General features: G+C 36.8%; 4 protein-coding genes and 2 long non-coding RNA genes across 7 annotated transcripts; 4 read left to right on the forward strand and 2 right to left on the reverse strand.

Moving 5' to 3' along the window:
* Positions 1-1,094: 1,094 nt before the first annotated feature.
* On the forward strand, positions 1,095-3,719 carry LOC100372699 (E3 ubiquitin-protein ligase TRIM71-like). Its single transcript, XM_006824377.3, has one exon. It carries the CDS (start codon positions 1,150-1,152, stop codon positions 3,103-3,105), a length of 1,956 nt encoding a protein of 651 aa, XP_006824440.1. The 5' UTR covers positions 1,095-1,149; the 3' UTR covers positions 3,106-3,719.
* A 3,896-nt stretch (positions 3,720-7,615) lies between these two features.
* LOC102809706 (von Willebrand factor-like) lies at positions 7,616-15,770 on the reverse strand. The gene is made up of 17 exons (XM_006824376.3): positions 15,734-15,770; positions 15,121-15,175; positions 14,786-14,911; positions 14,575-14,669; positions 12,790-12,955; positions 12,191-12,340; positions 11,951-12,061; positions 11,432-11,640; positions 11,177-11,284; positions 10,926-11,081; positions 10,600-10,744; positions 9,998-10,177; positions 9,412-9,614; positions 8,820-8,862; positions 8,316-8,646; positions 8,097-8,164; positions 7,616-7,837 (listed from the first exon to the last, which is right to left on the reverse strand). The coding sequence occupies exons 3-17, from the start codon at positions 14,811-14,813 to the stop codon at positions 7,821-7,823; spliced, it is 2,010 nt and encodes a 669-aa protein (XP_006824439.2). The 5' UTR covers positions 14,814-14,911; positions 15,121-15,175; positions 15,734-15,770; the 3' UTR covers positions 7,616-7,820.
* A 10,673-nt stretch (positions 15,771-26,443) lies between these two features.
* Positions 26,444-33,402, reverse strand: LOC102809587 (von Willebrand factor-like). The gene is made up of 17 exons (XM_085506361.1): positions 33,304-33,402; positions 32,685-32,739; positions 32,350-32,475; positions 32,001-32,095; positions 31,553-31,718; positions 31,055-31,204; positions 30,818-30,928; positions 30,274-30,482; positions 30,030-30,137; positions 29,779-29,934; positions 29,449-29,593; positions 28,858-29,037; positions 28,271-28,473; positions 27,658-27,700; positions 27,148-27,478; positions 26,929-26,996; positions 26,444-26,665 (listed from the first exon to the last, which is right to left on the reverse strand). Exons 1-17 carry the CDS (start codon positions 33,400-33,402, stop codon positions 26,649-26,651), a joined length of 2,262 nt encoding a protein of 753 aa, XP_085362487.1. The 3' UTR covers positions 26,444-26,648.
* Positions 33,403-40,744: 7,342 nt separating this feature from the next.
* On the forward strand, positions 40,745-52,284 carry LOC102809472 (von Willebrand factor-like). 2 transcript variants are annotated; one of them, XM_006824374.3, is made up of 17 exons: positions 40,745-40,816; positions 42,259-42,313; positions 42,527-42,652; positions 43,105-43,199; positions 43,485-43,650; positions 43,999-44,148; positions 44,242-44,352; positions 44,687-44,895; positions 45,030-45,137; positions 45,233-45,388; positions 49,247-49,385; positions 49,819-49,998; positions 50,331-50,533; positions 51,011-51,053; positions 51,229-51,559; positions 51,715-51,782; positions 52,060-52,284. In XM_006824374.3, the coding sequence occupies exons 2-17, from the start codon at positions 42,265-42,267 to the stop codon at positions 52,074-52,076; spliced, it is 2,151 nt and encodes a 716-aa protein (XP_006824437.2). In that variant the 5' UTR covers positions 40,745-40,816; positions 42,259-42,264; the 3' UTR covers positions 52,077-52,284. The 2 variants fall into 2 exon arrangements, with proteins under 2 accessions (XP_006824437.2, XP_085362488.1); XM_085506362.1 differs by having other exon boundaries at positions 40,792-40,816; positions 42,179-42,313.
* Positions 52,285-57,047: 4,763 nt separating this feature from the next.
* Positions 57,048-59,143, forward strand: LOC146735443 (uncharacterized). Its single transcript, XR_014931070.1, has 2 exons — positions 57,048-57,234; positions 58,864-59,143. It is a non-coding gene; the product is annotated as an uncharacterized LOC146735443 (long non-coding RNA).
* Positions 59,144-70,891: 11,748 nt separating this feature from the next.
* Positions 70,892-71,808, forward strand: LOC146735444 (uncharacterized). Its single transcript, XR_014931069.1, has 2 exons — positions 70,892-71,285; positions 71,562-71,808. It is a non-coding gene; the product is annotated as an uncharacterized LOC146735444 (long non-coding RNA).
* The last annotated feature ends 281 nt before the right edge of the window (positions 71,809-72,089 follow it).

Below are 72,089 nucleotides of genomic sequence, written 5' to 3' on the forward strand. Positions count from 1 at the left end.
ATATAACACAGGTCTGTGCTGAGAGGGCGCTTCCTGTGACGACACAGCGTGCCTATATAATACCAATAATGCGCACGTATGCCTTCACGTGACATAGCAACTGCGACCGCCCACATAAATTTAAAATAGAGGCGCATGCTGATTAGATAATATTAAACTATCTTATTAATAATTAACTGGAACTAACCTGGATGTCCCAATGATACCGTTTTTAGATTGGTCGGTTTCAATCATAACATCCATTTTGATTTATAAAAATAAATAATTAAAAACGTTTATAACGACCACAGCCCATTACTGTAATTCGATCATCGACATGTAGTAACAAACAAAAAATGAAAATATGTATTTGTCCATATTTCATGTTTAATACAAATTTCATATATCACACGTTTTCACGGAAAAAAATATGAGCAACTGCCATACTATTAACACAGCATTTGCCCCACCGTATACGCGTATATCGAAGCTTCCGGGTGATGTATCCTCGGGGCGGAGAGCTACGTCACAGAACGTTCTATGTTGCTAAGGCGCACACCACTGTACAGTGACGGCGGCACCAGGGGGCGACCAATTGCGCCTTTGGGGCAAAGGATGGCGAGAAGATCTCGCCCATGGGCAAAATCGCGTGCCGCCGCCTCTGCTGTACCATGTATTTCTATGGGCTCTGCGCTAGCTGCGGTTGAACATCGGTCGAAGAGCCGCTAAAAACTTATAAAGTCGATGAAACAATACAAAATCTATTTTGAAATAATCCTGAGCAATCAAATTTATGTATGTTGCATATGCAGGGAGTAATCTTGTTACAATGTACAGGAGGGTCTCAACATCTATCCCAAAGTACAGTTTTCTGGGCGTTTTTGGCCTCTGTATTCACCGCGATGGTCGCCAGGCGGTGAAAATACCCGGATGTCCGCCCGGGGATAGGCTGTTATAGTAGCATGCTTAGTAACTTTTAGAGACTGTTATATAACCAGACGAAACGTTTGCATCATTTGACTTGTCAATCGCCCTCTTCGCCGTCCAGGCAAAGAGGAAGTATAGGCACAACGACCTTGTTGACCTTAGACAGTTTCCGCGTTGAGCTGGTTTATTAGCTATAATAACGTAACGCCGCTCGACTCGTTTCTGAATTACGCACTGCAAACAATGACTGCTAACGTCTATAAGATTGACGAAGATCTACTGACATGTCCTGTTTGTTTGAAACGTTACAAGAATCCAAAGATTTTACCATGTCACCATTCCTTCTGTGAACAGTGTTTGGCGCAGTTGAAGGGGACGCAGGACACGATTGAATGCCCCAACTGCAGACAGTGTCATTCCGTGAGTACCATTCAATACCTTCGACCAAGTACGATAATAAATTCTGTGATAGACATTATTGAAGAACAGGAAAGACGCCAAGATGGTGGAGCGTGCCATGGTTGTCAAGAAAACCCATCGACAAACAGGTGTGTAGAGTGTGCTATGGATTTGTGTACTACATGCGCCAAAGTCCACAGTAATATACCATTAATTAGTCCACCTCATCGTATTATGACTGCACAGGATTTTAACAAGACCAAATTACAAGACCAATCCATAGCTTTAGCCGCAGTTCACTGCACTTCACACAAAGACAGACTTATTGAAAATTATTGTGCGAAATGTAAAGTTCTGACATGTCCTTTGTGTTTGAGAGTGAGTCACAAATGGCATAGAAGCATTGACTTACGGGGGGCTGCAGATAGATTCTGTAAGATGGCAACAGATCACATAAAACTCTTGAAAGCAAAACAAAGTGAAGTAAAACAAAGCAAAATAAATGCCACAAAACAATCAGAAGAATTAACAAAACAACATTTGCATCGAAAACAACAAATAAAGCAACATTCACAGGAAACTATTGAGAAATTAACAAAAATAATAAAACAGGAAGAAAACAGTCATTTGAGTAAATTAAAAACTGATTATGACAAAATGAACGAGGAGATCAACAGAATAATTCACCAGTATGAAACAACTGAGGAAATACTGACAAGTACAATAACGTTGATGAATAATTTATTAGAATATAGCAGTGCTGCACAGCTGATGAAAACTAGTAAAGAAACAACAAATCAACTGGAAACTATGATGTCACTTGATACAACATGGAATGATAAAAATAAATCACTTCCACAGTTTTATCCTGGTGACATTACACTGCAAGGCATGCTGGGAACACTTCAGGCTGCAGATTCTGTCAATCCCTCAGATCAACAAAAACAAGAATCAACACACGCTATAAATGCACCAATGAAATTAGAGAAAATCATAGGGGGGCGAGGCACGGAACTAGGGATGTTTGATGAACCTATCGGAGTGAGCATTAATACAAGCGGTGATATTTTAGTGGCGGAGGAAGGAAATGGTAGAGTTCAGATTATAGACACATATGGCAGACCAAAGTCACAGTTACAATTTACAGGATATAGTAAACCAGTCAGACCCATAGATGTAGCAGTATCAGTAGATAATACATACTTCATAACAGATGGGCCATGGGAAGGCCATGAAGGAAATAATCAGGTGATTGTATGTAATCAATATGGGAATTTTATAACGTGTTTGGGTGGGAGAGAATTAAAGTGTCCGCGTGGAATTGCTATCAACCATAATAATGGTGTTGTATATGTGGTAGACTGTGATGCACATTGTATAAGATCATATGAAATAACAGGTTTCAGGTATATTAAGTCAGTTGGTGGAAAGGGTCAAGGGTCATGTCAGTTTGTACATCCGACGTTCATATCTATCAATAGTAAGGGATGTATAATAGTCTCAGATAACCATCGTGTTCAGGCCCTCACATCTGATGGTGTATTCATGTTTGAAATCAGAGGATGTCCATATGAAAAGTTCATCTGGCCCATGGGAGTTACTACTGATAAGAACGATAATATTTATGTATGTGACAATGGCAACGATAGAGTGCAGGTGTTTGACAGTCGAAGTAGATATATAACTGATATTGTTTGCGATGCAGTAGATGGCCCTAGGTGTATAGCAATTAGTGATGACGGTAAAGTTGTTGTCACCGATGACTTACACTGTGTTCAGTTCTGGTCATTCATCAAGTGAGTACAACGATGACCATCAAAAAGTGACCCTTGACCGTATTCACGACAGTCGATTGATATGCTTTTTTGACTTTCATAAATGGTCTTCTTTGTATTTTCACTTTTGATTAACTGCGAGTTTTCCCATTGCCTTTTAAACATTTTATTCAGTGATCAATGCAATCAAATAAACCAATTAATTTGATTTATTCATTATTTATTGAGTAATTTGTCATGTCCAATTAATTTAATTAAATTTTTCACGTGTAATTATATATTTGTGCATACTGGACGTTACTTCCTGCATATTTCGTTTTCATATATTTTCAATATCTTTCAGTACAATGATTTTAAAGTTTGTAGTACATGTAAAAATTGTAATGTCAATGGCTGGTCTGTCTAGTTATCTTGATCAATAGATAACCTTTCCCCCCTATTCATTTCAGCTATGATCAAAACTGTTGTTTACTATAATATCTTAATGCCAAGACAGTCACATTTAATTCTCTGTAGTCCACTAGTACCATGCTTTTGGCATCCCTGCAAATGTAATTTGTTGTTATGACAACCATGTTTTAACCATAAGTATGTCAATTGACCCCTTTGAATAGTAATAAATGTATTATTACTTTTGAAGACTTAATGTTAGCGTGTATTATTATGATATATATGAGGAATAACTTTTCTGAAATTTCAAAAACAAAATAAAATCTTCAGTTAGTTTAACTGGTTCGTGACGGTTGACAAGATTCTACGCACAACAATGCTAACAATAGGGTATATAAAGCTATTTCTATGAAGCCCGTATTCAGGTAGAGCCTCATAAACCTGTACACTGTATGAGGTCACGAGTGTCAGTGAAGGGTCATGCCATAACGCATTATCCTCTTCAACAAAGCAGAATTGTTTCTGTTGTATGGTAGTATGGCAAGTGATTGTGTAACGGTGGTCCTCTCACTCTTGTGTCCAGTTTTAATGGGAAAAGAACTTGCCGTTCAGGCAATCTGGAAAGTATTTTTGATTAATATTTATGTATTGTCGCTTTGATCTCAATATAAACATCAGTGTATGATTTATCTTGACAATCCTTTATTTATCCTAGCAATGTTTGTTTGATGAAATACTGAAAATACGAGTTAACCTGTACGTAAACCCACAATGCATACAAGATATTGATACGTTTGCTTTTTTGTTTATTGTTACGAAAATCAACTGTAAAATGTTCTTTATCAAGATATCGACAAAATATATTTTAACTATCCGCTTTTCATCAATAATACCAAGACAATATCACGCTATTTAATTTCATGTGAAAACATCAATAGACAATGCAAAGCATTGACAATGTCTGGCGGAAAATAAATTCATCTAGATTGGGTGTGACCGTTTGTCAATGTCTTGGCTCAACCGAAACTATTAAAGCTGTCGGTCAAATCAGTGTAAACGGCTGCCTACTTTGCATGAGGTGTGCTGGAAAGCTCTACTTCAAATGGAGTTCAAATGGCCTACTTCGAAATAAGAAAGACATATACATTGAGGAAAACAACCATTCTTTTAAAGACAAATATTTGCATACCAACTACGCAGCTACAAACGTTCAATTTATACACGTTGATTAGGAATTACAAATTTACTATGGCAGATTTCTTCAAAAAAATATATACTGTCTGTAGGTCAAGGCATATTGCAGACAAACACCAATACACAGGGTTACTAGGAATTTACTAGTACTACTTGAACAAACAATCTATTTTTGTCTAGGATTGAATTCCTGCCAAATGATGCGATTAGGGGTCTCACATCCCCAGCACATAGACAGTATCAAATAACGCCACAACAATACTAATATAAATCACAATATTTGTTAACTCGGTATGGGTCAGTACATTTGTTAATGCGCATGCGTGTTTTACTGAATATACCCATACATAAAGATTCGGTTCGGTAACTACATCTACGTGTTAACCAACAACAGATCACTGTATTGTAAAAATGTACATGAAATCAGTTTGTGTCTAGTTTTTATTGTATTTAGTGTCTGTGGTCAAACAAGGAAAATAAGTGGCTATGTTTCTAGGTAGTTAAATTGTGTTTATATTCGTAAAATTCCCCCATACATTACTAGGCTGTTAGTGAACTAGTATTGGCACCAACATTACTGTGTTATGGGGTAACAACCTGTCGCGGTTCTTTGAGGTTACCAATGGAGTTCGACAAGGCTATGTCCCCGGTCCTGTTCAACCTTTATGTAGATGACTTAGATCGTGAATTAAATAAGCTTGTATGTGGTTGCCAGGTTGTTACTAACATTGTTAATAATTTAATAATGTCAAAGGCCTACGCAAACTTTGTGTTGTGTTTGTGTTGTGTTGTGTTGTGTTGTGTTGTGTTGTGTTGTGAACTGAATACAAACACTCCCTTGTCTTAATAGAAAGCTAGTATCGTTATTTATTGAATGTGTTTATACCTCTACTAATGGCATTGTCTCTGTAATATTTAATAGTGGAAGTCACTTGTGACTTTAATAGTGGAAGACTTTAATAGTGGAAGACCTTGGAAGTCACTGTTGGTGCAGTACTGGAATAATTTGAATTTTTGAGTTTATAGCAAAAACTGGCTGTAATATTACTCTATTTCCCTTTCTTTTATTGTTTTGTAAGTTATTTTTTATGGACTCAGTCTGAAATAAATAAATAATAATAAATAATATATATTCTGAAATTTTGATCTTTGTAATGAGAACATCCATACACATATAGTGCAAACTTGACCTTGATGAAATGTAACAAAGTATAAGGAACACATTGAGGGATATGTGTGCCAAGTATGAAGGCAATGATCATTTCCCCTTCTTGTAGTTATATTGGAAAAAATACATAAACTAATAATATCACCTTGACATTTGACCCTAAATTGTAGCTAGGTCATGCTAGTTGTACTGGAAAATTGTGGGCCAAGTGTTTTTTTTATACTGAACAAGTATTGTGACTTGCATGAGGAACATGTGTGACAAGTTACAAGGTGTGACTTTGACCTTTGACTTTTTGATTGCTAACGGTTGCACTCAAGTATACTTTTTGACATTTTGACAAAATTAAGGATTGCCAACCAGATTATAATAAAGTTTCTATGAAACATAAAAATTTCCCTGTCAATTGCATACTTTAAGCTTAAAAATAATATTTGGGATACAAACTATAATATAATTTAGAAATCTTGTGTGATCATTATCATTGTTTAATGTTTCTTATGACATCAAATTGTGCAGACCCCTCTTGAAATGTAAAGTATTAATTAAATAAGATGATACAAAAATCAAACAAATAGATTTGACGTATCCAACAATATTAACATTATTTATACCATATATCATTATCAATTTCTAGTTATACATTGACCAACATGAAATGATTGACAGCGTGAACAGCCAGTATAAGAACTGTCAGTGTCAACATATGCTTGAACAGTGGCGGCGGCACAGGGGGGGGGGGGGGCAGAGGGAGGGTCTCCCCTCAAAAAACGTTGGGGCGTCGCTACTCCATAATCAAGCTGAAACCTTTTGTGTAAAACAAAATTCACCCCTCAAAATGCAGAAAATAGCGTTTCAGAGAATTTGGATTTCAACATTTTTAATGGGGAGCATGCCCCGGACCCCGAGTAAGGTAGCGCTTCGGCGTGAGGATGGTGAGCAAATCTCACCCCTCAATGGAAAATGTTCTGCCGCCGCCTCTGTGGAAATATGCAAATGTTTGTTGATACGTTATGTTCACCTTGCTTACGACCAAAATCGAATCAGCCAATGTATAGGGCGACCACTCTGTCCAGTAGTTTTACTTAGAACACATATTCAAAATGTGTTTTAGAATCCGTCTTACTTAGAAAAGATACACAATAAAACCTAAATATACTACCAAACAAAACATATGTTAGCTGAGTTGTCTATTTTGAGGTCGTAATATTTCTTGTCATCTTGTCTTGTCATCTGAACGACTGATCTTATAAACAGTACAGTGAGTGTATCGACAGGTATCGGATATCCACGATGTTTTGTACAAGAACATACTTCTAGATGGCCATCGTAATAATCTATTTAGAAGACATCTCCAATCAAGTCACTTGTTGCGTGAAGCCCAGAACTTTTGAGCAAAATGTAGTTTTTTTATCTCAAGTTTGTTTTCAGAAAACGTCCGTCCTCTTTCAAATCAACCAATATTATTTGGAATTTACATTGCTTTCTTAAATGGTGCAAATACTCGTGCATTATCACAGAAGTATGACACGTTGTATCTTATAGAGATGACATCATGCAAGAGATTCAATAATCTATGTCACTTGAAGTCAGGGGTTAATATTTCGTTGCTGGTCATCATGTGGGTCAGTTGGAAATGTGTAGCGTTTACGGTTTTGTCAGACAACTTTAACTTTTATGGAAAACAGGAAGTCGAAGACTAAAAATTGAGAAGGTATAACAAAATTTAACCTATTTTTTGCTTCAGCAATTATAATTGGTTAGGAATAAACACAATAAAAACTGATGGGCAGATATTTATTACTTATATCTTGAATAAGAAGAATAAATTAAAACATTTGCTATTACTATGTTACGAACACTAATAAGAAGTCAAGCGATTCATGCATATGTCAGATATCCAATAAGTATGATAAGAGTTTCCGTATATTTAATATTCGAACTATACTTTTCGTCCATGCATTGATCGAAACTATACAAGCACTATGTTATTCACACAGGGCGTCTGTAACAAAAGCAGAATGTATTCAATTACTAAGCGAGTTTGTATTAAATGATTGTAAACGACACAAGATATTTTACATTATGAAAGAGCAATAAAATATACATTTTGTTTTGTTTTTATATTCCGAAAAAGTTGTTCTCAACTGTTCATGAGTCGGTCTGGAATTATTCATTGAAATATAATATGCTGATAAGAAGACCTGTTATTATCGCTCATATGTATGTGCATGTTACATATAAATAATAATGGTCACACTTACTGTATTCACAGATGTATCCTTTGTTGCTTGTACAATAAGCATCATACCATTGAAATTCACTTTTCTTCCTGCAATGAAATTAATCAATATGTGATATTAAATTTAGATTTTCAAATTATTCAATTGGTGGCACGATATCACCTTGTTGTTTCGTGTCACATTCAGTTTTGTTATGAAGTTAATGCTTGACTGTCGAGTTAACAGATTTATTTTACTCACCACAAATGAACACAGTGTTGGCGATCAGATTTGTTGTTTGGTTCACCACCTCCCCAGTTGTTGTACACACCAGCTTCTAGACCTGACCCGTCCAACCAACCAAACGTTCCTTCATTGTCAATATCGTTCAACCCAATCCAGAAGCCACCTTTGACCTCGTCATCCAGATTATTATACTTTATATAGTTCGCAACATATGTATTTGATGTCTCTGTGTCTAGCTTTGCAAGTTTTCCACCACGCTCTTCGCAGCTAGCTTTTGCCGTAGACCAGTCCACCTCATCAGTGTTAACTTCGAAATATCGTGAGCCATCACATATAGTATTGGTGACTGTCAAAGCACAATGTAATTATGTTACAATGAGAAGTACTGACAAGTCATGTAATTAGTTCAATAAGCTGGCATAGAAATGTGATTAGCCCACGTGATTCATCTGTCGATCTGTTGTTTTATTTCAATTAAAAGATACGATAATACGAATACTATGATATACTAGTACTTACTATTACAACAACACGGAATCATCATAGGTAATACCTCACCAAACTGAAAATAAAAAATGAAATTATCTATTAACATTTTATTTTTTTTTCTTCAAATTGAAATAATTAGAGGTTAAACAAGGATAATACCAGAAATACATGCAGTATTGCGAGAACAAGTTTTGATATTTTTCGGGCTCATAACGCGATAACAAATACCACACATCACATCTGGTGTTCATATGTACAGCAGTATCAGCGAAAAAACAAGAAAATGTCTCTGAGAAAGTGGCCGGCCATTAAACGGAAAAAACCAAGACCAGTGATAGCGTCGGAGGCACATAGACCGTACTTTGATTTGATTTGATAAACTACTGATTGAATAACTTAAATTAGCGGAGGATTTCGATGAAGTATCGAAAAAATTATCAATTGTTCAAATTTCGATTATCTATAATTTACGAATGGAATTTCACGAGTCTGTTGTCATAGAAAGTTTTAAAATTAACAATACGTTATATCGTATGGTGTGAATCGCACAGCGTAGCTAAAACAGTAAAACACCACAGATATCACAGTTGCTCTTATGATAAAACAGGCCTGTATACATTACCCTGTATAGGTTCCCCAGATAATAACAACCACAATCAGCTTTTTCAATGCATATTCCACCTTCGTCTAAGACGAGACCTTCTTCACAGAAACAACCTTCAGTGCACAGCTCAGTACATGACCCAATGGGATAAGGATCCAAACAAGACGCAGGGCATTCTGGTCCACATGGGGTATATGTCATACCAGGTGGACATTCGACCTCTGACAAAAAAGAAACGAACAGACCTTAGATAATGGCCACCGAGATCTCGTTTAGAGTGAGAGGGCCGCGAGGCCAGTTTTTGCCACTGAAATATTATCCCAGCAAGTCACGTGATTCTCTCACTCTAAATGAGATCTCGTGGGCTATTGGCGTCTATCATCATAATTGTTGATCAATAAACACCCCGAACAAAATGGTGGTAGATAAATATCAACATATTCATTACATATTTCTTAGGATATAGACGAGCCATGTAAATGTGAGTGATATATTACCATAAAAGCTCCGCATTTATAGAAACACACGTGATACTTTTTCGTCACTGGGAGATCATTTTACTTGTGGATTGCAATGTTATACAACATTAGCTCGTCAAACTTACCACATACGGTTCCGGTCCGCCAGTCTCCAATTGTCAAACCTTCATTTATACATTGCGTCACATAATCTGCCACAACAGCACATCCTCCAGTTACAACGGGAAGTGAGAGTTCAACGTCCATCTCACAGGAAAAATGATAATTTGCCGGATCAACAGTGTTCACACAACTCGGTATATTTCCTGTAGTAAAATACAGAGTGTAATATAAGACGATGAAGATATCTAAATAACAATCATGGTTCATACGAGGGCATACCGGTGCCAGATTTAACGACTCCTTCCCAGACACGCATCTTAAATAACCTTTTTCACCTTGAACACGAGATCTTGATGATACCCCTCGCCCATGGGATTAATCCAATATTTGTCCAAAATACGGCAGAGGACTACCTACTATTAGCATGCGTTGTTCACTTAACATTCAATCACAATGTAGCCACATACACATATTTAAACTAAAAGTATACAACACAAACTCGTTGCTAGGCATGTGCATATACGCATTAAACCTTCACAAAAATAGAATATTCCCATGAAAAAATTGACAAAATCAAACATATCCAGCCCACAGTGAAAATTACCACATTGAATGTGGACCATACCTGAGTTGAACAACGAATCACATAGTTCTTTAGCATCTTCAGCTAAACCACGTGGTGGTAAATCTTCTTCGATGGATCGTTTTTTTGTAGGGACACAATTTGCGGCCGCTGCCCAACTATCTCCAAAGACATTAACATTTGTAACCTGGTAGGAATATAAATCACTACTATAACTTATATATTTTTCGTAAAAGTAACTTGCAAATGAAAATCCTTACCATAGTTGTAATATACTGTGAAGAAAAAACTGTATACAAACGACTATAATATACATGTATATACGTATTGTTGTAAGTAATAACAGAGACAATTTCTATAACTCTGACCTGGGTACCATCTGGCTGTATAAACTCGTCTCCAATGTTACCATTAAAGTTTCCGCATAGACCGCATACTTTTCCACTATGCGCACTTGATACATCTACGTAAACTCTGTACACTCCGTCCCATCTAATTTTTATTCCATAACCAGTTGTTACGATCTGACAGTATAAGGATAAATAACGAATCAATTGATGACTAAATCATACACGTTCACTCACGATACACTAGGATATAATGTCTCAAATCAACTTACCAAATAAGATCCAGCTAATGTTATTGTTGTATAAGGTGACACTGTAACAGGTGGCAAGACTACGACTCCATTCAATATTATTTGCTTTCCTTGCTTCAATAGTATATTCTATATAATGAAATGAATGTTTTGAAATATAATGTTTTGAATGTGAAAGCTATGATTAGCAAATGAGTTTTATTAAAAACAATAAGGACATGCGAAACCAATATTTCAATCTATGTAAAATCAGTGGTATGCCAGTTAGTTACGTACATGGTCATTAAACAGCAGCCTGACCTCCTTCGTCGTGGTTGCAGCAGATGCGCCCCATGGTTGATTTATACCAATAATTTGAAAATCATAGGGTGAAAGTGGACATTGGGTACTTAACAATGTGTATTCACATTTCCCCTGGAAGTGGTAATATTTGTTGTCGAAAGACGTATAATGCGGATCTCCGACTCCACTGCACGTGTCTTTACCTGTAATAATATGTCATATTACTCATCCTGGTAAGACATGCTTCAATCACAAAATATGAGAATGCGTACTGAGTTGTGATCCACCACTCAACTTTATAATTGTATATGGGATTCGTTACATAATTTATATATTCATCATTATCATAAAATATAATAAATTGGAGAATGACATGTTTAAACATTGTGAAGGTATTATTCGAAAAGAAATAGGACGGTACATCCATATAAGTGCCAATAATCAATCCTAAAACATATCATTTGCAGTTTCTTTATGATACTGATGTAATGATACATTTTAACGCAATTTTACCTGAGCAATCGTCCATATACTCTGGGCAGCAATCGCCATGTTCTATGCATTTGTCGTCACACCAGCAGTTGCGGTGAACGATTTTTTGTCCACATACGTCTTTGCAGAACACTGGCAAAATATAACACAGAAAACGACAATCATAATTTGGTTAAATTGCACTATAAATCTATTCAATAAAGTGAACGTCGTGTTGGAATAAGAATTACAAAATATTGATTTTGCCAATTATCAACTCACCCTTTTTACAGCAAATAATAACTGGATCAAGCGGCTCCCCGCCCACCTCGAAACAATCGTCCGCATGGGTACAGACACGGCCTGAAATAGGCGTTCGAATATGTGGCAATCTACAAAATCCATAATCAGAACCAGTCGGACACTCCCAGTCTATAATAACAATTGCACAAGACACTATAGTCAGTCAATAATAAATACGGATAATAACAATTGCACAAGAAACAATAGTCAGTCAATAATAACGACGGATAATAACAATTGCACAAGACACAATAGTCAGTCAATACGTCATTACATTTGAGCTGTAGTATGGTAGGTGATGACTGAGATGACTTTAAAGTGACATATACGTCACTGCTATTAGCATCGCCACCGACGTAATTTTTAACATCTAATTAGACTCGCAAAATGTAATGGTTTCAATTATTCATGGATTGCACAGTTTCATTGCATATTTATAATTACTTGACGGAAATATCATCGAATAAATATAAGTAAAGTAAAAAGTGCATAAACCAATCAGGGCAGGATTTATCTGCTAAGTACACAAAGTGTGCAAAGCAGAATATTTCAACCATCCAATTATCCGTAGTTATTACCATGAATCCTGTATACGTCCATCTTGTTTAGTGTTCCCTTTCCAAATCGGCAACGACCAGATGTCCCGCCACCATTGTAGTCATCGGGCGTTGATGCAGCATTACACTTGCCGTCAAGAAACACAAAATACGTGTATCCTTCATCATATGCTGCCCTTGCACAACTCTGTAATATTAACAGTGTGGAGTCATTTCATATCACAACGCAATCAATAAACACAAGTCATTACAATGACACAGTCCAAGTTAAATTTTTGAAAGTTCTCTTTGTGCTCGTCACATTAAAGCGAAGGAGTTGTCGCGAGCGTGTCTTTGAAACTTGAGGTCCAAGTGGCGTATACAACAGATTGTTTATTTACATCAAAACACGTGTTCCATGTAGTAGTAATATGGCCAAAAAAACAGCCGTTATTCGGCCATCTTTGACCTGATTATGAAACACACTGATATGTATGATCTATGTGCCAAATACGAATGAAAATGGTACATAAATTGTGGAAATATAGTAGTAAGGCCAAAAAGTTAGATGGCTGTCAATCGGCCATCCTTGACCAGATTTTGAAACAAATTGTCATGGACATGTATTCTAACATGTATAAAGTACATGTATGTGCCAAATTTGAATGAAAACTGACAGAGCACGTCATAAAAAAACAAGATGCCTGCCAGTCGACCATCTTTGATCCAATTGCGAAATAAATCGTCATGGACATGTATCCTAACATGTATAATCTATGTACCAAACAACTGCATGTGAATATGTCCCACATAAGGTACTAGGAACATGCAAAGAATGAAGAATCGGTCCACAGGATTCTGAAATATGACTCTCGATAGACTGACACACACACGGACGGACACACGGACGGACGGACAGACTCAGGAAATCACGGACGGTCGGGGACATGTATCTAAATTTGAATGAAAACTGACAAAGCATGTCCAAAATACGACATTTTTAAAAAACAAGATGGCTGCCAGTCGGCCATCTTTGATCCAATTGTGAAATAAATCGTCATGGACATGTATCCTAACATGTATAATCTATGTACAAAACAACAGCATATGCATATGTCCCACATAAGGTACTAGGCACATGCAAAGAATGAACAGAATCGGTCCACATGATTCTAAAATATGACTCTCAATAGACTGACACGCAGACGGACGGACACACGGACAGACTCAGTAAATCACGGACGGTCGGGGACATGTATCTAAATTTGAATGAAAACTGACAAAGCATGTCCAAAATACGACATTTTCAAAAAAACAAGATGGCTGCCAGTCAGCCATCTTTGATCCAATTGTGAAATAAATCGTCATGGACATGTATCCTAACATGTATAATCTATGTTCCAAGTTTGAATGAAAACTGAACTGACAAAGCATGTCCAAAATACAACTCTTTTGAAAAACAAGATAGCTGCCAGTCGGCCATTTTGAATCGAATCGCTAAACAACTGCATGTGGATATGTCCCACTTAAAGTACTAGCACATGCAAAGGATGAACGGAATCGGTCAAGGGATTCTGAGATATGACTCCGGACGGATGCACGGACGCACGGACGCACGGAGACCGAATTATAAGTCCCCGTTTTCGGACTTCATGTTGGCTAAATTTCCCCCAGAGCAGGTCTCTACACTGCTTCTTGATTAATCGAGTTCAATAAGAAGAAACATGCCGGGTAAGAAATTAGTGATATATGCAAATTCAAAACTGTTGGTTTAATGAAGATTCCCGCATATAGCTAAATATATATGTATATATAGTTTATACTCACCCTGACTTTATCAGTAGGATCCAGATATGGATTACCACCTCCTTCTAATAACGTGACTTGAGTTGTTTCTTTCCAGCATCCTTCGTGTTTGTAATCTGTAAAAAGGCATATTCATATACCCCAGACATGCAATAAACGCAATATTGATAGACAACAAATTAGTTTTAAAACAATTCGCAATGGCTGTTGTTCATATTAGGCAATCACTTACCTATCTCAAGCGGACAATCGATTGTCATACATGATCGAATCGGGCATGGTGGTGTTGCACACAACTTAGTTTGAGTACCACCACCACAGGTTACAGAACAAGCATCCTACGCTCCATTAACAATCCCTAATAATAGGGGGAAATCAAAAATAGAGAATTCACACCTGTATATTGCTCAAATATTGGGATAAATCTTGAACACAATGTTACAATATTCTATAACTAAGGACACTGTAACACCAAATGTCGTATTAACGCATTCTCTAAAATTTATTTTGAGTATTACATCAATGCGATCAATTATAACTGATAGAAATCACATGATGCCAACCTACCTATAATAGTGAAGATGCACAGCAAACGTAACAGTTGTAAAGACTCCATGGATGGCTGATGAAAACAAAAATAAAATAAAAGATCAAAATTTTCAACAATTTGCGTCATAGTGTTCTAAATGGACCGTGGTTTCAAGTAGTAGTCTTTCTGTGGCAAGATACGAGATGGGTTAATGTGTTCGTCTCTTCAGTATCTAAAAGAGGCAGTCATCTTGTAATAAAGGTGGCTGGCATTATGTAACGTGCACAAATAATCATTTATCACCGATGTAAACGCAGCGCCGTGGTTTTATAGAAATACGAAGTTGTAAAACTACATCAATGAATTCCAATTACACACAATTGAAATCAACACACATTTTACCAGCAGTCACATAATAAAGAAGTAACAAACGAGAAATCGTCAGATTTCGAATTTGTGGATAACGATCAGTGGCTCATAGTTGATATGCATGTTATATTTCAATACAGTTATAATTAGTTCAAATTCACGGCGTTAAGAATCTGAAGACATATGAGGACATCGACGGGAATACATTTCTCATGTGAAGTATATAATAACTGATTGAATATCTATGTGTTAAATAACATAATGTACAGCATACTCACGTACCCGGGTAGTAGGTTTAGTCTTCGAATACGACGAAGTGACGGTACCGCGCAGTGAACACCAATTTATAGCAATCAACTGTGTGATGTTAAGTCTTAGCATATGGTCTCGATACTGTAAATTGCTGACTTGACAAAATATGTCAACATAATTATGTAAATAACTATGATACACGATTCGTGCACGATTTGCAGGTAGGGAGTGTTTGAAGACAAAGTTGACAGAGCGAAACAAAAAACAACAAGAACAACAAAAGCTATTCATGAGTTGAAATAAAATATACTAATGTATCCATATTAAAATGTCACGTCTTTCCGTCGCATTTCAACCCTTCGTTTTAGTATTCCGTATTTACTGTTGATTGGTGGTCTGTAGAAACATTCTCATTGTAATACTACGACATAAACATAAGTTTTAACGTCACAGAAAATGTTATTGTATTCGAAGCACTCATTGCGATAAAACGACGGGGCTTGATTTGGAAGCAATTTTGAGGACGGAATGTTTTATCTACTGCATGTAATATTATTCGTAGTATTTTTTAAAAAAATATTTACTTTTATCATATTTGAACTTGTAATCTCAGTATGTGTAGGATTTTCAGCTTTATCCAACATGTAAAATAAACCACGTGACACGTTTAAGTTGCTGTCCTCGGCGACAACGTATATATATATATATATATATATTAATATTGTACTTGACAAGGTTATTTATTCACGAAACGTGGGAAGCAAGGCCTGGTATTGACGACTTTTCTATCAGTTTTTTTTTAATTTATTTTTTTTGCCAGTAAGGGATTCAACCTGGATGTACTCTTGTATGTGATGAAAACATGTCATCTGTTATTAACATCCACGTCATGTGATATTCGTAAATGATAATTACATGGCCAAGATAATCCCATAAAGTGACATGGGAATTATAAAGCACAATAAATACAAACTATCTAACATATTTCCACCATGTGAATCGTGTGTGTGAATTAGTGTAACGTCACGATATACGAACAAATAATCACAAAATACAACAAGAAAACACCGTAAATGCAATGAATAAACATGACTAGCATATTTCTAATATATGAATCGTGAGTGTAGCGTACCATCACAAATATTCGAACAAAATAATCTCAAAATAAAACAGGAAAACACACGAACTCAATGAATAAACATAACTAACACAACCTGTGAACCAGCGTCAATTCATCCACTAAATTAATCTTTTAACAGCTCAATTATCGCTGCTAGTATTTTTTTCACTCTTTGATAATTTTATGGCATTCGTGCCGACAGAATTTTGGAAAAGTCGCCGTTTAGTTTAAATTAATTTTCCATTACCTACCGGTCTAGATAGTCGTTTAGTCAAATTCAGGACTACTTGGCCACGTGTTCGTTTAGTCTGGCAATCACACAACAGCATCTGAAGGTTGCTTTATTCTTGGCAGTTTATACACGTTGAATCGCAATTAAGGTAGAGATGCAGGTTCCTGGGCACTTGGGAGTGATTTTTTTTTGCTTTTTATTATCCAAACAGTATTGGCTACATACTGTTAAAATTTTGTAGAATTGTGAATAGTGGAACATACTCAAAAGACGATTTTAAAATATAAATAACAGATGCAAATATTCTCTCTTTTGAATGCTTAGCAAGATTTAGCAAGGCTGCACATAAATAATAAAAAAGAAACATGGTGAAAAAAAGAAATGACGGGATCTCCATATTATGCACTATAGTTAACATTTCACAAAACGATAATACATTTAAATTTGGAACTGTTACAGCCATTTTAATTATGAGCATTAGCAAACTTCTTACTGAGTGAATGGTTATGCAAATTAGCAATTATCTCAGCTTCTTTTTAGTGCATATCCCAGAACTGTTGACCTTTTGTTTTGAAATTTTCACAAATGATTGACAATGTGTTTATCTTCAAAATGCCGTCGGGGCTTGTTTCTGGTTGAACAGTGTTACAATAATCGTACAGACAACTAACCTGGGTGTTTATTTATGCATAAACTTGAAGTAGTGAAATTTGAGCTGCTGCCCTGCAAAATTGACAACTAGTAGACAGTTTTTAAGAAGGCACTTTCTTCATAGTAAACAGATGTACCCGTAAACAAATTGTGACAGGAAACAAAAGCGTGGTTTGGAAGCTATTTTTTTCAAATCACTTTTGACCAAAAAAGTACATTTTTGTGCATATTTCAAACTACAGTGTCCATAAAAAATACTAACAAAATCTTAAAATTCATACAATAAGCTTTCTGAAAATATATATGTTTGTGGACAAGGGAGGTCATCTTGGTTTCCTAATTAACTAATTAAAATACCTGTCAGGTAAACTGCATCTCACCTTAAAATGCTATTAAAATTTACTATGGCAGATTTCTTCAAACAATATTTGTTGTCCGTAGGTCAAGGCATATTGCAGACAAACACCCACACACAGGTGATGTGGTTGTGACTTCTCGTTATTGGGTAGTAGTTTAGCCTTGTTATGGACATAGGGTTAATAGGAATTTACTACTGCTTCTCAAACAAACAATCTATTTTTGGCTAGGATTGAATTCATGCCAAATGATGCGATTAGGGGTCTCACATCCCCAGCACATAGACAGTATCAAATAACGCCACAACAATACTAATATAAATCACAGTATAACCTCGATTCCGTAAGGGTTAGTACAATTGTTACTGCGCATGCGCTTTTCACTGAATATACTCAGACATGAAGAATCGGTTCGGTAACTACATCTACGTGTTAACCAACAACAGATCACTGTATTGTAAAAATGTGCATGCAAACAGTTTGTGTCTAGTTTTTGTTGTATTTAGTGTCTGTGGTCAAACAAGAAAACAAGTAGTTAAATTGTCAACAAACATGCGTTTATATAATCAAAATTCGATTTACATTGATTTGAAAAGCATAATATGAGGCATTCACTTAGATTAAATTAGATATCATGTTTCACATATGTTCTAGTTATAAACATATGTAATATTAACGAATATCGAGTTATATATATATTAAGAATTCAACAATTATTATAATGTATTATTAACAAAATATGTATGAGTAATATAAATAATGTTTATTTCAGTTCCTAAGTAACATCATCTGAAAAGCGACTTCTTCACTTTCTGTGACAATGGCGCTGTTAAATGCAGAATTGTTCCTCAAATGTTCAGATGGAGTGATTCAGTAGATGGTACTTGAACTCCTGAGCCTGGCTTTGAAGCACTGCAGAATATCTGTGGCATAGCCGTCCTGGCCCTTCATCATATTATAGCGAGTTAAGTGAATATCTATCTTTGCACTTATTAGGACCTAACATTGTAACTGATGAGCTGAAGACACACGTCGCCTTTCTTTCCATCGGCCTAAGTAAACCAGGAGTTCGGTATTGTATGTACCCCAATCAATGCATGACATATACGGGTAACTGTGTCAAATAGAGAAGTTAGCCTCGGATATTCGAGGAGGATATGTACTAGGTCATTAAGATCATTACAGAAAGTAAGAATCGGTATGTGTACTAAGCCATGGTTGCCTTCACTAAGTGGGAGGTACACAGTCTTCTTTCGATCCAATGGCGACGATTCCAAAATAAATTTTGTGACAAATCCTAAATATCATTGATCAGTTTGTGATGAGGATAAAGAGACACAAACCTGTGCAACAGTTTAAATACAACAATCTGGTTTCTTACTAACGTACGCCATTTATAGAACATATTCGGTGCAAATTTCTTCCACCGTTCAAGTTTAGCCTGGGTCTTGTCAAGCATTTCTGTGTATAATTGCCCTTACAAAGAGCAACCTTGCCTAATACCACGCGAAACATTGTTGGAGATGTTAGAGAGTCATTAATTCTCATCTTGAGTGCTTAAACAAATAAGATTAATGTATTTAATACAATTATTTCCAAAACCAAATGCCTCGGGTGCTTTGAACAAAATAATAATCATGGTGTACTTTATCGAAGATTTGTTGCTGGTCCAGGGTAACAACTGCAAGTGGTCTATTTTCAAGCATTTCGTTAATATTATCAAATATTTTTCTCCCTGGTACATTATACGACTGATCTATATGAATGATTTCAGGAAGTGTAGATTTAAGTCTAAATGATGGGCCTTGATGAGCATAGCACACTCCTTCCTAACTGACTGGCCGCCAGTTTTTAAGTAGATTATAGTTGTCTTTCTTATGAAGGAGTGTAATAATGGCCCTTCTACATGTCAGGGGAAGAAGATCATCCTCGATCGACGCAGTAAAAATATCAAAGAGATTAGTTCTCAAAACAGGCCAGAAACGTTTGTAAAATTCGCTTTGCAGTCTGTCAATACCGGGTGACTTACCACTTGACATCTATTTGACACCCATAGACAGTTCACCATAAGTTAGTGGAGCGTCACAATTAACGTTATCAGGCAGTTGTGGGAGACCTTCAAGAATGATGTTTCGAGAGTAAACTGAAACCGGATCTGAAGAAAACAAATTTGAGTAAAAATTTCTGACCAAACTCCTGATAACAGTGGTTGAGTTCGTTAGGGATCCATTCGGTTTTTCCAGTTGTGACATCACATGTTTGCTCTCCTTAAAATGTTCAACGCTAAAGAAGAAAAAAAGAGGGAGCATCGCTCTCACTAAGTACACAATGCCTGGCTCCAATCGCTCCAGCTTTCGTTTCGGTTTTAATAAATTTGTATAACAGCGCTTGTTTTTCATTCAGTTTTTCTTTCATGGACCATTATGAATATTCTGTTCAAGTTCACTTATTTCGTTATGAAGATCATGTTTGATATATCTGTAGTTATTACACATCAGAATATTGTTTTGTCAGCTTTGTTTAATATGTTAATTGTTCCGACGTCCCATTATGTTTGCAGAGAAACGCGATTTTTGTTTTCACCATTGAAACCAGTGTTCCGAAAGTATTGCACAATATTCCTCATAATGTAGAAGGTTGCAGTTAAAGAACCAGACGGGATTATGATTACTTATTTGTGAGAGTGATAAATTGAAAACAACAGGAGAATGATCAGAGAAGTGTAAGTGTGGTTCTATAGAAGAATGTTTTATTCTTGTGACCATTGATTTTGAAATATAAAAGGTATCAAGTCGTGACCTTGACTGATTACGTGTCCAGTTTATTATATTGATATTGAGAAACAAGGCAAATGACTGTGTGCAGTTCGTGATTATTTGTCCAGTCCATATCTGAATTTGATGTGCAATTGAAATCCCTCGCTGTCGAGACTATTTAGCAAGCGCTTCAGTGAGTTGAAAAAAATCCACGTGCTCCACTCCAATTGAGGAAGCAAATACATCTATTAACACCCCCCCCCCTCGTGCACTCGAAGGTCGGTTTTGTTCAATGCACAATATTTTTTAAAATCCAGACTAATTTGTATAACCAGCGATGCTGGAAGTCCTAGACAAATTGCTCACTTTGTAATTCAGGACAGTGTGACCTTTGGTCGTCATGGAAATTGACCCGCAAAATTGGCAAGGAAATGAATCCTCCTAAAATAACTGTTTGCGCATGATGAAAAGTCTATCATTCCATTTAACGTTTTAACAATCTGAACCCTTTGAATTTACTTGGACTAGAGAAGGACGCCCAGTGGTCTTGGAAAAATGGGCCAGATCATCTGGCGACCAGGCATCCCTGCTAGATATTATAAAATCCCTGGGTACAGAATCCGAATTGACATGGCATGAGCCAGAAGTGTCTCGGTTGTTGTCACACGTGTCGAGAAGTATTACTGCCAGCAAATCCTCTTCTTTCATCTGTGATCAACCTGAGTTAAACTTAAGTCAGTCCGTGCATGGGTACGGCCTTATATTATGTATTGATAATATATTTTGGCATCCAAATTATGGGACGGCGGGAGCAGAAGAAGAATCTGGACAGCTTCTTTCTGAATAAAACAAGGAAAGTAGAGCAGAATTTTGTCAGCCTTAAGACACGTATTATTCAACTTCGGACACTCAGCCCTCAACTTTGGACGTCCATCCTTCAACTCCGGACCAGCTTTGGTTGCTCAGTCGTCAACTTTGAATGTTCATATGTCAACCTAAACCAGTCAAATCGACTCACTGTAAGTAGCACTGCATTCAAGGTTAGTGGTGAAGTCGACACTTCCGTTTAAAGCTTCCTCTGTCATCACAGCAAAGTACCCAAAGACAAAAACAATTCTGGCACAGTATCTTGGCGGCTGCAATCGCAGTTTCAAATATAATTGACACGAAGATGGGAAAACGACCAATAATGTCAAATTTATGTAAAGCTGCATTTCGCACTGTATAGACTCTTTTATCTCGTGAACATACAGAAAAACATGTACACGCATTTGTAACATCTCGACTCGACTACTGCAACTCTCTCCTATTTGGCATACCAGAACATCAACGAGACAGAATTCGTACAGAATGCCGCAGCTGAATCGCTCTAGAAAATCTGACCACATCACATCACTACTCAAAACTGGCTTCATGTCAAGTATTTTATTAAGTATAAACTATGTCTTATAACTTTTAAGATTATACAAGGTAAATGTCCAGACTATCGTGAATCCATTTTGACATCATATGAACTGCCACATACTCTCAGGTAATCGGTGAGCAGTCAGCTACAGCGTCAAGAAAACATAGGGCCGGCGGGCATTTTCGATTATTGCCCTGATCATATGGAACTATCTTTCTTTGTTATCACGTTCATGCTCATCAACAGCTACTTTTAATAGACACTTGAAAACATTCCCTTTTAACCAATGTTAATAATCCAATCTTATTGTCATTTTAAATTATTTTTTAATCACATTTTTATTGCAATTTCAACTTTGTAGTATAACAATAATAATAATAATAATAATAATAATAATAATAATAATAATTCTGTATGTCATGTGTCCTTTTTTCTGACGGCACATCAAAAGGGAAGTTTGTAACCAAACCCTTCAGAGTTTGAAACAAAACAATGGAGAAAGTCAAGAAGCTCGAGACTAATTTTGCGTGTATCATGAACAGCAATGAAAAAGGCTACCTTGTTACAACAAACGACACAGCGACCACTCACCAGTATTACGGCCTAGATTGATGCAAGAACGGAAGACAACATCAAAAAGAAAAGAACAGAGACATTCTAAAGTTCTTCATCAGCACACTTTTCTTCTGTGGCAGACTGGTGATTAGTAGGTCACGTGCCTTGGCCCAGGATTTCTGTCGGTAAATCCTGCACTGTCCAAAGGAAAGTGGTGCACTTCAAATGGTGATCAAGCACAAAAATGGAAATAAGGCCAAGAGTAAGCCCCTCCTGGGCCTCTACAAAACCCGCTGGGCAGAGCGTCACAATGCCTATCAGCATTCATACCAGGCATATGCATCTATCTTAGAAACGCTGGAGTGGATCGCCAACAGTTGCCACCTTGACAAGTACGTAAACATGTACGCAGACTAGGACACCAGTAACCATTGTGATGCTCATCATATTCTAAAGAGCATCACTTCCTACGAGTTCTCAGTACTCCTGGTCGCCTACCACTACCTCTCTCATCTAGCAGGGATAACAATAAAGCTGCAGGGAAAGCCAGTTTATGTGGTGGAGGCTCACAAGATAAAATACTGTATAGCTTTTCGACAACGGCACTGAGCAATTGCTACAGCCACATCACCTCAAGAGTATTATCTATGACCACATCACAACATCTCTGAGTGACTGCTTCACCGCATCTGCTAAGATCGCGTCATCGCTGATCGGGCTTGTCGAGACCTTAGTGTGCTCAAAAGACGTATATATCGAGAACGCAGTTGCTAAGTAAGAGGTCGAACTGCCATCGCCCGAGTTGATTCTGATGGAACCAAACGAAAGGGAAAACACTCTATATGTGACCCCCCAGAGGTGTGGCCGGCCTCTCCCTCGGATATAGTCAAGCGCTGCGACGTCACAATGTTCCGGAATATCGGCGTTCTGATGAAAATCGATTGCGCTCTCCCAGTAACATAGTGCGAGTGTGGGAGGATTATTGTCAGTTATTTGTTTTGTGTTCTTGGACTTTTGTACAGAAATCAACAACAGCATAAATATCGGATTGGACGGAAGCATAAGATAAGAAGATTCTCCGGGCCTTCAGAGTCTCATATTGATTATGTCCTGGCCCGTATACTTACAGACAGTATCTAACTGGTATATACAAGTAAACGTCATAATAGTAAAAAAAAGAAGCTAAAAGTCAGTTGCCCGGGCCAAGAGATCCTCAGAACTACAGCAATCTGTCAGCCATCGCCGTCCACAACAGCGATATGATCTTACACATCGAAATTGAGAATCGCAGGTGTAGACACATTACATCAAAATGAACACTATTAAAATACAGCTATCCGTGCCAGCAATCAAATCATAAATTTTCATGAGTGATGTAATTGGTATTTCCATCTATTTGCCTCTATTCCCACTTCCATCTTAAAACGCTGGAGTGAATGTTGTCAAATTCGCGAGTGTGCGTATTTTCTTACAGTGGTGTAAACATTGCAATCAAAGACACACTGAACAGAAGTCCATTCTGGGCTAGTGCCATTATCAATTTTTGGAGAGAAGAGGACTATTTATACATGGAACGCTCCAGTAAGAAATTGTTGAAATTGTCTGATTGGAATATCAAAATCCTGTACTGAAACAGAACATGTTCTATATTCACAAAAGATAACGTTAATATGTTCCTAGACTTACAACAAACTCGAAACAAAAGAAACAGTCCGATCCAAACAACCTGCGTCCTTGTGTTTCTGAGCGAAAATACGTCGATGCCAAAAACAACTGATTTTCGCCAAATCTTTTATGATTTTTTGATAATACCATTAATTCAGTCTAGCGGTTAGATGGATTATTTATTAGAGACGGTCGGGAATCAAAACTTAATCAAAACAATGTAAATCACTTCAGCGACGAAAAATCGGCGATAATAGCCAAGGGGTGAGGGACTGAATTTAAAAAACAACAACATATTTTATATATAGGGTATATAAACAGCATTACTGAAGGAGAGCACAAAGTTACAGTCAGAAACACCATCGAGCATGTATATGAAGTGCATGTGAATCAAACCAACTGACGTTTTGAATTTCACATTAAAATCAGGATATTGAAGACTGTGTCTATTGTTAATCAAGTCATGTTTTGTGTTCCACGTTTGAAGCTTCTAGCGAAATGCAGCTAAAAACAGAACACACACAAACACATACTGTGATCATGACCTTTCACCTCCAAATATAGCAAGGTCTTGTGAATCGCACGGAGAACGTGTGTTCTAACTATTTTCTCATGTATGTAGTTGTAAATAATACAAGGTGTGATTTTGACCTTTGACCTTTTGATTGCTAACAGTTGCACTAAAGCATACTTTTTGACATTGTGTTGTAAAAGGCAAAATTAATCCGAAATTAAGGATTGCCAACCAGATATAAAGTTTCTATGAAAGGTTACAATGTCAACAAAAACCTGTTTCATTTTCTTGTCAATTGCATACTACAAGGACAGGACATACAAATTATACAAATTATTGGGATACAAATTATCAGTGATATAATTTAGAAATCTCGTGTGATCATTATCAATGTTTAATGTTTGACATCAAATTGTGCAGGCCCCTCTTGAAATGTAAAGTATTAATTAAATAAGATGATAACAAAATCAAACATTATTTATACCATATACCATTATTAAATTCTAGTTATACATCGACCAACATGAAATGATTGACAGCGTGAACAGCCAGTATAAGAACTGTCAGTGTCAACATATGCTGGAACAGTGGCGGCGGCACAGGGGGAGGGGCAGAGGGGTGGTCTCCCCCTCAGAAAAATGTTGGGGCGTCGCTCCTCCAAAATCAAGCTACGTTGATACGTTATGTTCACCTTGCTTACGACAAAAATCGAATCAGCCACAAAACGTAGCATCGTCACGCTATCTCAGACAGCGTCCTCAAAACACCACTCTGTCCAGTAGTTTTACTTAGAACACATATTCAAAATATGTTTTACAATCCGTCTTACTTAGAAAAGACACACAATAAAACTTAAATATACTACCAAACAAAGCATATGTTAGCTGAGTCGTATATTTTGAGGTCGTAATATTTCTTGTCATCTTGTCTTGTCATCTGAACGACTGATCTTATAAACAGTACAGTGAGTGTATTGACAGGTATCGGATATCCACGATGTTTTGTACAAGAACATACTTCTAGATGGCCATCGTAATAATCTATTTAGAATACATCTCCAATCAAGTCACTTGTTGCGTGAAGCCCAGAACTTTTGAGCAAAATGTAGTTTTTGTTATCTCAAGTTTGTTTTCAGAAAACGTCCGTCCTCTTTCAAATCAACCAATATTATTTGGAATTTACATTGCCTTCTTAAAAGGGGCAAATACACGTGCATTATCACAGAAGTATGACACGTTGTATCTCATAGAGATGACATCATGCAAGAGATTCAATAATTCTTGTCACTTGAAGTCAGGGGTTAATATTTCGTTGCTGGTCACCATGTGGGTCAGTTGGAAATGTGTATCGTTTACGGGTTTGTCAGACAACTTTAACTTTTATGGAAAACTGAAGTCGAAGACCAAAAATTGAGAAGGTATAACAAAATTTAACCTATTTTTTGCTTTAGCAATTATAATTGGTTAGGAATAAACACAATAAAAACTGATGGGAAGATATTTATTACTTATACCTTGAATAAGAAGAATAAATTAAAACATTTGCTATTACTATGTTACGAACACTAATAAGAAGTCAAGCGAGTCATGCATATGTCATATATCCAATAAGTATGATAAAAGTTTCCGTATATTTAATATTCGAACTATACTTTTCGTCCATGCATTGATTGAAACTATACAAGCACTATGTTATTCACACAGGGCGTCTGTAACAAAAGCAGAATGTATTCAATTACTAAGCGAGTTTGTATTAAATAATTGTAAACGACACAAGATATTTTACATTATGAAAGAAGAGCAATAAAATATATATTTTGTTTTGTTTTTTATATTCCGAACAAGTTGTTCTCAACTGTTCATGAGTCGGTCTGGAATTATTCATTGAAATATAATATGCTAATAACAAGACCTGTTATTATCGCTCATATGTATGTGCATGTTACATATAAATAATAATGGTCACACTTACTGTATTCACAGATGTATCCTTTGTTGCTTGTACAATAAGCATCATACCATTGAAATTCACGTTTCTTCCTGCAATGAAATTAATCAATATGTGATATTAAATTTAGATTTTCAAATTATTCAATTGGTGGCACGATATCACCTTGTTGTTTCGTGTCACATTCAGTTTTGTTATGAAGTTAATGCTTGACTGTCGAGTTAACAGATTTATTTTACTCACCACAAATGAACACAGTGTTGGCGATCAGATTTGTTGTTTGGTTCACCACCTCCCCAGTTGTTGTACACATCAGCTTCTAGACCTGACCCGTCCAACCAACCGAACGTTCCTTCATTGTCAATATCGTTCAACCCAATCCAGAAGCCACCTTTGACCTCGTCATCCAGATTATTATACTTTATATAGTTCGCAACATATGTATTTGATGTCTCTGTGTCTAGCTTTGCAAGTTTTCCACCACGCTCTTCGCAGCTAGCTTTTGCCGTAGACCAGTCCACCTCGTCAGTGTTAACTTCGAAATATCGTGAGCCATCACATATAGTATTGGTGACTGTCAAAGCACAATGTAATTATGTTACAATGAGAAGTACTGACAATTCATGTAATTAGTTTAATAAGCTGGCATAGAAATGTGATTAGCCCACGTGATCCATCAGTCGATATTTTGTTTTATTTCAATTAAAAGATACGATAATACGAATACTATGATATACTAGTACATGCACTTACTATTACAACAACACGGAAACATCATAGGTAATACCTCACCAAACTGAAAATAAGAAATGAAATTATCTATTAACATTTTATTTTTTTTCCTCGAATTGAAATAATTAGAGGTTAAACAAGGCTAATACCAGAAATACAGGCAGTATTGCGAGAACAAGTTTTGATATTTTTTCGGGCTCATAACGCGATAACAAATACCACACGTCACATCTGGTGTTTATATGTACAGCAGTATCAGCGAAAAAAATGTTTCTGAGAAAGTGGCCGGCCATTGAAAGGAAAGAACCAAGACCAGTGATAGCGTCGGAGGCACATAGACCGTACTTTGATTTGATTTGATAAACTACTGATTGAATAACTTAAATTAGCGAAGGATTTCGATGAAGTATCGAAAAAAATATCAATTGTTCAAATGACAAATAATTTTGAATTTTTATAATTAACGATTGGAATTTCACGAGTCTGTTGTCAAATTAACAATACGTTATATCGTATGGTGTGAATCGAATAGCGTAGCTAAACCATTAAAACACCGCGGATATCACAGTTGCTCTTATGATAAAACGATTACTTTTCTTCACTACTTGTTATACGGGTCTGGTTTATACATTACCCTGTATAGGTTCCCAAGATAATAACAACCACAATCAGCTTTATCAATGCATATTCCACCTTCGTCTAAGACGAGACCTTCTTCACAGAAACAACCTTCAGTGCACAGCTCAGTACATGACCCAATGGGATAAGGATCCAAACAAGACGCAGGGCATTCTGGTCCACATGGGGTATATGCCATACCAGGTGGACATTCGACCTCTGACAAAAAAGAAACGAATAGACCTTAGACAATAGCCACCGAGATCTCGTTTAGAGCGAGAGGGCCGCGAGGCTCCTTTTTTGCAACTGAAATATTATCCCAGCAAGTCACGTGATTCTCTCACTCTAAATGAGATCTTGTGGGCTATTGGTGTCTATCATCATAATTGTTGATCAATAAACTCCCCGAACAAAATGGTGGAAGATAATTATGAACATATTCATTACATATTTCTTAGGATAGAGACGAGCCATGTAAATGTGAGTGATATATTACCATAAAAGCTCCGCATGCATAGAAACACACGTGATACGTTTCCGTCATTGGGAGATCATTTTACTGGTGGATTGCAATGTGATACAACATTAACTCGTCAAACTTACCACATACGGTTCCGGTCCGCCAGTCTCCAATTGTCAAACCTTCATTTATACATTGCGCCACATAATCTGCCACAACAGCACATCCTCCAGTTACAACGGGAAGTGAGAGTTCAACGTCCATCTCACAGGAAAAATGGTAATTAGCCGGATCAACAGTGTTCACACAACTCGGTATATTTCCTGTAGTATAATACAGAGTGTAATATAAGACGATGAAGATATCTAAATAACAATCAGGGTTCATACGAGGGCATACCGGTGCCAGATTTAACGACTCCTTCCCAGACACGCATCTTAAATAACATTTTTACCTTGAACACGAGATATTGATGATATCCCACGCCCATGGGATTAATCCATTATTTGTCCGAAAGACGGCAGAGTACTACCTACTATTAGCATGCGTTGTTAATTTACTGCGCGTGTGACGACCCCTTCGCTTTAACGTTCAAGCACAACACAAACTCGTTGCTAGGCATGTGCATATACGCATTAAACCTTCACAAAATTAGAATATTCCCATGAAAAAATTGAGAAAATCAAACATATCCAGCCCACAGTGAAAATTACCACATTGAATGTGGACCATACCTGAGTTGAACAACGAATCACATAGTTCTTTAGCATCTTCAGCTAAACCACGTGGTGGTAAATCTTCTTCGATAGATCGTTTTTTTGTAGGGACACAATTTGCGGCCGCTGCCCAACTATCTCCAAAGACATTAACATTTGTAACCTGGTAGGAATATAAATCACTTCTATAACTTATATATTTTTCGTAAGAGTAACTTGCAAATGAAAATCCCTATTATAGTTGTAATATACTGTGAAGAAAAAACTGTATACAAACGACTGTAATATACATGTATATATACGTATTGTTGTAAGTAATAACAGTAACAATTTGAATATAACTCTGACCTGGGTACCATCTGGCTGTATAAACTCGTCTCCAATGTTACCATTAAAGTTTCCGCATAGACCGCATACTTTCCCACTATGCGCACTTGATACATCTACGTAAACTCTGTATACTCCGTCCCATCTAATTTTTATTCCATAACCAGTTGTTACGATCTGACAGTAATGGGATAAATAACGAATCAACTTATGACTAAATCATAAACATTCACTCACGATACACTAGGATACAATGTCTCAAATCAACTTACCAAATAAGATCCAGCTAATGTTATTGTTGTATAAGGCGACACTGTAACAGGTGGCAAGACTACGACTCCATTCAATATTATTTGCTTTCCTTGCTTCAATAGTATATTCTATAAAATAAAAATAAAACATGTTTAGAATGTGAAAGCTATGATTAGCAAATGAGTTTTATTAAAAACAATAAGGACATGCGAAACCAATATTTCAATCTATGTAAAATCAGTGGTATGCCAGTTAGTTACGTACATGGTCATTAAACAGCAGCCTGACCTCCTTCGTCGTGGTTGCAGCAGATGCGCCCCATGGTTGATTTATACCAATAATTTGAAAATCATAGGGTGAAAGTGGACATTGGGTACTTAACAATGTGTATTCACATTTCCCCTGGAAGTGGTAATATTTGTTGTCGAAAGACGTATAATGCGGATCTCCAACACCACTGCACGTGTCTTTACCTGTAACAATATGTCATATTACTCATCCTGGTAAGACATGCTTCAATCACAAAATATGAGAATGCGTACTGAGTTGTGATCCACTACTCAACTTTATAATTGCATATGGGATTCGTTACATAATCTATATATTCATCATCATCATAAAATATAATAAATTGGGGAATGACGTCGTTTCAAGTTGTTTAAACTTTGTGAAGGTATTATTTGAAAAAAATGGGGGACGGTACACTCATATACGTGTCAATCATCAATTCTAGAACACTCTGTTGAAATATATCATATGCAGTATCTCTATGATACTGATGTGATGGTACATTTTAACGCAATTTTACCTGAGCAATCGTCCATAAACTCTGGGCAGCAATCGCCATGTTCTATGCACTTGTCGTCACACCAGCAGTTGCGGTGAACGATTTTTTGTCCACATACGTCTTTGCAGAACACTGCCAAAAATATTTGAAAACGACAATCATAATTTGGTTAAATTGCACTAAGAATCTATTCAATAGTGTGAACGTCGTGTTGGAATAGGCATTACAAAATATTGATTTTGCCAATTATCAACTCACCTTTTTTACAGCAAATAATAACTGGATCAAGCGGCTCCCCGCCCACCTCGAAACAATCGTCCGCATGGGTACAGACACGGCCTGAGATAGGCGTTCGAATATGTGGCAATCTACAAAATCCATAATCAGAACCAGTCGGACACTCCCAATCTATAATAACAATTGCACAAGACACAAAAGTCAGTCAATACATCATTAAATTTGAGCTGTAGTATGGTATAGGTGATGACAGAGATGACTTTAAAGTGACACATAAGTCACTGCTATTAGCATCGCCACCGACGTAATTTTTAACATGGCTTGCAAAATGTAATGGTTTTAACTCTTCATGGATTGCACAGTTCCATTGCATATTTATAATTACTTAACGCAAACATAATCGAATAAATATAAATAATGTAAAATGTGCATAAACCAATCAGGGCGGGATTCATCTGCTAAGTACACAAAATGTGAATGGCAGAATATTTCAACCATCGAATTATCCGTGGTTATTACCATGAATCCTGTATACGTCCATCTTGTTTAGTGTTCCCTTTCCAAATCGGCAACGACCAGATGTCCCACTGCCATTGTAGTCATCGGGCGTTGATGCAGCATGACACTTGCCGTCAAGAAACACAAAATACGTGTATCCTTCATCATATGCTGCCCTTGCACAACTCTGTAATATTAACAGTGTGGAGTCATTTCATATCACAACGCAATCAATAAATATAATGTTGTCAAGCAATAAGATGAACATGTTGTTAAAAGAGACAATTTTACCACATGTTTGCTATATTTACCCCAGAGCAGGGTTCTACATTACTTCTTGGTTAATCGAGTTCAATAGATAGAAACATAACGGGTAAGAAATTAGTGATATATGCAAATTCAAAACTGTTGGTTTAATAAAGAATCCCGCATATAGCTAAATATATATGTATATATAGTTCATACTCACCCTGACTTCATCAGTAGGATCCAGATATGGATTACCACCTCCTTCCAATAACGTGACTTGAGTTGTTTGTTTCCAGCATCCTTCGTGTTTGTAATCTGTAAAAAAGGTGATATGTAGACAATAGCAGTTAATTTCATGGCAACCACTATGAGTAATATATTCGACGAAGCACGAAATTAACATGAGTACATATCAATATATAAACACGCAACATTCGTACATACAACCACAGTAACCGCTCAAAACGACCTCTTCGTTGACGACAGGCAATAAACGCTATAATGATAGACGAAAGATTAGTTTTAAAACAATTCACAATGACTGTTGTGCATATTAGGCAATCACTTACCTATCTCAAGCGGACAATCGATTGTCATACATGATCGAATCGGGCATGGTGGTGTAGCACACAACTTAGTTTGAGTACCACCACCACAGGTTACAGAACAAGCATCCCACGCTCCATTAACAATCCCTAATAATAGAGGCAAATCAAAAATAAAGACTTCACACGTGTATATTGCTCAAATATTGGAATAAATCTTGAACACAATGTTACAATATTCTATAACTAAGGACACTGTAACACCAAATGTCGTATTAACGCATTCTCTAAAATTTATTTTGAGTATTACATCAATGCGATCAATTATAACTGATAGAAATCACATGATGCCTACCTACCTAGAATAGTGAAGATGCACAGCAAACGTAACAGTTGTAAAGACTCCATGGATGGCTGATGAAAACAAAAATAAAATAAAAGATCAAAAGTTTCAACAATTTTCGTCATAGCGTTCTAAATGGACCGTGGTTTCAAGTAGTAGTCTTTCTGTGGCAAGATACGAGATGGGTTAATGTGTTCGTCTCTTCAGTACCTAAAATAAGCAGTCATCTACGGGGATACGCTAATCTTGTAATAAAGGTGGCTGGCATTATGTAACGTGCACCAATGATCAAAGTTATCACCGATGAAACGCAGAGCTGCGGTTTTATAGAAATACGAAGTTGTAAAAACTACATCAACAAATTCCAATTTCACAAAATTGAAATCAACACACATTTTACCAAGAGTCACATAATGAAGAAGTATTTAAAACAAACGAGAAATCATCAGATTTCGAATTTGTGGAAAACGACCAGTGGCGTATAGTTGATATGCATGTCATAGTTCGAATTCACGGCGTGAAGAATCTGAAGACAGATGAGGACGTCGACGAGAATACATTTCACATCTGAAGTATATATTAACTGATTGAATATCTATGTGTTAAATAATACAATGTACAGCATACTCACGTACCCGGGTAGTAGGTTTAGTCTTCGAATACGACGAAGTGACGATACCGCACAGTGAACACCAATTTATAGCAATCAACTGTGAGATGTTAAGTCTTAGCATATGGTCCGGATACTGCAAATTGCTGACTTGACAAAATATGTCAACATAATTATGTAAATAACTATAATACACGATTGGTGCACGATGTGCAGGTAGGGAAAACAAAGTTAACAGAGTGAAAAAAAATATTCATGGCAGTTGAAATGAAATATACTAACGTGATTTCACATTCAATCCATATTAAAATATCACGTGTTTACGTCGCATTTCAACCTTTCATGGCTTTTACAATTGTTTTTGTTTTTATTTGTAATGGTTTCAACCCAAATGTATATCACGTACTATTGTATGTGACGCAATCATTTCATCTGTTATTAACATCCATGTCATGTGATATTCGCAAATGATAATTACAAGATAATCCTATAAGGTGACATGCGAAAAATGCAAACATAAAGAACAATAAATAAAAACTGTCTAACATATTTCCACCATGTGAATCGTGTGTGTGAATTAGTGTACCGTCACGATATACGAACAAATAATCACAAAATACAACAAGAAAACACCGTAAATGCAATGAATAAACATGACTAGCATATTTCTAATATATGAATCGTGAGTGTAGCGTAACATCACAAATATTCGAACAAAATAATCTCAAAATAAAACAGGAAAACACACAAACTCAATGAATAAACATAACTAACACAACCTGTGAACCAGCGTCAATTCATCCACTAAATTTGATCATGTCTGTAATTTAGTTTCCCATTACCTACCGGCCAAAATAGTCGCGAAGTACATAAATAATGACACACAATAAAAGCAGTGTTTACTGTCGCTAATATGTCAAGTTCAGGACTGCTTGGTCATGTGGTCATTTAGTCTTTTAAGGTAGAGATGCAGTTTACCTGAGGTGGTATTTTAATTAGTTAATTAGGAAACCAAAATGACTTCCCTTGTCCACAAAACTATATATTTTCGGAAAGCTTATTGTATTAATTTTAAAGTTTTGTTAGTATTTTATTTTTATGGACACTGTAGTTTGAAATATGCACAAAATTGTGCTTTTTTGGACAAAAGTGATTTGAAAAAAAAATAGCTTCTAAACCATGCTTCTGTTTCCTGTCAAAATTGGTTTATGGGTACATCTGTTTACTGTGAAGAAAGTGCCGTCTTGAAAACTGTCTACCAGTTGTCAATTTTTCAGGGCAGCTGCTCAAATTTCATTACTTCAAGTTCATGCATAAATTAACACCCAGGCTAGTTGTCTGTACGATTGCTGTAACACTATTGAACTAAAAGCAATTCCCCGACGGCGTTTTGAAGATAAACACATTGTCAATCATTTGTGAACATTTCAAAACAAAAGGTCAAAACGTCTAGGAGCTATTTTTTTTAAGTTCTGGAATGTGCACCAAAAAGAAGCTGAGATAATTGCTAATTTGCATAACAATTCACTCAGTAAGAAGTTTGCCAATGCTCATAATTAAAATGGCTGTTACAGTTTCAAATTTAAATGTATTAACGTTTTGTAAAAAGTTAAATACAGTGCATAATATGGAGATCCCGTCATTTCTTTTTTTCACCATGTTTTTTTTTATTATTTATGTACAGTCTTGCTAAATCATGCTAAGTATTCAAAAGAGATAATGTTTGCACCTGTTATCTATATTTTAAAATCGTTTTTTGTGTATGTTCCACTATTCACAATTCTACAAAATTTCAACAGTCTATAGCCAAGACGTTTTGGATAATAAAAAGCAACAAAAAAATATTTCACTCGCAAGTGTCCACGAACCTGCATCTATACCTTAAGGCAATCACACAACATATGGTGCTTTATTCTTGGCCTTTGGTAGGCATAGTCAAGAAACAAACAGCTGATAAATATTTCAACACTTGTTATAACTATTGATCAAGAATATTTCGATTCTCAGCTGTCGTCACGTTTATTGTTGCCCTGAGAATGGTAACCATGGCATTAGACGAGTGGATGTGATGGCGGCGGAAAGTGTAACACTATTCGAGGAGGAAAAACAAATATCGTGGCTCTGTCGCTTTCGGCGAGATTTCGACTTCCATTTGTAAAAAAAGTCTCTTAAATAATTTCAAACCTAATCATTTACAGAAATATACTGCCAGATTGCCAATTAGTACCGAGCAGAAAGTAAACAACAGAAATAACGGAATTAGGGCGAATAATGATCATACACATATATACAAATGAGAACAGCGCCAGCTATATTCAGAATTCCCACAATCACTATGTCATATTACGATACGGTAAAAAAAAAATTCCTTCTTCCTTTCTTCCTTCTAGAGGATAAATTTATTGTCTGTACCCGTTATCAGTATGTCAAAGTTCAAATTCTACTTTGGTCCGATCACCACAGAAAGTTCGAAGGTTATGACTGTCATATGAACATTGTTTTTACGTCATATACTAGTAAATGTTTGACAAACCTGACATTTATTTATTTATGGTTAAATCTAGCCGAGATTTCACAATATTATCTTCAGCTAAAAATACGTAGGAAGACCTTTCCATCATTCTAGTGGCGTCTGTTTCTCCTTTCTGTAAAACTAAAATTTTACGTTTTATAAAGTTCAATCACCTGTGTGAAACCAACATATTCCTGGGTTGTGTTTTGTCCAGTATAGCGGGTTTACGCCCTCAACGGCCAGTTTGAGTCAGCTTTCACTTTGAGCTAGGTTAAAGCGGGAGGGTCGTCACCTGCGCACGCGCGGGAATTGAGTCCCAACCGACACGCGCTAAAAACGCGAAGGCTCATGGGTAGACGCTTGTTTGTAAACAATGACACGCTATGGCCATCTGACGCATGCACAGGTGACTGTTGTGTGATTGCCGGATTAAAAACGACCACGTGACCTAGTAGTCCTGAATTTGACATGTTTCTGACAGTATACTGTACACTGCGACTGTTGTGTGATTGCCGGACTAAAAACGACCACGTGACCTAGTAGTCCTGAATTTGACATGTTTCTGACAGTATACTGTACATTGCAACTGTTGTGTGATTGTCGGACTAAAAACGACCACGTGACCTAGTAGTCCTGAATTTGACATGTTTCTGACAGTATACTGTACACTGCGACTGTTGTGTGATTGCCAGACTAAAAACGACCACGCGGCCTAGTAGTCCTGAATTCGACATGTTTCTGACAGTATACTGTACACTGCGACTGTTGTGTGATTGCCGGACTAAAAACGACCACGCGGCCTAGTAGTCCTGAATTCGACATGTTTCTGACAGTATACTATACATTGCGACTGTTGTGTGATTGTCGAACTAAAAACGACCACGCGGCCTAGTAGTCCTGAATTTGACATGTTTCTGACAGTATACTGTACATTGCGACTGTTGTGTGATTGCCAGACTAAAAGCGACCACGTGACCTAGTAGTCCTGAATTCGACATGTTTCTGACAGTATACTGTACACTGCGACTGTTGTGTGATTGTCGGACTAAAAACGACCACGTGACCTAGTAGTCCTGAATTTGACATGTTTCTGACAGTATACTGTACACTGCGACTGTTGTGTGATTGCCGGACTAAAAACGACCACGCGGCCTAGTAGTCCTGAATTCGACATGTTTCTGACAGTATACTATACATTGCGACTGTTGTGTGATTGTCGAACTAAAAACGACCACGCGGCCTAGTAGTCCTGAATTTGACATGTTTCTGACAGTATACTGTACATTGCGACTGTTGTGTGATTGCCAGACTAAAAGCGACCACGTGATCTAGTAGTCCTGAATTCGACATGTTTCTGACAGTATACTGTACACTGCGACTGTTGTGTGATTGTCGGACTAAAAACGACCACGTGACCTAGTAGTCCTGAATTTGACATGTTTCTGACAGTATACTGTACATTGCGACTGTTGTGTGATTGCCAGACTAAAAACGACCACGTGACCTAGTAGTCCTGAATTCGACATATTTCTGACAGTATACTGTACATTGCGACTGTTGTGTGATTGTCGGACTAAAAACGACCACGTGACTTAGTAGTCCTGAATTTGACATGTTTCTGACAGTATACTGTACATTGCAACTGTTGTGTGATTGCCAGACTAAAAACGACCACGTGACCTAGTAGTCCTGAATTCGACATGTTTCTGACAGTATACTGTACATTGCGACTGTTGTGTGATTGCCAGACTAAAAACGACCACGTGACCTAGTAGTCCTGAATTTGACATGTTTCTGACAGTATACTGTACATTGCAACTGTTGTGTGATTGCCAGACTAAAAACGACCACGTGACCTAGTAGTCCTGAATTTGACATGTTTCTGACAGTATACTGTACATTGCGACTGTTGTGTGATTGCCGGACTAAAAACGACCACGCGGCCTAGTAGTCCTGAATTTGACATGTTTCTGACAGTATACTGTACATTGCGACTGTTGTGTGATTGCCAGACTAAAAACGACCACGTGACCTAGTAGTCCTGAATTTGACATGTTTCTGACAGTATACTGTACACTACGACTGTTGTGTGATTGCCGGACTAAAAACGACCACGTGACTTAGTAGTCCTGAATTTGACATGTTTCTGACAGTATACTGTACACTGCGACTGTTGTGTGATTGCCAGACTAAAAACGACCACGTGACCTAGTAGTCCTGAATTTGACATGTTTCTGACAGTATACTGTACACAGCGACTGTTGTGTGATTGCCGGACTAAAAGCGACCACGTGACTTAGTAGTCCTGAATTTGACATGTTTCTGACAGTATACTGTACATTGCAACTGTTGTGTGATTGTCGGACTAAAAACGACCACGCGGCCTAGTAGTCCTGAATTTGACATGTTTCTGACAGTATACTGTACATTGCGACTGTTGTGTGATTGTCGGACTAAAAACGACCACGTGACTTAGTAGTCCTGAATTTGACATGTTTCTGACAGTATACTGTACATTGCGACTGTTGTGTGATTGCCGGACTAAAAGCGACCACGTGACTTAGTAGTCCTGAATTTGACATGTTTCTGACAGTATACTGTACATTGCAACTGTTGTGTGATTGTCGGACTAAAAACGACCACGCGGCCTAGTAGTCCTGAATTTGACATGTTTCTGACAGTATACTGTACATTGCGACTGTTGTGTGATTGCCGGACTAAAAACGACCACGTGACTTAGTAGTCCTGAATTTGACATGTTTCTGACAGTATACTGTACATTGCGACTGTTGTGTGATTGCCGGACTAAAAGCGACCACGTGACTTAGTAGTCCTGAATTTGACATGTTTCTGACAGTATACTGTACATTGCAACTGTTGTGTGATTGTCGGACTAAAAACGACCACGTGACCTAGTAGTCCTGAATTTGACATGTTTCTGACAGTATACTGTACATTGCGACTGTTGTGTGATTGCCGGACTAAAAACGACCACGTGACTTAGTAGTCCTGAATTTGACATGTTTCTGACAGTATACTGTACATTGCAACTGTTGTGTGATTGTCGGACTAAAAACGACCACGTGACCTAGTAGTCCTGAATTTGACATGTTTCTGACAGTATACTGTACATTGCGACTGTTGTGTGATTGCCAGACTAAAAACGACCACGTGACCTAGTAGTCCTGAATTTGACATGTTTCTGACAGTATACTGTACATTGCAACTGTTGTGTGATTGTCGGACTAAAAACGACCACGTGACCTAGTAGTCCTGAATTTGACATGTTTCTGACAGTATACTGTACATTGCGACTGTTGTGTGATTGTCGAACTAAAAACGACCACGTGACCTAGTAGTCCTGAATTTGACATGTTTCTGACAGTATACTGTACATTGCAACTGTTGTGTGATTGTCGGACTAAAAACGACCACGTGACCTAGTAGTCCTGAATTTGACATGTTTCTGACAGTATACTGTACATTGCAACTGTTGTGTGATTGTCGGACTAAAAACGACCACGTGACCTAGTAGTCCTGAATTTGACATGTTTCTGACAGTATACTGTACATTGCGACTGTTGTGTGATTGCCAGACTAAAAACGACCACGTGACCTAGTAGTCCTGAATTTGACATGTTTCTGACAGTATACTGTACATTGCAACTGTTGTGTGATTGTCGGACTAAAAACGACCACGTGACCTAGTAGTCCTGAATTTGACATGTTTCTGACAGTATACTGTACATTGCGACTGTTGTGTGATTGCCAGACTAAAAACGACCACGTGACCTAGTAGTCCTGAATTTGACATGTTTCTGACAGTATACGACTGTTGTGTGTCATTATTTATGTACTTCACGACCATCTAGGCCGGTAGGTGATGGGAAACTAAATTACAGACATGATCAAATTTAGTGGATGAAGTGAAGTGGGAAACTAATTTAAACTAAACAGAGTTATGAATCCTACAACACAGGGTCTCGGCGACTTTTCAAAAATTCTGCCATAAAATTATCAAAAAGTGAAAAAAATGCTAGCAGCGAGAATTAAGTGGTTTAAAGATTAACGCTGGTTCACAGGTTGTGTTAGTTATGTGTATTCATTGAGTTCGTGTGTTTTACTGTTTTATTTTGAGATTATTTTGTTACGCTACACTCACGATTTATATATTAAAAATATGCTAGTCATTTTTATTCATTGCTTTAACGGTATTTTCTTGTTGTATTTTGTGATTATTAGTTTGTATATCGTGACGGTACTCTAATTCGCACACACGATTCACATGGTGGAAATATTTTAGATAGTCGAGGATAGTTATCGCCGAGGACAGCAACTTAAACATGATAAGTACTTTATTTTACATGTTGGATAAAGCTGAAAATCCTACACATACTGGAGATTACAAGTTCAAATATCATAAAAGTAGTTTTTAAATATTGTTTTATAAAACCATGAAAGTGAGTGGTGCTATGCTAACGAGTGAAAATCATTGGGTTTAATGAATAATATTATATGCAGTCGATAAAACATTTCATTCTCAAACTTGCTTCCAAACCAATCCCAGTCGTTTTACCGCAATGAGTGCTTCGAATATATTTTCTGTCAAGTTAAAACTGCTGTTTATGTCGTAATATTACAATGACAATGTTTCTACAGACCAACAATCAACAGTAAATACGGAATACTACAACGAAGGATTGAGATGCGACGTAAACACGTGATATTTTAATATGGATTGAATGTGAAATCACACTAGTATATTTTATTTCAACTGCCATGAATGTTATTTTTTTGGTTTCACTCTGTTAACTTTGTCTTCAAACACTCCCTACCTGCAAATCGTGCACGAATCGTGTATTATAGTTATTTACATATTTATGTTGACATATTTTGTCAATTCAGCAATTTACAGTATCAGGACCATATGCTAAGACTTAACATCACACAGTTGATTGATCTCGTGTTCACTGCGCAGTATCGTCACTTAGTCGTATTCGAAGACTAAACCTACTACCCGGCCCGGGTACGTGAGTATGTTGTACATTATATTATTCAACACATAGTTATTTAATTAGTTATTATATACTTCAGATGTGAAATGTATTCCCGTCGATGTCCTCATCTGTCTTCAGATTTTTCACGCCGTGAATTTCAACTAATTATAACTGTATTTAAATATGACATGCATATCAACTATAAGCCACTGGTCGTTATCTACAAATTCGAAATCTAATGATTTCTCGTTCGTTTTAAGTACTTCTTTATTATGTGACTTTATTTGGTAAAATGTTGATTTCAATTTTGTGTAATTTGAATTTGTTTGTATTTCTATAAAACCGCGGCGCTGCGTTTACATGGGTCACCTTTATTACAAGATTAGCGAATCCCCGTAGATTAGGTACGGGACAGACCGCGGCGCTGCGTTTACATGGGTCACCTTTATTACAAGATTAGCGAATCCCCGTAGATTAGGTACGGGACAAACCGCGACGCTGCGTTTACATGGGTCACCTTTATTACAAGATTAGCGAATCCCCGTAGATTAGGTACGGGACAAACCGCGACGCTGCGTTTACATCGGTCACCTTTATTACAAGATTAGCGAATCCACGTAGATTAGGTACGGGACAAACCGCGGCGCTGCGTTTACATGGGCCACCTTTATTACAAGATTAGCGAATCCCCGTAGATTAGGTACGGGACAAACCGCGGCGCTGCGTTTACATGGTCACCTTTATTACAAGATTAGCGAATCCCCGTAGATTAGGTACGGGACAGACCGCGGCGCTGCGTTTACATGGGTCACCTTTATTACAAGCGTTTACATGGGTCACCTTTATTACAAGCGTTTACATGGGTCACCTTTATTACAAGATTAGCGAATCCCCGTAGATTAGGTACGGGACAAACCGCGGCGCTGCGTTTACATGGGTCACCTTTATTACAAGATTAGCGAAACCCCATAGATCGATTAGGTACGGGACAAACGTAGGCGCTGCGTTTACATGGGTCACCTTTATTACAAGATTAGCGAATCCCCGTAGATTAGGTACGGGACAGACCGCGGCGCTGCGTTTACATGGGTCACCTTTATTACAAGATTAGCGAATCCCCGTAAATTAGGTACGGGACAGACCGCGGCGCTGCATTTACATAGGTCACCTTTATTACAAGTTTAGCAAATCCCCGTAGATTAGGTACGGGACAAACCGCGGCGCTGCATTTACATGGGTCACCTTTATTACAGCGAATCTCCGTAGATTAGGTACGGGACAAACCGCGGCGCTGCGTTTACATGGGTCACCTTTATTACAAGTTTAGCGAATCCCCGTAGATTAGATACGGGACAGACGTACACAGTAATCCATCTCGTATCTTGTCACAGAAAGACGACTACTTGAAATCACAGTCCATTTTAAACGCTATGCAGCAACTTGTTGAAAATTTATTTCATTTTGTCACCAGCTATCTATGGAGTCTTTACAACTGTTACGTGTGTTGTACATTTTCACAATTCTAGGTATGTAAGCAGTGTGTGATTTCTATCATTTGTAATTGATCGCATCGATGTATTACTCAAATAATAAACTTTAGAGAATGCGTTAATACGAAATTTGGTGTTACAGTGTCCGTAGTTATAGAATATTATGACATTATGTTCAAGATTTCTTTCATTATTTGAGCAATATGCAGGTGTACATTCTCTATTTTTTTCATTTTCCCCTATTATTAGGGATTGTTAATGGAGCGTGGGATGTCTGTACTGTAACCTGTGGTGGTGGTACTCAAACTAAGTTGTGTGCTACACCACCATGCCCGATTCGATCATGTATGACAATCGATTGTCCGCTTGAGATAGGTGAGTGATTTCCTAATATGCACAACAGTCGTTGCAAATTGTTTTAAAACTATTTTTTGTCAATCAATATTGCGTTTATTGCATGTCTGGGGTATATGAATATGTCTTTTTACAGATTACAAACACGAAGGATGCTGTCAATATCACGTTTATTGCATGTCGTCATCTTAGACGTCGTTTTGAGCGGTTACTGTGGTTGTATGTACGAATGTTGGGTGTTTATATATTGATATGTACTCGTGTTAATTTCGAGCTTGTCGAATATATTACTCATAGTGGTTGTCATGAAATTAACTGCTATTGTCTACATATCACCTGACAAATCTACCAATTGTCTTTTATATCCTATATACATTGCTGACAAGTCGTGAGTACATTTCTTGCATACATTTGTATAAGTATACAATGGTACAAACAAATGTTGTATATGAATATGCTTTTTTTTTTTACAGATTATAAGCACGTAGGATGCTGGAAAGAAACAACTCAAGTCACGTTATTAGAAGGAGGCGGTAATCCATATCTGGATCCTACTGATCAAGTCAGGGTGAGTATAAACTATATATACATATTATATATGTAGCTATATGCGGGATTCTTTATTAAAACAACAGTTTTGAATTTGTATATCTCACTAATTTCTTACCCGTTATGTTTCTATCTATTGAACTCGATTAATCAAGAAGCAGTGTAGAGACCTGCTCTGGGGGAAATTCAGCCAACATGTGGTAAAATTGTCTCTTTTAACAACATGTTCATCTTATTGCTTGACAACATTATGTTTATTGATTGCGTTGTGATATGAAATGACTCCTCACTGTTAATATTACAGAGTTGTGCAAGGGCAGCATATGATGAAGGATACACGTATTTTGTGTTTCTTGACGGCAAGTGTCATGCTGCATCAACGCCCGATGACTACAATGGCAGTGGGACATCTGGCGGTTGCCGATTTGGAAAGGGAACATTAAACAAGATGGACGTATACAGGATTGATGGTGATAACTACGGATAATTCGATGGTTGAAATATTCTGCCATTCACACTTTGTGTACTTAGCAGATGAATCCCGCCCTGATTGGTTTATGCACATTTTACATTATTTATATTTATTCGATTATGTTTCCGTTAAGTAATAATAAATATGCAATGGAACTGTGCAATCCATGAAGAGTTAAAACCATTACATTTTGCAAGCCATGTTAAAAATTACGTCGGTGGCGATGCTAATAGCAGTGACTTATGTGTCACTTTAAAGTCATCTCTGTCATCACCTATACCATACTACAGCTCAAATTTAATGATGTATTGACTGACTATTGTGTCTTGTGCAATTGTTATTATAGATTGGGAGTGTCCGACTGGTTCTGATTATGGATTTTGTAGATTGTCACATGTTCGAACGCCTATCTCAGGTCGTGTCTGTACCCATGCGGACGATTGTTTCGAGGTGGGCGGGGAGCCGCTTGATCCAGTTATTATTTGCTGTAAAAAAAGTGAGTTGATAATTGGCAAAATCAATATTTTGTAATGCCTATTCCAACACGACGTTCACACTATTGTCGTTTTCAATGTTATATTTTTGGCAGTGTTCTGCAAAGACGTATGTGGACAAAAAATCGTTCACCGCAACTGCTGGTGTGACGACAAGTGCATAGAACATGGCGATTGCTGCCCAGAGTATATGGACGATTGCTCAGGTAAAATTGCGTTAAAATGTACCATCACATCAGTATCATAGAGAAACTGAATATGATATATTTCAACAGAGTGTTCTAGAATTGATGATTGACACGTATATGAGTGTACCGTCCCCCATTTTTTTCAAATAATACCTTCACAAAGTTTAAACAACTTGAAACGACGTCATTCCCCAATTTATTATATTTTATGATGATGATGAATATATAGATTATGTAACGAATCCCATATGCAATTATAAAGTTGAGTAGTGGATCACAACTCAGTACGCATTCTCATATTTTGTGATTGAGCATGTCTTACCAGGATGAGTAATATGACATATTGTTGCAGGTAAAGACACGTGCAGTGGTGTCGGAGATCCGCATTATACGTCTTTCGACAACAAATATTACCACTTCCAGGGGAAATGTGAATACACATTGTTAAATACTCAATGTCCACTTTCACCCTATGATTTTCAAATTATTGGTAAGAATCAACCATGGGGCGCATCTGCTGCAACCACGACGAAGGAGGTCAGGCTGCTGTGTAAGGAGTATGTACGTAATTAACTGGCATACTGCTGATTATTCATAGATTGAAATATTGATTTGACATGTCATTATTGTTATTATTAAAATCCATGTGCTAATCATAGCTCGAATATTCACAATACGGTGTTTTTATTTTATAGAATATACTCTTGAAACAAGGAAAGCAAATAATAGTTAATGGTGTCGTGGTCTTGCCACCTGTCACCTTGTCACCTCACACAACAATAACATTAGCTGGATCTTATTTGGTAAGTTGATTTGAGACATTATATCCTAGTGTATCGTGAGTGAGTGTGTATGATTTAGTCACAAGTTGATTCGTTATTTATCCTTATACTGTTAGATCGTAACAACTGGTTATGGAATACGAGTTAGATGGGACGGAGTATACAGAGTTTACGTAGATGTATCAAGTGCGCATAGTGGGAAAGTGTGCGGTCTATGCGGAAACTTTAATGGTAATATTGGAGACGAGTTTATACAGCCAGATGGTACCCAGGTCAGAGTTATATTCAAATTGTCACTGTTATTGCTTACAACAATACGTATATATTTAAATAATAACACATGGTTATTCGGGTAATATCACGATTTGTTGCCTGCCCAAGGTATGGTGGCATGGCCATAATATTGATGATGCCACGCCGTACATCACTCACACTCGCTCCCCCACAAAATAACAACACTTATATTTGAAGTAGGCAATATTTTATTTTATCTATTATAACAAGTTTCACACTACTTAACACACATACATTGTTTGCTGAAAAATATGAAATACACTCAGTAAATGTTATTTTCAGCCACGGATACCCTTTTTAGTAACCGTGTTTCAGCAGTGTGAATCAATCAATTTATCGAGAATAACATTTTTGAAATGAATTGAGAAATTCTCAAACGCAAGTTATTTGATAAATCTCAAGATAAAAATGCCAGGGTGCCGTGGAAGTGACTGAGATTACTTTCGCACCTAAGTACCACACCTTCTATTCACAAGTCACACAGCTTTCATACAGTTTTCGGTTAGCATCGGCGTGGAACTTGAAGAAATGCTCACAGCGTAGAACAGGCCCATTTATACCCCCTCCCAATCACCGATCACCAATATTTAAAGAGGGAAATCACCAATCACCAGGGATTCCAATTACCTATTCACCAATCACCAGGAATTGTTGTTAAATATAAAAGCATTTATTGAAGATATTTGACATTAACTTTGATTGCTCGGCCAGACATAGTAGTTAGACATCTAGACAGAAATGGCAAGTTTCTTAACTGATCTTCATGATCTCCTCCGTTTCTAAACTGCTGTTCTAATCTTTACTGTAGTCGACCCTTTGTGCAAAAGTTTCCGCAGTTGCTTTCTGTTCAAGTGCCAACCTATCGTGCACACCCTGCTTCTCTTTGTTCAGCAATTCATGGAATGTCACTTCTTGTGTTATTTACTTCCTCAGTTTCTGAACCACTGTTTTCATCTCTACTATATTCTTCTCTCTACTCATCAGTTTTCTCAGATGTGTCCTTCTCGACAGCTGACCCATCTGACAAATCATGTCTCTCTATGCACTGGTACATTTGGTCAGCTCTTCTAACTCAGCTTGTTGTCTGTCGTTTCTATCAACTGTTTTTTCATTTCGCAATGCATATATTAGTTACTTCTTTTTGTTATATTTTTATTACAATTGGCTAAAATTGAGATGTAATTTCACAATACGGCGTAATAAAGTTATTATTATTATTATATTAGCTTCTTATCCTCTGGACTTTTGGCACTCTGTATTCTTCCTCTTTTTTTTCTGGTGTATAAATGCTACAGTGCTATCGGGTGTTGGAAGACCATCTTTTATCACTGGTTTTGCACATCCTTTCTGCAATTTCACAATTTTCTCGGTTAGTGCCACTACACAAAAAGGAAATAATATTGCAAAATGTTATCATCAGTTTAATCTTCAATAGGCCGATAGTTGGCTGTCAACACTACACACATTATAGCAACATTTGCATGCACAATTGACTTCTTAAAAATGTTTCCAATAGGTTAATACAATGGCTTTCAGTTTATGTGTGTAAAACATTATTTGTATCCACTGCAGTGTTGTCATGTAACTATAGCGAGTTAGTGGGAATATGGGAATCGCAGTTACACATTCTATAAATCATGAAAATGTCCTACTCTTCAATGACTACTATATAGACCATAGTAATATGACATTGGTAAATTCAATGTATGTACTCACATTGTATGCTATATGTATCATTGGTTTGATGTCTTAATTTCACCAACCAGTCTTGCCACAGTTCTGACACTGTATATTTCTGAAATGGACTGGTCTATTATACTAAATAATACACTGTTTGCACCCATGCCTTTCTCTGTTGCAATCTGTTTTAAATCCAAATAGTCCTGAAGAAATGTCAACACCTAAAACACAATAAATACACAGTTAAGTATAACCCATATAGTATAGTATAGTATATTTTATTTGACACTAAATAATATATTTTGTTACATTATCTTTGGTCAAAAGACATATAATAAATATATAATATAACAAAACGCAAGTACACACACGAGACAAAAAAAAAATACATAAATAACTAAAGTCTAAGAAAAATTACTTATAGTAAAATAATATGCTGTCAATAAATTTGCTAGCACTATTGGCAATGAACCCATCTCTCGAATTTAAAATTTCTGTAAACATTTGTTGTTTTGATAGTTTAAGGATACTTTCATTATAAATGCTAACTACATTCAGAAATTCAGTACGAGCATTTGTTATTCCAGTATGGTTAAGTCTAAAAGTGCATGGATTTCATTGCCAATAGCCCCATTGTTACAAAGTTATATTATATATTTATTATTATTACAATGGATATTTAAAAAAAATGAAACTAATTCACATCATTTAAGTAGTATTGTACTTTCGGATCTATGTACACAATTGACTTCTCCTTATGTGATGGCTCTGTTTTACCCTCCATATATTGAAGCCAAATAATGACTTTAACTCGTAAATAAATAGAAATCGTTAACTATGAGGGGTAGGGGGTTCATAAGTATGAAATAATTTGCACATTAAACTTTTTTCTCAAATGAATAATTCAAAATTAAATCTAATAATATACATCCCTAGAACAGGAGAAAAACGCTTTGACATTTTTTCTTTATCTACTATACATTATTAAAAGTGGTGAACCCTTTAATATTCCCTTGGACTATGACGTAATAAGGAATAAATAAACAATAGGACAATTTAGAAGAAAACTATAATTTATCATATAATAAAGCGTGTTAGCATTAAAAGATGTACTTGAAACCTCAAGTATTTCCTAGCCACACCACCAATGCGTAGGCCTATGTTTGAAAAGTTACGCGGTAACGCCGGGACGGTATAAACTTCGCACACAACTTGAATATAGTACCAATGTTCGCGACATTTTTTTTTATTTCAAAACTTGCTATTTATGTATACGTGATTTTTACTGAAAAGCAATACAACTTACCCGCCGTAGTGATCTCCTTCTTTCTCAACAGTCGCCATATTTCAATAATTAATCATTATAGAACAGTAGATTTGGTTGGTAAAAGATCACCATACACTTCGAAACGACTGGGAGAATTTACTAATGGGAAGAACTCTCTCATACTACAAGTACACGAGTGTATAAAAAAAAACACTCAGGTGTACAGAGAAGTTGCGAAAACGTATCACCTGGAATTCATTACATCCAATAACGAAGAACGAGAAATTAGCTGAGAACGAATCACCATGAATTAAAAATCCTGAGAACGCATCACCAGCAATTAAAAAGCCCTCATAACGGATAACGAAAAAAGTATAAAGGGGCCTGGTAGAACGCGCCACAGCGACCACGGCTGCGACGGCTTTGCCGTACATTTTTACTTCATATAAAAATATCCTAAACATCAAAACAGAGTATCCTACTTAATATCCATTCTTTCATGTTCACTGTCTATTTCGGATGGGTAAAGTTCTTTCAAAACCTTGAAAGCAACACCGAAAACTACAGCGTCTGGGGCAGCACCAATGCAGCGAACGACAATTTGTAATGCGCAGTATCGTTGCACAGTCGTGTCAGTGACGTCATCTATGTAATATACCCATGTAACACACGATGTAATATCCATTTTTATTCAATGTCATGTGACTGAGTCTCAACCAATCACAGCATGCGTAACAGCAGTGGGATGTGATAATTAAATAATATATTACAGCCGTTTGTATACAGTTTTTTTTCTTCACAGTATATTACAACTACGATAGGGATTTCTATGCACATTTACTCTTACGAAAAATATATAAGTTATAGAAGTGATTTATATTCGTACCAGGTTACAAATGTTAATGTCTTTGGAGATAGTTGGGCAGAAAATTGTGAACCTACAAAAAAACGATCCATCGAAGAAGATTTACCACCACGTGGTTTAGCTGAAGATGCTAAAGAACTATGTGATTCGTTGTTCAACTCAGGTATGGTCCACATTAAGTGTGGTAATTTTGTCTTCACTGTGGGCTGGATATGTTTGATTTTGTCAATTTTGGCGTTGGAATATATTTTAATATTATGAAGGTTTAATGCGTATATGCGCATGCCTAGCAAAGACTGTGAGTTGTATATTTTTAGTTTCAATATGTGTATGTGGCTACGTTGTGCTTGCATGTTGAACCGCATGCTGATAATAGGTAGTACTCTGCCGTCTTTCGGACAAATAGTGGATTAATCCCATGGGCGTGGGATATCATCAAGATCTCGTCTCGTGTTCAAGGAAAAAAGGGTTATTCAAGATGCGTGTTTAGGAAGAAGTCAGTGCGTTAAATTTTGCACCGGTATGCCCTTGTATGAACCATGATTGTTATTTAGATATCTTCATCGTCTTATATTACACTCTGTATTTTACTACAGGAAATATACCGAGTTGTGTGAACACTGTTGATCCGGCAAATTACCATTTTTCCTGTGAGATGGACGTTGAACTCTCACTTCCCGTTGTAACTGGAGGATGTGCTGTTGTGGCAGATTATGTGGCGCAATGTATAAATGAAGGTTTGACAATTGGAGACTGGCGGACCGGAACCGTATGTGGTAAGTTTGACGAGTTAATGTTGTATCACATTGCAATCCACCAGTAAAATGATCGCCCTGTGACGGAAAAGTATCAATGTGATTCTATGGCTCGTCTATATCCTAGAAAAGATATGATGATTATGTTTAGATTTATCTTCCACCATTTCGTTCGTGGAGTTTTGTGATCAACAATTACGATGATAGACGCCAATAGCCCACGAGAACTCGTTGAGCGTGAGAAAACGTGACTGGATACTATTTTAGTGACAAAAACTAGTCTCGTGGCCCTCTCACTCTAAACGAGATCTCGGTTGCCATTGTCTTAGGTCTATTCGTTTCTTATTTGTCAGAGGTCGAATGTCCACCTGGTATGGCATATACCCCATGTGGACCAGAATGCCCTGCGTCTTGTTTGGATCCTTATCCCATTGGGTCATGTACTGAGCGGTGCACTGAAGGTTGTTTCTGTGAAGAAGGTCTCGTCTTAGACGAGGGTGGAATATGCATTGATAAAGCTGATTGTGGTTGTTATTATCTTGGGAACCTATACAGGGTAATGTATAAACCAGACCCGTATATCAAGTAGTTAAGAAAAGTAATCGTTTTATCATAAGAGCAACTGTGATATCCGCGGTGTTTTACTGTTTTAGCTACGCTATTCGATTCAAGCCACGCGATATTATATATTGTTATTTTTAGAACTTCCTATGAAAACAGGCTCGTGTAATTCCAATTGTGTAATTGGAACAATTGCTAATTTCCTCGGTACTTCACCAACAATCTGACAATATTAAACCCTTACTAATTTAGGTTGTATTTTGAATCAGTAATTCCTCAAATCAAATCGTTGATTTGCGTAAATTCCATAACAAGTAGCTATCTGTGTTTCCGTCGCTATAAATGGTTTTCGCAATACTACGCGTTATTTCCAGCATAAGCCTCGTTTAAACCCTAACTATTTCAATTTTAAAGAAAAAAAATAAATGTGTACTGTGCTGTGTTAATAGATATTTTCTTTTCTGATTTAAAGTTTAGTGAGGTATTACCCATGGATATTCCGTGTTGTTGTAAAAGTACGTATATCATAGTATTCGTATTATCTTATTTGGTAATTGAATTAAAACAACAGATCGACATATGGATCACTTGGGCTAATCAAATTTCTATGCAAGCGTATTGAACTATTGAACTAATTACTTGACTTGTCAGTAATTTCCATTGTAACATAATTACATTGTGCTTTGACAGTCACCAATACTACATGTGATGGCTCACGATATTTCGAAGTTAACACTGATGAGGTGGACTGGTCTACGGCAAATGCTAGCTGCGAAGAGCGTGGTGGAAAACTGGCAAAGCTAGACACAGAGACATCAAATACATATGTTGCGAACTATATAAAGTATAATAATCTAGATGACGAGGTCAGAGGTGGCTTCTGGATTGGGTTGAACGATATTGACAATGAAGGGACGTTTGGTTGGTTGGACGGGTCAGTTCTAGAAGCTGGTGTGTACAACAACTGGGGAGGTGGTGAACCAAACAACAAATCTGATCGCCAACACTGTGTTCATTTGTGGTGAGTAAAAATAACTTTGTTTACTCGACAGTCAAGCATTAACTTCAAAACAAAACAATAAATCTGGCACAAACCGACAAGGTGATATTATTTTGCAAATTTAGTGAATTTAAAATCGAAATTTAATTTTGACATATTGATTAATTTCATTGCAGGAAGAAACGTGCATTTCAATGGTATGATGCTTATTGTACAAGCAACAAAGGATACATCTGTGAATACAGTAAGTGTGACCATTATTATTTATATGTAACATGCACATACATATGAGCGATAATAACAGGTCTTGTTATCAGCATATTAAATTTCAATGAATAATTCCAGACCGATCATAAACGGTTGAGAAAAATATAATGTTTTCGAAATATAAAAAAAATATAATCTTAATGCTCTTCGTTCTCTGAAACCATTACATACAGTAATGTAAAATATCTTGTGTCGTTTACAATCATTTAATACAAACTCGCTTAGTAATCGAATACATTCTGCTCTTGTTACAGACGCCTTGTGTGAATAACATAGTGCTTGTATAGTTTGGATCAATGCATGGACGAAAAGTATAGTTCGAATATTAAATATACGGAAACTCTTATCATACTTATTGGATATCTGACATATGCACGACTCGCTTGACTTCTTATTAGTGTTCGTAACATAGTAATAGCAAATGTTTTAATTTATTCTTCCTATTTACGGTATATTTAATAAATATCTTCTCATCAGTATTTACTGTGTTTATTTATAATTGATTGTCATTCCTAAAAATGAACATAGTGATTTGTTGTCAAACCTCCTAGATTTTTTGTCGTCGACTTCGGTTTTTTCTAGGAATTGTATTTGTCTAACAATAAGTTACAGCGTGCCATAATTATATGTCACCGTATCGATATCTTCATTCTACCTGAATAGAAAATGCGAATTCCAAATATGAAAATGTTACGCACTTTTTACAAGATATCAGACGTTTTCAAAAAAGAAGTTCACAGAGAAAAAGATTCAATAGTTGTCACAATTTTGCTCAGCAGTTCTCGGCTTTTCACATCAGGTGGTTGGAATGGGAGATGTATTCTAATATGCTAATTACGATTACTCCTGCACTCAGGGGCAGTACGCCGTCAATCTCCGCTATCTGTTGGTCTTTTTCAGCATACTTTATAGTATTCACGCAATAAACTTATATTACGTGATTTGTTGTCACGGTGTGCTGTTTTTTTTCGAATTGGTCGTTCAGATGACTAGACAGTAAACATAACTACTAATTCTCTGCCCATAATGACTCAAAACGTAAGCCAATATATACTCGGTGCAGTTAATATGAGATTTGTATACATACCACAGGACAGAGTGTTGTTTTGTGAGGGTAGTCTGAAACAATTCGTGACGTCATTTGTGTGCCCAATGGCTGCTTCCGTTTATATTAATGTCGCAACACAATTTCCGTATCAACAATGTTTTTCTTTTATATCAACTATCTGTTGACATTCTATACCCCTTCACTGCTTGAACTAAATCTTCCTCAACAACACAACTATAATTTCCAGGCCCAACTGATTTAAAGTTCGGGGCACTATGGCCAGTACCTTATGGCTTGTTTTTCATTACTATTGTGACGCCACCGATTGGCTACTTGAGTTGTCAACTACTTTGCCAATGTATAACTAGAGTTATGCTAGTTGATCTCTTTAATCATGTCCTATTATTCATGCTACTTATTTCGACAAATATAACACCATGTAAGTGATATATATGTTCACGACCATCCTCTCTTTTCATATGAAAATGACATGTGACAGTTTCCAGACAGTCTTAAAAAGGACCGAGTCCTCCCATTCTATAAAAAAGAAGATACTAATCTGGGGAACTTTCGACCAATCTCTATCCTACCAATCATTAGTAAAATTATAGTCAAAATGTAAATAAATGCCTGATGAATTGCTTACAAAAATATAATATACTGTACAAACACCAATATGGCTTTCGAGAAAAATATAGCTGCATACTTTCACTCATTAGCTTAATTCAATATTTGCTATTTGAACTGGATAATGCCACAATTAAAATGTTTATAGATTTTTCGCAAGCATTCGGTACAGTGAACCACAGTATCTTAATTGCAAAACTTGAACATTATGGTATATGGGGGTTTGGCTTGTCCTGGTTTAAAAATGATCTGACAGCAAGAAATCAGTATGTTTGTATTTATACCACTAAATCCCAAACCCCAAGGTTCCATTTTAGGACCCATACTATTTTTGTTATTTATAAATGACATCCCACAATCCACTGATCATTTTAACTTCAGATTATATGCTGACGACTCCAATATTTTCCACACGGTTCAAAACAAATCTAACCAAATTAACATAAACGCTCTGAATTTCAAAAGGTGGTAATGTGGTGTGATGCAAACAAACTTACTATTGATTCCGATAAAACAAATTACATGTCTATTGCCAATACACATAAAAAATCAAAACTGAGGGTGAATTCAATCTTGAAGGTGACCAATTAAGTGAAACCTGTAGTATTAATTACATTGGAATTACTATGGATAAACATCTGACATGGGAAAATCATATATCACTAGTAAAGAAAAAAATCAGTAAATTAGCAGGTATATTTTATAAGCTCAGATTTTTAGTTCCGCGATCAGTATTAATATTGTTATACAACACATTTATTCTTTCTCACATTTCTTATGCATTAGAGGTTTGGGGAAATACATATCATTGTCACCTGCAAAACATTGTACGTATACAAAAGCGCATTGTTCGCATTATCCCTTCAAAAATTACAATACACCCTCAGCACCTTTGTTTAAACAATTAGGTATTTTAGGTATTTATATACAACATTCTCTACAAATTGGAACCTTAGTGCATGATGCAATTTATGATAAATTACCACCAATGTTCCACAACTAGTTCCCGCAGATTGAACGTAAGTATAACACAAGACAAAACTACATATGTATTTTTTCCCTTCCCATAGTTAAGAAAAGATGTGGTAAATTTTCTATTAAATACATTGGCCCGTAAATAAGGAATGAAATTCCGACTCGTATTAGATCTATACAGTCAAGAAACATATTTAAAAATGAATACAAAAAATATCGTTTGCATACATAGTTAACTCAGTGTTTTCTTGTACATAAACATGTATATACATATTTATATTTTTTTGGCTATTTCATTGACAAGCCTTATTAATTATTATGCTTCTATATTTAAGAATGTGGAAACGAACTAGATTAGCAGTCACCTGACTTCTTTTTTCCGATCCTATTCTCACTTATGTTCTTGCATTGTATTTAGTTTTTAATTCTATTTTTTTCTTGTCATTGTATTGATTATAATAAGGAGAATAAACTTATTATTATTATTACTGTATGCAATTACGATAAATCTGCACTCGTGCAATATAATTTAGTCAAAGTATCAATATATTTATTGATCGCCTTCTAAAACTGAAAGTATACGTTATACATTCCCAGAACCCCGGTTGAGAGCAGAATTTGTAATCTTTGGGGCCGAGTTTATGATAAACAACAAAGCAAATCTTTAGATCCAAATTATCAAGACTAATACATAAAGATATCAAACGAAATTGAAGCACTAATATGGTAACACATTTCTATGAATGTCCGCTACAAATATCTTGAATCAAAAGATATTATACTAGTACGTACATTGGAAGTAAATGTCAATCGTGAGTTGGTAGGTGCTGCTATTGTCATGTGCTAAAACTTATGTGGAAGTATTTTTGAGCGGAATTCCTAAAAAACTTAATTCTTTAAATGTTTAGAAATTACATCGGTGATATGCAATTGATATGACAATATCTTATATTTCGCTGCTATAATAAATCATGCTCATTTCAGTTGAGTGCTGTGAATTTGTGTTCCACCACCAATATGATATTGTTAGTCTTCGTCTGTTTAACTCTATGTTATGTTTATGTTGTGCACCATCCTGATTATTGTTACGATTCCTTGTTGATTAACTGCGTCCTGAGACAAATTAACATGTAATGGTTCGATCTCATATTCTGACATGGTGTTAAACACTAGTAAACTTATCTCCCTGATACCAATCTATTTCCATTTCAATTCTATGCACCACATTAGTTCTTGCATATCACCATGGTATCAAGTGTGAACCATTCTTAAATCAATGCAGTGACCAGTGAGGCCATAAATGACACACACATTTATGAATTTAGGACGTGAATTCAGTTTTATTACAGACTCCCGGGGAACAAACATTCGTGATGTAATTCACTCTGGCGAGGGAATAGTCAAGGATAAATAAACGGGGGACGGTCGATTCGTACCAAATCACATTCATCCCAAGTCGATTCGTCCCACAAGTCGACATTTTATTTCCCGTCGCTGCTAGTTTTCGGGCCCATGGGATATTATAAATTTATGCTAATGAAATTTGTTGTATGTTTTACCTATCTATGTAATTCTTTCGTTGAAAACATGTTTAGGCAGAAAAAAATTGGATACTTCATTCGGGGACATACAATGTTTCATAAAAATGTAAAGTTACACCAGAAATAAATACATTTCGAAAATTGCATAGTGTCACCGTTTGTATTATTTGATTATAGATTGCTGAGAAACAAATATTAGTGATGTAATTCACTCTGGTGGGGGAACAGGTCAAAAACAAATTTGAAGGACTCCAAAAATGTTTTTAAACAATTTAATGCACGTGAATTTCACGACGAACGTTTCAACTGGTTATCTCTGGTGTGACTGCGGACTCTACGACGCAATTTATGGCACGCGACAAAAAAAAACGCAATTTAATGCACGCCATTGTTTAGGGGAATGGAAATGACTCGCTTTTGAGGGTGTCAAAATAAGCGAGGGTGAACACCGTTTTTATGCTACTAGTATGAAAAAGTGAAAGCTTGAACAACGGGAATTTGTTTTATTTTTTCAAGTGTTGGCCATATTGTTATTAATTATTTGGCATAGGTATTTTTTAACGTTTTAGAACTGTATTAGATTACTTATAGCTTTGTATTCAGGTTTGTTGTATGTACACAAACTGGGACCAGAACACCCGTTCGATTATAAAGCCATTTTCATTTGGAGTCGACTGGACCTTTTCTCACACCACGTGGGTGAAAAACAAACATTTTTTCATAATAAACACATTCTATGGTTTTAATGTGATCTGTCGATTTGTGTTCACTATGGCAAACTTTACCGGTTGATCACACTTGGCATTGCTGTAACCAAGTAGGTTTATAGAAGATAACTTTACCGATGATAAGCGTGAAATACGTAAACATTTTTGTTTTTTATATGCAGTTGTACCAGTAGAAGTTGAATTTATTCTTTAGGACGTGGACTGTGTTGAAACACATAAATTGACTTCAAGTCCACCATAAAAACAAAAGAAGCGAAATCGTTCTACATAACCCTTGACCCCGTGCACACACAAACGTATGCGCATGCTCACTGCTCTGACAGTCTGAAAATTCCCGGAAATCGTGAAGAGTTAATCAACATGTCTAAAGGGAATACTCTGTTTTCATATTTCACGAAATCTCCGCCAGCATCGAAGACTAAAACATCGTCTTCTTTAGGTAACCTGCCAAATGGAAAATCGAAGAATAGTTCGCCCGAAGAAGCAGCGACTCAAACGAGAGGTTACCAGGTGAGATTGCGACACAAGATGGACGGTACCCAGTCCGTACAATTGTAAACACCGGTACAAATAAACAAAGATTGAGCACGACACATAAACTACAACATTTATTTGGAATGAGATTCAATGTCGGAAAGATGTATCAGGCCACTGTCCCTCTATCCCCGGTATGGAAACGCTTCGCAGTCTATTTACCCAATGCTGGTTGCGGGTAAATAAATTGTTCACACCTTGGACGAATGTATGTTAACATAGATCTAGATTCCTAGTAGCCCTATACATCTATGCTCCAAAGTTGAAAGATTTTAGCATGGATGAACATATACCATAATGCATTGCGACCCTTAGGTATTTTGGATGCATGAGTAAATTAATTTTTCATAATTATGTAAACAACGCCAATGAAATGGTTGCCATGTTCAGGGGCTCGCTTGTGAACCTAAAAGTGTTGTCAACCATCAAAATTAAACAGTTCATTATCACACATGCACTGCTAGATCACAGTCACTTGGGGGCTGAAAATCAATAAATACTAATTTTCAAAAAAAATCATCCGCTATACGTATATAAATAAACAAGTTGTGAAACACGGCACCTAGTAAATCGACACCCTGTCGGTTTTAAATGTTGATTTCTTACCTTAAAATGCGAAACAAAAAGTGCAGAGGGGGTCAGGTGTTATGTTAATAACCATTGTTCATAATCGCTAACTAGGTTTTATTCAAAACTGCACAAATCGCGCGTTTTCTGGTGATATCCGACGATTTCATGATCGAAAATGGCCAGCAGCCAGAATCAAGGGGGATTCGCACAGAGTTGTGGGTAAATCAAGTGCGCATACTCATTTTCAGCCAATCAGGCGTGCCGTAACAGTGAGTATTTCCTTCATTTACCCAGAACTCTGTGCGAATCCCCCTTGATTCTGGCTGCTGGCCATTTTCGTTCATGAAATCGTCGGATATCATCAGAAAACGCGGGATTTGTGCAGTTTTGAATAAAACCAAGTTAGCGATTATGAACAATGGTTATTAACGTAACACCTGACTCCCTCTAAAATTTTTGTTTCGCATTTTAAGGTAAGAAATCGACATTTGAAACCGACAGTGTGTCGATTTACTAGGTGCCGTGTTTCACAACTTGTTTATTTATATATGTATAGCGGATGATTTTTTTTGAAAATTAGTATTTATTGATTTTCAGCCCCCAAGTGACTGTGTGCTAGATCCTGTGTTATGCATGAAATCAAATGTAAAAGCAGGACAAACAAAGGTTGCAGTGCTGTCAAAACATTGCATTGGATTTAACAAACAAAACTATTTTTCGGCTATTTCCACGCTTAATTATGTAGACACGGTTTTAAATATCAACATTGTCGCTAATAAAAAAAAATGATATGAATAAACCTTTCAACTCCAAATTGACACTACTCTCAATGTAATTGCTTTATGCTAGTTCCAGGGCCTATTTATTTAACCATGGTTGCCAGTAGAATGTTTTGAATGCTGTATTACATTTGTACATGGTTTTGGGTTTATAATTATTTTTATGTCTCAGAATTATATTTGAAGTTGGTATAATAGTACAAATATTACATAATTCATTCTTGCAAAATCACTACCACATTGTTTCATTTTGCAGCATGTAAACATAAAATTGGTGATATTGTTTAAGCAAAGTTAGATGGATATCCATGGTGGCCTGGATTAATTTGTAGCCATCCAACCCAAAATGTCTTTTTCAAAGAAGGAAAAGTTCATGTGCAATTTGTGGATGAAACCAAAAGTCAAGCATGGATAAAAGAAAAGTAAGTATGAAAAAAAAAATGAATTACAATCAATCTGTTTAAACTTAGATCTTAGTTTCGGCGTTTGTGATTATCAAACTTTATAAAACTTCCAGAAAATAATTAAAAAAATAATGTATATGAATAAAAAAAAATGTATTTGCTGCATTTTGAGGATTCTGTCTGTCCTGGTGACAAAATACCAACCTCTTTATTATAGTCTATAGAAATCTGCTAAAATGTTGCTTATTATCTATGTAAATTCATTTGCATTATTATGAATAATGGAGCTGTCACACTTGTGTTGTCATGGCAACTATCTAATGATAAAAAAATAGCTTATTTTAATTAACAGCATGCTATATTTATCAGCCAATCAGCATTGCTGTCGCCTAGCAACCACAGACATTAAATTATTACAGAAATTCCAGACTACTAGTATTTTGGAGTGATGATAAACTGCATAACGAAGGGATAGTTACAAAGCTACTTATCCTTGTTATATATGTTGAAACTATAAGATATTTTTTTCTTCAAAGAAATTGAATTGGTGGTTCTCGTTAACAAATTGATAGCGTTTGTGCGCGTTCATAGTTTGTGTGCTTGTGCATATTGCGTAACCTGAGGTCAACAAACTGTAAAGTAGGACAGATTTTGCATGTTCCAAAGGTGCAGAGTCACAGTGCATCAAACACCAATGTTTTGCATGTTCCAAAGGTGCAGAGTCACAGTGCATCAAACACCAATGTTTTGCATGTTCCAAAGGTGCAGAGTCACAGTGCATCAAACACCAATGTTTTGCATGTTCCAAAGGTGCAGAGTCACAGTGCATCAAACACCAATGTTTTGCATGTTGCAAAGGTGCAGAGTCACAGTGCATCAAACACCAATGTTTTGCATGTTCCAAAGGTGCAGAGTCACAGTGCATCAAACACCAATGTTTTGCATGTTCCAAAGGTGCAGAGTCACAGTGCATCAAACACCAATGTTTTGCATGTTCCAAAGGTGCAGAGTCACAGTGCATCAAACACCAATGTTTTGCATGTTCCAAAGGTGCAGAGTCACAGTGCATCAAACACCAATGTTTTGCATGTTCCAAAGGTGCAGAGTCACAGTGCATCAAACACCAATGTTTTGCATGTTCCAAAGGTGCAGAGTCACAGTGCATCAAACACCAATGTTTTGCATGTTGCAAAGGTGCAGAGTCACAGTGCATCAAACACCAATGTTTTGCATGTTCCAAAGGTGCAGAGTCACAGTGCATCAAACACCAATGTTTTGCATGTTCCAAAGGTGCAGAGTCACAGTGCATCAAACACCAATGTTTTGCATGTTCCAAAGGTGCAGAGTCACAGTGCATCAAACACCAATGTTTTGCATGTTCCAAAGGTGCAGAGTCACAGTGCATCAAACACCAATGTTTTGCATGTTCCAAAGGTGCAGAGTCACAGTGCATCAAACACCAATGTTTTGCATGTTCCAAAGGTGCAGAGTCACAGTGCATCAAACACCAATGTTTTGCATGTTCCAAAGGTGCAGAGTCACAGTGCATCAAACACCAATGTTTTGCATGTTGCAAAGGTGCAGAGTCACAGTGCATCAAACACCAATGTTTTGCATGTTCCAAAGGTGCAGAGTCACAGTGCATCAAACACCAATGTTTTGCATGTTCCAAAGGTGCAGAGTCACAGTGCATCAAACACCAATGTTTTGCATGTTCCAAAGGTGCAGAGTCACAGTGCATCAAACACCAATGTTTTGCATGTTCCAAAGGTGCAGAGTCACAGTGCATCAAACACCAATGTTTTGCATGTTCCAAAGGTGCAGAGTCACAGTGCATCAAACACCAATGTTTTGCATGTTCCAAAGGTGCAGAGTCACAGTGCATCAAACACCAATGTTTTGCATGTTGCAAAGGTGCAGAGTCACAGTGCATCAAACACCAATGTTTTGCATGTTCCAAAGGTGCAGAGTCACAGTGCATCAAACACCAATGTTTTGCATGTTCCAAAGGTGCAGAGTCACAGTGCATCAAACACCAATGTTTTGCATGTTCCAAAGGTGCAGAGTCACAGTGCATCAAACACCAATGTTTTGCATGTTCCAAAGGTGCAGAGTCACAGTGCATCAAACACCAATGTTTTGCATGTTCCAAAGGTGCAGAGTCACAGTGCATCAAACACCAATGTTTTGCATGTTCCAAAGGTGCAGAGTCACAGTGCATCAAACACCAATGTTTTGCATGTTCCAAAGGTGCAGAGTCACAGTGCATCAAACACCAATGTTTTGCATGTTCCAAAGGTGCAGAGTCACAGTGCATCAAACACCAATGTTTTGCATGTTCCAAAGGTGCAGAGTCACAGTGCATCAAACACCAATGTTTTGCATGTTCCAAAGGTGCAGAGTCACAGTGCATCAAACACCAATGTTTTGCATGTTCCAAAGGTGCAGAGTCACAGTGCATCAAACACCAATGTTTTGCATGTTCCAAAGGTGCAGAGTCACAGTGCATCAAACACCAATGTTTTGCATGTTCCAAAGGTGCAGAGTCACAGTGCATCAAACACCAATGTTTTGCATGTTCCAAAGGTGCAGAGTCACAGTGCATCAAACACCAATGTTTTGCATGTTCCAAAGGTGCAGAGTCACAGTGCATCAAACACCAATGTTTTGCATGTTCCAAAGGTGCAGAGTCACAGTGCATCAAACACCAATGTTTTGCATGTTCCAAAGGTGCAGAGTCACAGTGCATCAAACACCAATGTTTTGCATGTTCCAAAGGTGCAGAGTCACAGTGCATCAAACACCAATGTTTTGCATGTTCCAAAGGTGCAGAGTCACAGTGCATCAAACACCAATGTTTTGCATGTTCCAAAGGTGCAGAGTCACAGTGCATCAAACACCAATGTTTTGCATGTTCCAAAGGTGCAGAGTCACAGTGCATCAAACACCAATGTTTTGCATGTTCCAAAGGTGCAGAGTCACAGTGCATCAAACACCAATGTTTTGCATGTTCCAAAGGTGCAGAGTCACAGTGCATCAAACACCAATGTTTTGCATGTTCCAAAGGTGCAGAGTCACAGTGCATCAAACACCAATGTTTTGCATGTTCCAAAGGTGCAGAGTCACAGTGCATCAAACACCAATGTTTTGCATGTTCCAAAGGTGCAGAGTCACAGTGCATCAAACACCAATGTTTTGCATGTTCCAAAGGTGCAGAGTCACAGTGCATCAAACACCAATGTTTTGCATGTTCCAAAGGTGCAGAGTCACAGTGCATCAAACACCAATGTTTTGCATGTTCCAAAGGTGCAGAGTCACAGTGCATCAAACACCAATGTTTTGCATGTTCCAAAGGTGCAGAGTCACAGTGCATCAAACACCAATGTTTTGCATGTTCCAAAGGTGCAGAGTCACAGTGCATCAAACACCAATGTTTTGCATGTTCCAAAGGTGCAGAGTCACAGTGCATCAAACACCAATGTTTTGCATGTTCCAAAGGTGCAGAGTCACAGTGCATCAAACACCAATGTTTTGCATGTTGCAAAGGTGCAGAGTCACAGTGCATCAAACACCAATGTTTTGCATGTTCCAAAGGTGCAGAGTCACAGTGCATCAAACACCAATGTTTTGCATGTTCCAAAGGTGCAGAGTCACAGTGCATCAAACACCAATGTTTTGCATGTTCCAAAGGTGCAGAGTCACAGTGCATCAAACACCAATGTTTTGCATGTTCCAAAGGTGCAGAGTCACAGTGCATCAAACACCAATGTTTTGCATGTTCCAAAGGTGCAGAGTCACAGTGCATCAAACACCAATGTTTTGCATGTTCCAAAGGTGCAGAGTCACAGTGCATCAAACACCAATGTTTTGCATGTTGCAAAGGTGCAGAGTCACAGTGCATCAAACACCAATGTTTTGCATGTTCCAAAGGTGCAGAGTCACAGTGCATCAAACACCAATGTTTTGCATGTTCCAAAGGTGCAGAGTCACAGTGCATCAAACACCAATGTTTTGCATGTTCCAAAGGTGCAGAGTCACAGTGCATCAAACACCAATGTTTTGCATGTTCCAAAGGTGCAGAGTCACAGTGCATCAAACACCAATGTTTTGCATGTTCCAAAGGTGCAGAGTCACAGTGCATCAAACACCAATGTTTTGCATGTTCCAAAGGTGCAGAGTCACAGTGCATCAAACACCAATGTTTTGCATGTTCCAAAGGTGCAGAGTCACAGTGCATCAAACACCAATGTTTTGCATGTTCCAAAGGTGCAGAGTCACAGTGCATCAAACACCAATGTTTTGCATGTTCCAAAGGTGCAGAGTCACAGTGCATCAAACACCAATGTTTTGCATGTTCCAAAGGTGCAGAGTCACAGTGCATCAAACACCAATGTTTTGCATGTTCCAAAGGTGCAGAGTCACAGTGCATCAAACACCAATGTTTTGCATGTTCCAAAGGTGCAGAGTCACAGTGCATCAAACACCAATGTTTTGCATGTTCCAAAGGTGCAGAGTCACAGTGCATCAAACACCAATGTTTTGCATGTTCCAAAGGTGCAGAGTCACAGTGCATCAAACACCAATGTTTTGCATGTTCCAAAGGTGCAGAGTCACAGTGCATCAAACACCAATGTTTTGCATGTTCCAAAGGTGCAGAGTCACAGTGCATCAAACACCAATGTTTTGCATGTTCCAAAGGTGCAGAGTCACAGTGCATCAAACACCAATGTTTTGCATGTTCCAAAGGTGCAGAGTCACAGTGCATCAAACACCAATGTTTTGCATGTTCCAAAGGTGCAGAGTCACAGTGCATCAAACACCAATGTTTTGCATGTTCCAAAGGTGCAGAGTCACAGTGCATCAAACACCAATGTTTTGCATGTTCCAAAGGTGCAGAGTCACAGTGCATCAAACACCAATGTTTTGCATGTTCCAAAGGTGCAGAGTCACAGTGCATCAAACACCAATGTTTCCAACTCACAAATTCCCCTGAGTTAGCAATGATTGTACAGTCAAACCTCGTTAGTGCGAATATCAAGACCCCAGGTGAATATATTCGTTATAACCGGTGTTCGTAATAACCGATCACCACTAGAGGGCGCTTTACAGAAACAAACTAATTACCATAAGTCAGGGTAAACAAAACTATGGCGCCATTTTAAACACTAGACCAAGCATTAAAAACACACAAATAGTATTGAAATAAACGTTGTCATGTTTATTAAAATAATATTAAAATGGAAAATACAAATGTTGAATTCGGAATGCTTCATTCTCTGTTCTAAATCTTCGGCCTTTGCCTGGAGGATAGGACCGCTGATTGGGACATTCATAGAACGGGCACTGGTAAATCATTTCAGCAATGCCTGCTCAACGTCGTCGACTGCTGAAAACCGCATTCGCTTCCGGCACGGCTCAATTTTGTTGTGTTCGAACATCTTCAAAACATCAGTTTTTTTCTTTAAAATCGTTGACAGTGTACTGGGTTTAACATCAAATTTTCGACAGACATCGCCGTGACGAATGCCCGACTCAATCGCTTTGATTATTTGGACTTTACAGTCCAACAACAAGGCACGCCGTTTGACACGAGTTGACATTTTGAAGTCAGGACGGAAACTGGCATCTCACTCGTAGTCGCCGTAATTTATCTAAAATTTACAGCGTCCATGCTTCACACTTTTGTATTGTGAATCTTAAAATTAAAAACTCGAGCAGCAAGGGCGTCGAAAGTGACTAGACACTGGAAGTCACGTACACAAAAGATTTTCACGCCCAGTGAATGGCTACATTGTTTTTATTTTACGCTGCACAGCTCAAGCCCACTGCCAACAGCGGAAGCGTAACACCGTGTATTTGGCGGTTCGTTTTAGGATTTCGCAGCTGTTTGAGCGAATGAAATGTTCGCTATAGGTGTTACAGACCATTGTTTTTCAGAGAAAATCCTTTCGTACTAAGCGGGTTTTCGTAATAAACAAGTTCGTTCTAAGCGTTGTCAATTACCCTAGGGATAATGGATTTTCAAACGGGACTTCGGTGTTCGTTCGTTGTAACCGGTATTTCGTTGTAACCGAGTTCGTATTAACGAGTTTTGACTGTATATGAGACAAATTATGTGCAAATATTATATTCAGGGATTTTTTTTAAACAAGGGAACAGGGGTGCAGCACCCTCATGCCATGGCCATGCTCTTCCTTATCCTGGGAAGCAGATCCTCTGGCCACTATAAAATTCTGAATGACCAGGGATCACATGTGGCCACAGTCTTCAACTGTGAGCTGTTTGATAATGTTGGCCCTAAGGAAGCCATAGAATGCTCCATTTTAACTTAGAATTATCAAAAACTCCACACCCTGGTAGGGAGAACCCTATCTCCCCAACTTGGTGGCACCGCTGAATTGCAGTGCTCCCTCTTGCAGTTTTTTTCTAGAAAAGTCCCTGTATATTTTTTTTTATAGATTTTTAATTAGGGTAGCCTTACAAGCATCAATAAATATTGCTTGTCTTCAAAATATTAAAATCTGAGAGCTACCAATGCTTATATTAAAATTCCTTTGTAATTTCTCCTATAATCCTTAGCAACATATATAACATGTGTACCCTAGCATGGTAACATTTGTTGATATGCGTCTACTTTTTCATTATGATCATTTACAACATATATAACATGTGTACCTTAGCACGGTAACATTTGTTGATGTGCATCTACTTTTTCATTATGATCATTTACAACATATATAACATGTGTAGCTTGTTAATTATATTAATTTGGTGAATAAAGATTATTATGACATGACACTTCTAACATTTGTTGATGTGCGTCTACTTTTTCATTATGATCATTTACAACATATATAACATGTGTACCTTAGCACGGTAACATTTGTTGATGTGCGTCTACTTTTTCATTATGATCATTTACAACATATATAACATGTGTAGCTTGTTAATTATATTAATTTGGTGAATAAAGATTATTATGACATGACACTTCTAACATTTGTTGATGTGCGTCTACTTTTTCATTATGATCATTTACAACATATATAACATGTGTACCTTAGCACGGTAACATTTGTTGATGTGCGTCTACTTTTTCATTATGATCATTTACAACATATATAACATGTGTAGCTTGTTAATTATATTAATTATATTAATTTGGTGAATAAAGATTATTATGACATGACACTTCTAACATTTGTTGATGTGCGTCTACTTTTTCATTATGATCATTTACAACATATATAACATGTGTACCTTAGCACGGTAACATTTGTTGATGTGCATCTACTTTTTCATTATGATCATTTACAACATGTTTCTAGGTTTGTACAATCATATGGTGGATCACAAAGCAAAGAAGCACTATGTGGGTGTAAACGCTTTAGTCCTGATCCGGATATATAAAAAGCTATGAAGGAAGCTGACAAGATGATGGAGCAGACATTAGAGGAGAGATTAACTTTAATTGTGAGTATACCCTCACTCACTTCTACTTTGGCATTCAAAGTGTTCAACTGACTTATTTTTTGGCATTCAAAGTGATCCACTGACTTCTACTTTGGCATTCAATGTGTTCAACTGACTTTTATTTTAACAGTCAAAGTGTTCCACTGGACTTTGCTTTGGCATTCAAAGTGTTCAACTGACTTTTATTTTAACAGTCAAAGTGTTCCACTGGACTTTGCTTTGGCATTCAAAGTGTTCAACTGACTTTTACTTCGGCATTCAAAGTGTTCCACTGACCTTTACTTTCACTTTAAAGGGTTCCAATGGATTTTACTTTGGCATTCAAAGTGTTCCGCTGGTGTTAATTTTGGCATTCAAAGTGTTCCACTGGATTTTACTTTCACTTTCAAAGGATTCCATTGACTCATACTTTGGCATTCAAATCGTTCCACTGACTTTTACTTTGGCATTCAAAGTGTTCCACTCGATTTTACATTCACATTCAACGTTTTTCACTGACTTTTACTTTGGTATTCAAAGTGTTCCATTGGATTTTACTTTCACATTCAAAGTGTTTCACTGATCTTTACGTTGGCATTCAAAGCATTTCTCTGATGTTACTCTGATGTTACTGACTTCTACTTTGGCATTAAAAGTGTTCAACTGACATTTTTTTGGCATTCAAAGTGTTCCACTGTCTTTTACCTAGGCATTCAATGCATTCCACTGACTTTTATTTTGGCATTCAAAGCATTCCATTGACTTTTACTTTGGCATTCAAAGCATTCCACTGACTTTTACTTTGGCATTCAAAGTGTTCCACTGTATTTTACTTTGGCATTCAGACTGTTCCACTGACTTTTTCTTTGGCATTCAAAGTGTTCCACTGACTTTTACTGTCATAGTGAATGTGTTCCTCTGACTTTTTCTTTGGCATTCAAAGCATTCCACTGGATTTTACTTTCACATTCAAAGTGTTTCACTGATCTTTACGTTGGCATTCAAAGCATTTCTCTGATGTTACTCTGATGTTACTGACTTCTACTTTGGCATTAAAAGTGTTCAACTGACTTTTTTTTTGGCATTCAAAGTGTTCCGCTGACTTTTACTTTGGCACTCAAAATGTTCCACTGACTTTTACTTTGACATTCAAAGCATTCCACTGACTTTTACTTTGGCATTCAAAGTGTTCCACTGACTTTTACTTTGGCATTCAAAACATTCCACTGAATTTTACTTTGGCATTCAAAGCATTCTACTGACTTTTACTTTGACATTCAAAGCATTCTACTGACTTTTACTTTGACATTCAAGGCTTTCCACTGACTTTTACTTTGGCATTCAAAGTGTTCCTCTGACTTTTACTTTGACATTCAAAGCATTCTACTGACTTTTACTTTGACATTCAAGGCTTTCCACTGACTTTTACTTTGGCATTCAAAGTGTTTCACTGACTTTTACTTTCACATTCAAAGTGTTCCACTGGATTTTACTTTAAACAGCGTCCGGATTACTTTCGGATATTTCGTCGCGTTTCGGAAAGTTTTAATTTTCAAAACTTTTGAATATTTATTTGTGCTTTTAGGTTAGTGAGAAGGTTAAAATAATTCTTCATTTCACTTTAACACTGTTTTTACACCCCTCAGACCCCTTTAAAAAGTCACTTCTGGCCATTATAATGGCCACTATTTTCTTAATGGCCAGAGTATTGACCAGAATTTTTTAAGTGGCCAAAATATTTACCAGTGTTTTTAAAATGGTGGTTTTAATGACCCATGTTTTTTATACTGGTCAGAATAATTACAATTGCATTTTAAATGATGGAGTTGATGAACATTTTTTTTTATGGGCAGTATAATGGTCATTTTATTTTTCATTACATACATAAAATGACCAGTATTTTTGTTCATGTCTCTAAATATAATGGCCCAGAAAACAGCCTCAATATACGTGTGGGAATTTATTTTTCCCCAAGTTTCACTGGCGCTTCCAAGTACACTTAAATGAAATTTCGCGAATATTGCCTCGATCCCCAGTGAAATTTCATAGTAACGCTGATGCCAGTGACTGCTGGTGGACTGCATAACTTGCGGAGTATTTAGATGGTGTTGAATCATAGGACGATTGCAGTACTGCAACTGGCACATCAAGGTATGAATTTGTAATTATTTTACCATTTTACAATGACTTCAATACAATATTAGATACTTTTGTTGTTGTTTATGTAGCAGGATAGTCTTTTGGGGCTTTCGTTTTTGTTCAGTCATGGCACACTGTGTAAGTAATGCTTCATTATTATTCATAATTGTCAAACAACAAGCTCAAGTAGGTGTTAATGAGGATTAGCTCCTATGTTTGTTAATACAAGAAAAGTATAAACAAAAGTTATTTCCAACTCCTGAAATCTGCAAAAAAACATCAACGTAAATTTGTTTCCATTCATGGCAATGTTTTCAAATTATTTTTATAAAATAATTTAACTGACTGCAAAATTTTTTTTTTTTTAAATTTTTGAAGACTATGTATATTGTTTTTTTTTTCTCTTCAGACAATACCAGCAATAGTGTACTGTACACTGGGAAATCTAATTTAATAATCATGTATTAACTATACATGTATATATTATGCCCATAACATCAAATACCATACAGAATCCCTTTTTCCTGTAAACTAGTATAGATGATATATGCCTACAGTGTGCAACAGTTCATTTTTCTTTGCGCACAAAAGAAAAAAGTAAAACTCATACTCAAAATAACTTTTAATTTAGCATGGATTTAAACTAAATTTCAATTGAATCTAATATTCTTTGCTCATCTTTGATTTGATTTGAATGAGTTGTAGAGATCAATATAAAGGGGAAGTGAACCTGAATGTATGCGCCTAAGGTAGGAATAAACAGAAGACACTTATTCGTAGATTCACGTAGAGCTCTTTAGCAAAGGCTAAGAGGTCCAATACCTTAACCTGTGCTAAAAAAATGTGCATGAATACAGGCTAAGAAATACTAGGTACAGAGTAAATCTGGTCAGTCCAAAGCCTTAGCACAGGCAAAACAAAACATGCATGCATGAACGCTTAGCTCGGCTAAAAAAACCATTGTATTTAATGTTCATTTAGGAGATTTACTACTATATTTATAACTTTTTATTTTGGTGTGCCATTTCCTGCATGACAATCAACGCTAACACATATAGAGAGATTGACTCAAGAAAAAATGTACCGATGATGAGATACTGTGCTACTTCCTGTTATTCTGCAATTTGCACTTTCTGAATTTGCTTTGGTATTGTTTTATAGCTGTAGAACTAACCTTCCTACTTACTGAGCACTCATAGTTAAAATTTCTGAAGATTTTGCCTATTCTTAATAAGTTTGGGCGTTCCTTACCCCGTGCTAACCATTGTTTCCTTCTGTGCATGAACTCAAACATATGAGATTAGCTTAAATCTTAGCCCGTACTTTGTGTAGCATGAACACTACTTTTGAAGATACAGGGGGCAAATGGGCGAGACTTAAACAAAATATAATGAAGGTGTAATATGCAGTCAGTAAATGTCCTAGGCATTTCTGGGTCAGCCAAATTGATCATGGGTACTCTTGCTCAACTTGGACAAAAAAATATTTAGTCTATATAACGGTACTTAAATCATAGACCTTAGAGAACAGGGACATGCTACTGTGGCTACCCCTTTCATGTAACCTTAGTTATAATCCCCCTACCCAAATTAACACCTTAGAGAAACTGATAATAAATCTATGTCAACACCACTGTTACATCTTCTCCTGTTTCATAAGCCAAACATGGCTGCCAGGGTGTAGCTACACAAAATGAAACAATTTTGTGGTTGGAATATAATCAGAAAAATTAAATTTGATCAAAACTTGAATAGCCAAGTCCATTCTATTGATGCGAGTGAAACTAAAAATTAACAATTTTTATTCCACTATGAAATCAGGAAAGGGAAACAAAAATGGTAAGTTTTCTCTGCAAGGAAACAAAACTGCCTAAAAGTAAACAATGACCTGTGGAAATTTGTGTCATTATAACAAGTGGATTTTTCATCATATTTAGAACAGATATAGCATAGTGCACTTGTTATACACTGACTAATGGGAATACTAGTAAAAACTGTTTCAGATGTATAAATCTTCTAGGTACATGTATATGTATTAATGAGATTATACAGGAGGTTATAACCCACATTGCACATTGTCTCAGACAGAAGTTGCATGACCCTGTTTTCTAAGGTCATGCTTAAATCATAACCATCTGAATACCATTATTTCACTTTTCAAACTAAACTGTTTTTATATTTTTAATATCATTTTTTTGATTTTGAAAAAAAAATATAGAAACAATATTACACTTAACATAATTACTCTATTAGCAGCACATGCGCTTAGGTAAATTACAGGGATCTTCAATGGTCGAAATATGTAATATTTTCATGATTTAGTATCCACAAATGTAATTTTAGAGCAAATATGGTATTGTATTGGATCATGATTATAATACAATTATTTATTTTGTGAAAGTACCTGGGGATCGATGAAGTTGTACATGCATGGTGGCATTCCCATTGTGGAGGGACTCTATAATTTTGTATGTACACAGCTTCCTACTTTGAAAGACAAAATCATGCAGCTGCATTGTTACATAACATTCTTTTGTCTCTTGTAGGAAGTTAAATCCCCCTATTGTTCTCAGAAATTAGGTTCCCAAGTACAGCAATGTACTGTCCACAGAGGGACTGTGTACTGTCCTAGTCTCTCAAGAGATGAACTGTGTGTATATATGGCACAACCCCTAATATATTCGGTTAGGAAACAATTTGATGTTATTCTGTTTTATTTGATATTTATATTTTTTCAATCAGAATGTACCGGGTATCATCTTTTTGGAAGTATATCTGAGTTGCATAGGGGAAAAATTGACATATCACAAGATGTCATTTTATCCACATTGTTATTAGTGAGGACAGAAATATGCCAGAATACAGACACCACACATTTTTGTTTCCAAAATTGATTACAAAGTGTCTTAATTAAAAACTGGTCATTGTAAGCTAATAGCAATCTGAATTATTTTTTGCAGATAATGACAATTTAAAAAAAGGAAATACTATATAAATGGAACGTAAGAAGTTGAAGAACCAGAATTTATGGACGTTAAGGGAAAAAAAAAGTTTAACCAGTATTGATGGTTGCAATGGTTTAGCATTTGCATGTTTATCAGTTTTACATTTGCACACAGATTTTGAAAGTTCCAAGTGTGTAGAGTTACTGTATATTCCTTTTTTTTATGTTTTCCCTCAAATAAAAGTGACATCTTTCAACTGGTATTTCATGATTTTCAGCTATCTTATATAGTTCTTCTTGCTGACCCTTTTGTACACGCCCACACTCACTCCACAATCTTTCATCTTCTTAATAATAATTAACAGGAAAATATTATTGAAAAAATCCTGTAGAGATCAAAAACAAGAACAAATTTGACACGCCTACATCTTTGAGAAAAAATATTTTACACTAGAAAAAGAATAGCACAAAAACAAAGAGGAGAAAAAACATTTTGCACAGCCCCCTCCTTAAGCTAATCGCCTCTCAAGAAAACTTGATGAAT

The sequence above is a fragment of the Saccoglossus kowalevskii genome, chromosome 12 (genome assembly GCF_978046115.1).
Source record: "Saccoglossus kowalevskii chromosome 12, keSacKowa6.1, whole genome shotgun sequence".
Classification (NCBI taxonomy): domain Eukaryota; kingdom Metazoa; phylum Hemichordata; class Enteropneusta; family Harrimaniidae; genus Saccoglossus; species Saccoglossus kowalevskii.

Excerpts from the sequence above, each read along its gene's own strand:
- LOC102809587 (XM_085506361.1), bottom strand. The coding sequence starts at position 33,402 with ATGCTAAGACTTAACATCTCACAGTTGATTGCTATAAATTGGTGTTCA. Across the intron at positions 31,719-32,000 it reads ATCCTACTGATGAAGTCAGG|AGTTGTGCAAGGGCAGCATA; the intron begins GTGAGTATGAAC and ends TTAATATTACAG. Across the intron at positions 27,701-28,270 it reads ATCTTGGGAACCTATACAGG|TTTGGTGAGGTATTACCTAT; the intron begins GTAATGTATAAA and ends TCTTATTTTCAG.
- LOC102809472 (XM_006824374.3), top strand. The coding sequence starts at position 42,265 with ATGGAGTCTTTACAACTGTTACGTGTGTTGTACATTTTCACAATTCTA. Across the intron at positions 44,896-45,029 it reads GGCTGCTGTGTAAGGAGTAT|AATATACTCTTGAAACAAGG; the intron begins GTACGTAATTAA and ends TTTATTTTATAG. Across the intron at positions 51,054-51,228 it reads TATTCCGTGTTGTTGTAAAA|TCACCAATACTACATGTGAT; the intron begins GTACGTATATCA and ends GTGCTTTGACAG.
- LOC102809706 (XM_006824376.3), bottom strand. The coding sequence starts at position 14,813 with ATGACAATCGATTGTCCGCTTGAGATAG. Across the intron at positions 11,082-11,176 it reads CATTAGCTGGATCTTATTTG|ATCGTAACAACTGGTTATGG; the intron begins GTAAGTTGATTT and ends TTATACTGTCAG. Across the intron at positions 8,863-9,411 it reads ATCTGGGGAACCTATACAGG|TTTGGTGAGGTATTACCTAT; the intron begins GTAATGTATACA and ends TTTTATTTTCAG.
- LOC100372699 (XM_006824377.3), top strand. The coding sequence starts at position 1,150 with ATGACTGCTAACGTCTATAAGATTGACGAAGATCTACTGACATGTCCT.